Here is a 60907-nt window from a genome sequence, read left to right as displayed (position 1 = left end):
TCTAGTGCGTTTTTAATGTGTTCTAAAACGAATCCTAACAGAGTGAGTGTGGCATTGACAAGACAACCTACATGATATGATCTTCACTGTTTTTCGTGGTGCCATTTGAGAGGCCCGAGTGCGGAGGGGTGGGGGGAGGGGGGGAATCGCTCCACGTGAAAGCCTATATCTTTACACTTGGACATTATATGTCCCAGATTACACAGACATGAAAGACTATACATGGTATACAGATTAAAACAATGAAGAGCAGCGACGTCAATGTTAACATTTGTATAAATGATCACACGACGCTTATAAAGGTGGTGAAAGCCGGCCTCTCCTCAATTTCAATTTGACTCTTTCTTAGAAATGTAATAACCCAATTGACAGAGAAAATGACAAGAAAATGTTGTAATCTAATGCTATCTTTATGGCACTTTTACACTTTTGGTGTTTCGTATCTAATTCCTAATGTATTTAACATTACCCGGTATGTTAAAAAACTGTATGAAGTCCCCTTCCGATTTGGATTAGTTTTTTGCCGAACCATTACGAATTGACGTCGTATTGTAATCGTGTTAACATTCGCGGTCTGTCGTATTGATTTGCCAGCATTCGTAATGAGTTCGTGTTCTATATTTCCCATGACGGCAGTAATTTGGAAAAGTTAAAAAATTTGTGACTGAACGTAAGTTTATAATAATTCGTAAGTGTTTCGTAAATATTCGCGAGAGCTGTCTTTAAAGGTGATATAATCATTCCGGAAGCATCGCTATGTCGTAACCATCCTCAAAATCAACCGATTAGGGCAGAATAAATACGGAATACTTGGGAATGGAATTCGAATTTATGACAGACGCATTCTTAATTATTCGCAAATCTGTCCTAAACGGAGTGCAAAGATCGTTGTCATTATTCAAAAGTTCTTCAAAAATCCAAAGAACCTCAATAAACACGTCACCATCGATCGTAACGGTTTCGCAACTTGTTTGTGACTGTCGTGAACCTGTCGTGAAATTCACACCAATTTGTGACGCAATACAAATCTTATATATGTCGGAACCGCTCGGCACAACATTGGCCCAGGTGGGAACGGGGATTTAGTTATACAAATTGCAAACAATCATTACGCGGCGTATACACTAATATCTTAATTTTAAAAGAAAGCCTGTTGTCTGAGTGATGCTAGAATGTATTCCGCTATTGCAACATATTATTCTGTTATAACACTCATATTCTACTAATTCAACACAAAAATTCTGTTAGACTAACAGGATATTATGTTAAAGATGAGACAGTAGTATATCATAATAACAGAACACATTCTTGCATCACTCAGAAATTAAAAGATTAATTTTTTGAGTGTACAGCAATTTAATATGTTTGCGCCCCAGATTTTACCAAATTTATTAACACGTTGTATCATTTAACACTTAGACATTTAACATTTGCGCCGCTCTCGTTTGTTTGTGGGGCCTTAATTCTTGCATGGTGATAATAAGCGCTCTACGCCTTTCGTGGGGTCATGAGCGCAGTCTAACATTCATTGAAGCTATAAAATTGACCACTTCACCAACATGCAGGATGCTCATATCTGTACATGTAACACATGGGAAAGTGTGTGAGTAACCTGCCGAACGTGGGTGGTTTACTACGGTGACGTTACGGTTTCCTCAGCCCTTGAGTCAAAAATCTTTGTATGTATGCATGGAGTTAAACAATAAACAAACGATATATAAAAAAACAACATTTGCGATGTATAACTGGTATTATGCCACCGATATCTACACTTTTAGGGGGGGGGGGGAGAGAGAGAGAGAGAGAGAGAGAGAGAGAGAGAGAGAGAGAGAGAGAGAGAGAGAGAGACAGAGAGAGAGAGAGAGAGCGCTGTAAAATAACAGACGGATGCAAGGGCCGTGCTGGTTACATTTACATGCCTAAACTATTTATGCACGCGTACACTGTACCCGTATATGCTGCGCTGTACATGTTTGCATTTGACATTTCAGGACAGCAGAATAACCTAGGCAATGTTATGGATGGTCAATGACCGTGTGGATATTTTTTGTTTTTATACGCACAATTAAAGAGCGTCGGTGAACGACTCGTAATAGGCCGATCCACATGTACAATATGTGTAAATTTAGATCGACATACTCAAGATTAATTTACGACGCTTTCTCTTCCTTCCCTCTTATTCGCAGAACAGGTATAGTAATAGGTGTGAAATTTGAACTAATATTGACACACCCCGATACAAATCAGTTTGAATAATTTCAGAATTTCAACTGTAAAGTGTGGGTTATCGTTTTATCTGGACTACCCAATACTGTGGAATGCAGTGCCACGTAAGCATTTCCACAGGTTCCTCTGCTCGGTGTCCTCCCACCATAAAGCTGACCGTTGTCGCATAGTGAAATATTCTTGAGTACGTCGTAAAACACCAATCAAATAAATAAATAAATAACACGTTTCCACCGGTTCGAATCCAGCTTCCGCTGGTCCCGCTGAATGAGAAGTCATTAGGTGTTTGTGAATATACTTTGTCTACTTGTGGCAGGGCGATTCCATGCCACCAAAGTGCCGCTGCCACCATAATGAAGTATCATACTGATGACACCTGGCTTGACACTCCACACAGTCACATTATGCGGACACCGGGTCAACCATGCATGCAGTCCTCCTTCTTTGCTCTTACCTCTCAGTACTGAGCGCAAAGCTAGGCAGTAAAGTGTACCATTTTTAAAGTCTTTGATATGAACCGACCCGAACGCTCTAACCATTATATAGGCCACAGGCTGAATGAGGTTGTAATTTATTGTATTGTTTTTTACTTAAGCTGTGGTCGGCAGTTTTATGAGTGGAGGAAACCAGTATTCCCTGAATAAACACCCACCTTTGATTGTTACCTGACAAGCCTCCTGTCCTCAGAAATGTGACGACCGTATCGGGGGTTTAATGGTTAGCGCGCCCGCCTCAAAGTCGGAATACCCCGGAATAAAACCCGGGGTCAGGTCATACTGAAGACTTTAAAAACAGTACTTGCTGCTGCCTCACATAAACAATGTGACTGAGTGGAGTGTTATGTTTGGTGTCTTCTGAATGATGTTCCAGTGAGGCAGCACTATATATATATATATATATATATATATATATATATATATATATATATATATATATATATATATATATATATATATATGTCGGCATTGCCTCTGGCCTGTTACAAGGAGAAACCGTCATGATATGATTGAAAAGCGATATTACCCCATAGTCAAGCAAACAAGTCCTGACCTAAAAGGCAATTAAGAGCTGGACTCGAACTCGTGACCTGATGGCTGAAAGGCCTGGTGGTTGCAATGAGTCAGGGTTTTTTACCATTTGAGCGAATGGGACTTCAAGTCAGGGGGTTTAAATGTCAGACAGTAGGAAACTGGAGCGGTGCATTGTACTTCGGTCTCCTTCATACACGTGTCAACCTGATCACAGAGGGATAACATGTATACAGAATAGTGATATGGCATTTGTTTCAACATGACGTCATGGGCAAAACACAAGCCTTGATAAAGCAACATGTATAAGAATAAATGAATGAATGATTGAATGATTTGTGGTTTGAAAAATTTAAAAAAAAAGGAGTGAAAGCATATAGATTTATATGGATCGGTAATATGGCTTTCGTCAAATATGGGTTGTACATAAATGATATGTCATCAGTTGCACGCATGCCTTGAGCACAGAATGAAGTCAAATGTAAATTGATATTCATGACTAAGAATAAAGAGTGCATCTTTCTAAACAGAAGAAATAAAACAAACTATCGTCATACGTACATATGCACTGATAGCTGTTAGCACCGCGTGAAGTCACATAAATTATGACCAACATAAAATGCCCCCATTACTGAAAAAAAAAAATTTCAAAATTAATTTAAACAGAAATGTAATCTATTAAATGTAATATTTAAAAGGTCTTTTTTGTTGTTGCTTTTATCATTAATAAACTTCCATATATTTTACCTACTACTGGTTTTAATGTTTATAAGTATGTATATAAACATAAAATAATATATGTATACAAAAATGTGAACGATGTCAAAGAAAATGTTTTAAAAATAAGCATAAATAACAGGAGATAAAATGAAACAGTCAGAAATTCAAGATCACGTAAGAATATAACTGTATGTCTAGGGCTATGCAGAAATGTAGACGTTTAATCCATGGCCAAGCTTCGAAAGGCGACTTCGGTTGAAGTGACCAGGAGAAGCCTTTCACCCCCTCAGATAAGGTAATGGACAGCGCCCTGTCTGGTCTTCGCCGCATACAGTCAGTCAACTGCTTAGATCGCGAGGACAGCACACGTGGTTCAAACCATGGAGCCTGAAATGTTGCGGGAACTGCGCTTCATATCGGCGACATAGTAGTTATTGTCATCTACTTTGTTTTCGTTCTGTTCGTCGGATTATGGGTAAGTAATATTTATGCTCATCATGGACTGTCTGTTGTGTTATTTTACGCCGCAATTTCCCTGTAAATATTAAACGCACTGGGACAAATTGTTATGCCGCGAAGCATCGAGAAGTCAAACTGCTAACAGTGGCGAGCTGGCGATTATGTCTCGCCATCATCCCTGCCTCATTTCCGTTGAACAACATAAACACCTCAAACCGGCTATTCATTAATACAGAGACTTCAATAATACAGAGTGAAAGGTTGTGTGTGGTAACCTTGTGTATTATTTTGAATTCTTTGAATCTCGGTTGTAATTTAAAAGCCTTAGAGTTGAAATATTTTATCTTTTCCCCCTTCAATATTTACGCATATCATGCAGCGTGTACGACAGAGAGGCAATTGCGGACTGGTATTTACGTGTGAGGAGTAGCGTCTGACGTTGTTCCGCTAAATATGAAATTAGAAGAGCGAACCAATAGAATTCTCCTTGGTGATGGAAATTTACCTCTTGGAGTATTTCTATCTATTTGGAAATGGCATGTGTAGCCGGCGTTAATCACTGGCATTTCTCCAGGCTTGCACTGTGTTACGGATTGGAATTTAAAATTTTTTTTACGGCTGAAATGAATTATTTGATGACATGCCAACCCTAATTTTAGCCATTCATGGTATGCAGTGGGATACAAAAAGAGGTTATGCTAAATATGTGACTTTCTCTCACCTGTTTTGTGATATACTGCTGTGTTTGTTGTTCGGTACATAGGCCTTTATGGTTATTAATTGCTCAGAAAAGTGTTACCGGTCATTTCAGATGAAAATATCTCCAAGGATGTATTATTATTTTCAGGCCTTAGGTTAGAAAACCCTTTTGTCAGTGCCTTCACAAGAATTGATAGTGATGTTAGTTGAATTTTTGAGTTCACAGGTGAGGGTTACATGTAATTTTCACCTGTGACAGATTTGTGGTCTCTTTCTGAAGGGTTTATCCTACAGGTCATAGCTAAAAACTAGGAAAGCCAAGATCATGCTGGCTTCCTGTCAGGCTGTTCATGGGAAGGTCTGCCAGCAACCTGCAGATGGTCGGGGGATTTCTCCGGGTTCTGTCTGAATTCCTCCCACTATAATGCTGACCTCATTGTATAAGTGAAATGTTTCTTGAGTAAGGCATAAAACTCCACTCAAATAAATAAGTACCAGTAAATAATATTTAAAACCGTATAACGTAATGTTTTTAGATTTGTTTTTTTTTTTACATATTTCTTATTAATTGACCACATCTATTCTAGTATGGTTGATGCTTTACAGCCAGTGTTTACAGCCTTACACTTAAAATCAAAGCTGTGGTTAAATTTTGAAGTTGTTTTAAAGTTGAGGTGGCGTGGCTACTTCCAATTAGCCACACAGCAGAACGAAAACTCCTAAATGAACGATTAAGACAGACTAACTTCACTATGAATGTACTTCAAGAGAAACAAGAAGATTTAGTAAATCAACTGTCATCAAAACTGCCTACCAGTGATGTTAAAAGAGTTCATGTTACAAGAGTTCGTGAGTTTACAGAAGTGGCACAATTCTCTCAACATAAAATTTCAAAAGAAAGACAGTTAAAGAAATTTGACGCTCTACCTGTGAGAAAAGTCAACTGGGCTGATGAATGTTCAAACTGGAGAAGTGACAACACCGGCGATTTTTGGGCGAAGAATCTCTCGTCTGAAACGCTAAGCAGAGCTGAGGAATCCCTTTTAAAGAAAGGAGTTTCATTTGCTGTAACCCCTAAGTCCATCCCTGTTACAGACTTCATTACAGCTACGGAAACTGCTATCCGTAACTCAGGATTTAGTGGTGCTGAAGCAGAACTGATACCCCAAAAGGTCAATTCTTCTTTACTTCATGCTAAACCACCTAAAAATAACCTAACAAGGAATGAATACAAAGCCCTACAGGAATTATGAAAAGAGGATTCCAGGATGTCAGTAAATAGTATACATTGTCCAGTAGAACAGTTTTATAGTGTTATCTTTTATAGAACCTACATGTATGTTTAAGACATTGTTGTTTGTTTGTTTTTTCATAACCTTTCTCTAAGAAATCCCAGATACTAATCAAGGAATGATCCTTAATTCATTTCTTTCCTTTCGGTAAACTTGCTCTGGAACCAAATTCAGGGTAAAAATACATAAAAATGGCAAAATACATGTACATTGAACAAGTTCTTCATTTTAGCCCAAATTACTGAAAATGGAGTTCCAAAAATAAGAAAAGCTGTATGACAATCATAACGAACAACTTTCGGTGCATAACTAAACCCAGGAACTATACAAGTATATAACCCTGGTAACTCTGTGTAAATCAACTGTACAGGTGTATAATACTGCTTGGACATGCCATTTCTCTTTCGTGTTTCATGGAGCACCTAGTTTGTTTCAGCTACAGGATTCCGGTAGAACGCTTTTAGAACAGTAACCAGTACAACTATGATGGGAAATAAATGTCAGCTGAGTGAAACCCTCTCTGCAGTAAACACTTTTTCATTGAGGAAAGACAAACACACCGTTACCTCACCCTATTACCGACGGCTTTTGCATGTATCCTATTTTTAAGAGCATGGTACTGCTGAACTCCTAATTGTTGGCACACACTGTGCAGGTTCAATTCAGACTCTAGGGAATTTCCAGATTTCCTAGCTGTCATTGTGACAATGGGTGGTACCCCAAGGGCTATTCGTTCGTTTCAGATTGAAGGAGGACCACCTCTCCTCCACCAATTTGGAATGCAAGTCTGAAAGTAAGCTAGCAACTTGCCCAAGGACAGTGGTTTACGTCTGGTTTTCTCCAACCATAATAAGACTGACCATCAACCATTGTACAAGTGAAAATTTCTGAGTATGATGTTCAAAAATCAATTGAAAAGAGGATCTAATACTCATTGATCAGTTCATAAGGTCACTAAATATTTGCGTGGCTTACAAGTTAAATTTGAACTACCATATATCCTTGCCCTATTTTGATAATAACGAAACCACATACATGTAAATGGATATACTGTGTCTGGAGAGTAACTCACTCTGAATAAGGCCTTATTTCCATTACAACATTGCTTTATATCCATCCATTGTCTTAATATGTTGAATGGCTTCAGTCTGATAGACAAATGATTTTCTTCTAATGTACATGTAGTAAGATCAACGCTTAAGCTTTTAAACAAATGTATACCAAGATGTCTTATGTTGAGTTTTATCTTAAAAAAACGAAACACATTTCATTTAAAATTATCATTGAGCTCATATAATAAAATAATTTTAATAAAGTGCAAGATAAGGTGCAAGATTTAGTCACATAATTCATCAATGTCAAAGTCAATGACCTCGTGGTCCGGGTATCCAGAATCTTAGGAACAAATATCATCGAACATTTCTCAAAGGCCTTTCAAATCTTTTTGACGAGATGATGCAAGTGAATGTTTGTTTGATGGGTTCAGTCAAAAGTTTTCTCTATTTCATCTAATCAAGGCTAAACATTCCTGCAAATGCGAACTGCATTCCCAAAATCGAATTTACCATCTGCAATATCCTGGAATTCGTAGTCATCCTAAGAAACGCTGCAGGTGTACCTCTCTTGGATAAAGCCTTCAGCTGAGACTTTATAATAAGGCTCACCAGGGGTGACACAATGCTAGCTGTAGGGACATCAGGTTTTGTTGACGTTGCTGTTCTAAGGATATGGTTGACAGCAGACCATAAAAACATCTTTTCTCCTTAGAATGGCTTGTACACACTATCTCTGATATGTGCTCTTTTATCCCGAATTTGTGACAATGACGTCAGCTTTCCTGCTAATTTCCTCAAATTCGATCGTGTCTTAATAGGACATCTTACTTCTGCCAGTCTTGTTGATGAATATTAATGAACACCTCCCCCCCCCCCCCCCCCCCCCAAACTTCAACCAGTGAAAATCTGTAGTCTTTTGTGAAGGGTTTTTTCCCCTTGTACGGAGCGTTCATTGGCTAACACTGATTACATCACTGTCTACTTGTATCAGAATATGACTGGTATTTCGACAGATCGTACACCCATCGGAAGGTTAGGATGACGTGGCATGTTGAAATTCACTCTCGTATAAAGCACTGTGAAATTATTTTTGGTCAGGGTTTTGCACTTTGACCTGCATATCTACAGGTGAAAGGTGAACAACATGATCAGTAACATTTTAGTTGGGGAGCTAGAGGTCAGGGCAGTGTTGTGTCCGTATTCCGTATGCAGGAGGTCATTGGTTCAACACTGGGTTGGGTCAGATCTATATACTTGTAACGTGTAATGTTACGAGTATATAGAATGTATATATATATATAAACATTTACAATAATGTCTTCATGGTTTACGTCTTGGGTCGTGGGTTTTTGCTCCGGCTCTGCCTGGTTTCCTGTCACCATATTACTGGCCACTGTCATATAGGTGAAATATTCTTGAGCACGGCATAAAGCACTTTGTCTACAACCTTAGTTCTCACAGAATGTTTTAAAGTACTTTTTCCCTGTGGTGGTGGAAAAGATTGAAGAATTAAGGTCCAGTTTGACCTACGCTTAATTCTGCTCTAGTCAAAAACATAGATGCATATATACATGTAGCTGCTCCTTCATAATATGTGTTCCTCAATGCCCTTTCCCCGACCCCCTGCATCCCCCCCCACCCCCCCCACCCCCCCCCCCCCCCCCGTCCCGTGGAGAATTAGTTAACATGGGACAATATGTACTAGTGGCTAATGATTTGGAAACCTGTGGCTTGTTTATATGATACATCCTTATCTCATATTTGTAAGTGGAAAACTGGGTCACTGGTAGACTTGAAGTTGTGCAGGTACAGTTGTTTGACCTAGATTCTGTGCGAAAGTTGACCCATTATTGTGACGTGTATAGTACAGTGGTCATGTTTGAAGTGTTTTTATATGTGAAGAAATTGGTCAGATGATACAGAAAAATTGATAGAAATCTTTTGACCATTTCGACCTCTAAAGCACTTCTTTTCAGTGGAATTCATACGTACAATTGCTGTGAAATTGACCTTCGAAATGATTTGTTTATGTTGCTAAAGACGCAAGCTTTATAAAACTGTGCGAATTATTTCTATAACACCCCAAAGAATGTTTCGAAATTCTGGTCACAGAGGCAATTGAAGAATTAAGCTACATGTACTAGAACTGAGAAGTTGACTTGTTGTTTTTTCTTTTTTTTCTTTTTGTTTACATTGGGCATTCTAAAAGTAGGATTAGATTTTTACCTGTGGATTTTACCTTATACCTGTTAAAAGGGATTTTTGCTTGTTTATCAGTAGAATGAGATTTGTTTTCTTTTTTTTGTCAAGAGTGGTGAGCTATTCTGTACTTCATTCAACCAGCTCACACTTCAACAGAATTGTCTGACTATCATGCAAATATTTAATGTACACTCACGTTTACACACACTGCTGACTTGGATCATATTGCCGATCACAAGCTTAGTTGTAAAGTTAGATGTTCTATACTGGACCTAAGTAAACATATTTATGTTTTTTTTTTTAACGTTGTTGTGGACGACATGCTATTTTGCAAGTGGAAAAAACCTGTGCTAGAGTAAAACCATGTGGCTACATAAATTAACCCAGGTTAAACTTGAGTCATGTAAGACTTGGTCAGAAAAGTAGCTGTAGTTTAGGGACCATCTGCAAACGCCAAGAGCCAGGGTTGTGTTAAGTTTTTGTTGGGGGTGGGAAGGTAGGTGGGTAAGCATGAAAGGTTGAGTGTCTGTGACAAAAATAGGCATAAAACATAATTAGATAATGCAGTAAGAGGAGGAAAGTAGAGGATCAAGCGAGGACAGGCACTGGTTTACTGCAGTTTCCTTTACCTTATGAACTTACCTGCTTGTTTGACAAATGAACAAATTTTTTAGTCTGGCCTTTATAAAGAAATATAATAATAAATTACATATATGTAAAAACATATATTTTGTACATGTACATACATGTATGTACATGTTAAATTTCATCTTGTGTGAGATTTAGACTCTTTCATAGATATAGGAATGTAGATTTTCAGACATCCAGGTTAGTATACTATAAAAGGTAACACTATAAATCTGTTCTACTGGACAATGTATATTATTTACTGACGTTGCGGCGGCATCCTATCGCCTTCAAAAAAGTAAGGCGTTAAACAAAAAGAATTCCTATTTCTACAAAAACAAATTGAACAAAATGCACAAGTTTCATGGTGAACACAGTTCACATCTACGGTTGAAGTATACAATGGGTCTGTACAATTTTAAACAATGAGACAAATGGAAAAGACAACATGTGAAATAAACCGTGCAAAGTTTAATAAACTAGGTGAAGCAAGTATTGGTTTTAAGGTAAAATGGGAACCAAAGCTTGGAAATTGTTTTGAATAGAATATTTTGGACAAAAATAAAAACAAGAAACAAAACATAAAACCTTACTTCTCTTTGAGTAGTTTTTTGCCTTTTTCTGATTTAGGGCAATAATATTTCATTGGACTGTCTGCGTATTAATTACATGTTAATTAATGTTCTTGGAATGCATAATTGTGCTACACGTATTAAATTCAAAGTATTATTCACTGTGACAGTACAGTGGTATAAAAATGAACTCTTAATAAGTTTTTAGCGGGCTGGTTAATGAGAATCTTTCCACAGCCTATTACCGGCCAACCAGCTATGGTTTCAGGCCGTAGTCCTCCTCTTGAAGGCCCTAAGACCTTAAAAGAGGAAGTTGTAACTTCCTTGCCTCGCATTCAGCATGAAGAGGATAGTGTAATGACTGGTTGACCCGTATTAGAATAATGGCTTGGACGGGGCGACTTACTTGCCTTTGGTAAGTCTCGGTGAAGCAGCACTAGATATATATAACTTCACCTGTATAGGATTTCTTGCCATCTTGCATGTAAGATCCTATTTAAGTGACAGGCCGATGCTAAAAGATAGTATTTATTTATTTGATTGGTGTTTTACGCCATACTCAAGAATATTTAACTTATACAACGGCAGCCAGCGTTATGGTGAGAGGAAACCACACAGCGTGCGGGGGAAACCCAGGACCATCCACAGGTTTAAGCCTTAGTAGGCTGTCTTAAATGATTAGATGTAAAAAATTATATTCCAAATAACTAACTTAAATGAAAGCTGAAAATAATTTGTGGTCAGTGTATTAGCCAAAATCACATAAATTAATTAATCCGTGCAATTTGTGTGATTTTGTCATCATTATGCTATTTTCATCGTATCTTTTGTTATTAATGTACTTGTCTGGTGAACTGTTCAGGATTTTCATGAAGCCCTAAAAGTTGGTCAAATGAAGCAAGATAGATGTGGGAGGAGCTACTGCTGTTCTTCAACCTTATCACATGTTTGTAAGGTGTTTATTCAGACATATTCTGAAGGCATTATTTAAGCTGATAAAATCATATGTTTTTGTGAAGCCCTGAAATTGGCCATTCCAAACCAATGTAGTTTTGTCTCCAAAATCAAATTATAAATACGCATAAATTACACTTAAAGTTGCTTCTTCATATGCAAAAAGTTGAGGAATTAGGGTAAGTCCAAAAGCCAGCTGTCAAAGTTATGCATGTGGAGGATTTACAAAAATCCACCTCTAGATAAGGTCAAATAGCGATCTGTAGACTGTAAACCGTTCTAGCTTGTTTGCCCAGACTGATGGTTTAATAGTGTGCATGGAGAGCTTATCAGCTAATCTTTATGGCAGCTCTTTGTTTACAATCTGATCAAAGTAACACCTGTCAACTCTTGGCTTTGTTCACAGCAATGACTTGATCAGACTTTTGTGAATAGACGGAAAAGATGGTTAACAAAGAAAGATAAAGTTTAACCAAAGTGCAAATACTGTAAACCAGGTGTTGTTGTGTGTCGGCATGGTTTAGGTACTTGCCCTTTGGTCTCTACCTGTGTCACCCGAGATAAGGAATGCGAGAATTGTCAACATACCTGGGCTTGATTCTTTGTGGTTGCCCTGACAACAAGAAGCCATCGATGGTGCAGTCTGGTGTGGTATTACATGAAGTTTATTAACACTTGGATGTGATCAACACTTAGATGTGATCATGTTTATCTGGGTTAACGTTCCATGAAATTGTACCAGGCCCGATAGCACAGTTGGTCGAGCATCTGCCTCGGGAGCAGTATATCCAGGGCCATTCCTGGGTCGAGTCACACCTAAGACTTTAAAAGGGGAAGTTGTAACTTCCTCTCTTGGCGTTCAGCATGAAAGGATAGTGCAACGACTGGTTGATCCGTGTCAGTATAATGGCTGGGGTGGGCGACTTACTTGCCTTCGGTAAGGTGACTCAGTGAAGCAGCACTAGATAAAAGAGCGGTGGAAATCTGTCCTGCAACAAGGAGGGACATTACATGCACTCTAAGGATTCCTTTGTCGTCGTATGACTGAAAAATTGTTAAGTATGACGTTAAACCCCAAGGACTCACTCACTCCATGAAATTGTAAACGTCATTTGCATTTAAATTCTAATGCAAAAAAAAACTTTCAGAAGAGGAAAAACAATAAAATTATCAGGATGTGAAGTACCTAAATTCTTCAACCTTTTCAACCACCACTGTGACCAGTATTTTGAACCATTCTGAGAGAACTATGGGGTTTAGAGAAATACTCTGCAGAGTTTTATAAAGACTGCATCTTTAGTGACAAACAAATTAGTTTTTCATAATAAATGTAAATATAAATATATTCCACTGAAAAAAGTGCTTTAGAGGTCAAAAAGGTTGATGGTTTACAGTAGCAGTTCATTCAATGTGGAAGTCCTTGTTATACTTCCACAAAAAGGTTGATGGTTTACAGTAGCAGTTTATTCATCGTGAAAGTCCTTGTTATACTTCCACAAAAGGTTGATGGTTTACATTAGCAGGTTATTCATCGTGAAAGTCCTTGTTATACTTCCACAAAAAGGTTGATGGTTTACAGTAGCAGTTTATTCATCGTGAAAGTCCTTGTTATACTTCCACAAAAGGTTGATGGTTTACATTAGCAGGTTATTCATCGTGAAAGTCCTTGTTATACTTCCACAAAAAGGTTGATGGTTTACAGTAGCAGTTTATTCATCGTGAAAGTCCTTGTTATACTTCCACAAAATCTATATGTACTTATTATACATTTTAAGGAAAATACAACCCTACCTGCCTCATTTTTTATGTAGGGGTGGTGGGTTTCAAATTTTTCAAATGTACTTGATTTAGTCTAATGTTGACGTGTAGATGTTCACATGTGTAGATTTAGCGACTTTTCAGACAAGATTGTGGGGATAATTTATTTGTTTTATTAGTGTTTTAAGCCGTACTCAAGAATATTTCATAATGCGGGTAGGAAAACGGTTTGTGATGCTAATTAAACCAAAATCATTCATTCATTGATTCCTTCATTCGAATGTGTTGTCTTTTACCACACATCCGCTAGAGTGTTCATTATATGCATATAAGCTCATGCTTTCTTTTGACCCTTGTCCAGTTTGATCACAAACGGACACATTCATTAGACTCAAATACTGTTTACAACATATTATCCACGTTCTCGTCACAGATCTACACGTAACTGTGCCAAGAGAGCTGATATATTTTTCACCAGGCTGAGTGCACTGGAAGGAAAATGTGTTACTGGCACACAAGCATGTTGTTGACAATATTTGGGGTAAACAAATTGAAGCCGGATCATATGATAAGGATGCGCGAGAAGCCACTGTTCTGATGAGAATATAATGCAGTCTGAGTGATGTACTTTAATGTTACGTTCTGATTGGCTCATCACAAGAAGCTGAAACGTAATCCTTGTATTCCAAGCATACCAGATCACTGCATGCCTAGCAAGGCAATTAGACACAGGATCTAAGTAGTCCAGGTTAATTAACAATATGAACACCTGAGGCTATAATTAAGACTAAAAGTTCCCCTTTTTAATGTGCAATTTAGGCTACACTAATTAAAAGTTTCATTTTATGAAAATCCTCAAATTGGTGGGAAAAGTGGCAGTCCCAATATATGTTCCCGGTAAAGACAAATCTGTGTGGTTGAGAAGCCTGGGAAAACTGGAAAATTGTAACAAATATTTAGTTCAGAGAAAATAAAAAGGCGGATTTTAATTTTATTTTTCTTCAATTTTTGGATTTTTTACTGTCCCCGCGCCAGTTAAACAAAAAATCAGCTGTAGGTAAAATTGACCTATTCAGAGCTAATCAAGGGTCTCTTCTATTGGAAAAAGGGTACATGGTTGCGCAGTGAAAATCGTGCAGACAATTTGTATTGGCTGTGTATGTATGCTATCATGTATTGAAGAGTGCTTGGTTTCATCACACTCTGTCTGGATTAATTCAGTGTGGCTAAACTGGTGAGAAATGATTTGCCATGTTGACAATCATCTAGTCATTTGGACATTTATCTAGTCATAACAAAATTCACAAGTTGCGAACAGAAACGTACAGCAAAGCACTTGATCCATCGAGCAAAACGTGAAGTGTCAACACAATAACTCAGAAAAACCTCATACCAATGCTGCAAGCCCAGCTTAGACTGGCGTCCTCTCTTAGCATACATGTAAAGGCCTGCCAGCAACCTGCGGATGTTCGTGGTTTTCCCACACCTTAATGCTAGTTGTCGTCGTATAAATGAAATATTTATTGCAGCGTTAAGAACCAGATAACAGCAACATGTAAAGTTAATATTTATAGCCCCTAGTCTCTCCCTTTTCTCCCTAAGAGTTTGCTGATAATTCCGCTTTGGAGCCATATGGCTAACTTTTCCCTCTTGAGAACTACCCATGGTGTCACAGGTGTGACTCATACATTCAAACATGCATATACACACACAAACATGCATATACACATACAAACATGCATGTACACAAACATGCATGTACACATACAAACATGCATATACACACACACACATGCATATACACTCACATGCATACACACACAAACATGCATATACACACAAGAACATGCATATACACTTACGAACATGCATATACACACTGACCTGAGGCTTGTCATGGGTTGTTTCACTTGAAAGGGAAGCGCATGCATACAGAAGTACCGACTTTGAACTTCCAGGCCCGGACGCAATGTTGAATAAAGATATAAAAGGGCAAGGTTAGAAAGGAAAAAGAATTTTGCTAAGTTGATACTATGTGTTTGCAAAATGGGATAATGGTGGTCAGAGGGTCTCTTTGTGGCTCTCTCTCTGTATGGTTCATCAGACTATCTGATCTTGGTAGTTTCATCAGACTGTCTGATCTTGGTAGTTTCATCAGACTGTCTGATATTCGTAGTTTCATCAAACTGTCTGATCTTGTATATTTCAAAAGCCAAATTAATTTAAATCTGCTGCATGTACATGGAGGCCTTTTCTGACAAACCTTAAAGGGTGGAGGAAAGATAAACATGACATAAAGTTCAGATGAAAGAGTGCGAAAACTTATTCCTAAATGTGATCTTCAAAATTTTTTCCTTAAGGAGAAAAAGACAGTTGAAAATAATTTTTGTATGGTAGGTATTTGGGATACCTTTTGGTATTTATAGTCTTTGTTTAATAATGTCATAAATGAGGATGTAACACAGATTTAATGAATATTTTTGCACTAGAATTTGTTCTTTTCAGCTAACAAATTTATTAAACCTCAATTTGAACCATATTTATATTTTTAATATGTTCATAAATATTATCATAATATAGGTTAAATGTATATGTTTTGATATAAACAAGTTTTCATTCAAATAAATTTATTAGGCAAGCATCACACCCTTATTTAGAAAATCATGCTACAAAGATAAATACCAAAATTTGGTCCAAAATGCTCACCATACAGAAATATTTTCAAATACCCTTTTTCTCTTGAAAAGAAAAAATCCCCCCAAAATATTAAAGACCATATTTGCAAATAAGTTTTGAGGCTCTTTCATCTGATTTTGGCATTATTTTTATGTTTTCTTCACCTTTAAGAAAGTTAATTCTTCTTCATACTGATTCATACATGTACTTTGAACAAACGAAACATGAGCAAATTATGTCTGTTTTATACCAAGAATACAGTAGTTCACATTATGGCCTTTCAGTGAACCTCAGACAAGTTCAGATGTACTATTTATATAGTTAAGAAATGAGTCTAACGTTTAAAAAAGTTGTAATGTGAGCTGACGTACCTAATTTTGCTAATTTTAGGAACTCCATTCCCGATATTGTACATCAGAAAGGCAACAGATTTATTATTTAACCAAGAAACTGCTAAGAGCCCGCATGTATACGCCTCTGGTACTATTTATGAGTATGTCTTTTGTGGGAGGTCTGCCAGCAGCCTGGTCATGGGGATTTCCCCTCCCACCGCAATGCTGGCTGCAGTTGTAAAATTGAAAAACGCCAGTCAGATAATTAAATTTTTTGAGAAAAAAAAATGTTAGAATTTTGTGTGAACTTAAAATATTAATATGTAAAATCTTCTTCACAAACATTAGGAGTTTGATTCAATTTTGTTTTTTTTGTTTTTTTTTTTTTCATTTTGTGCAATTAATCTATATATATGTATATTTGTCATTAAAAAAATACAATTCATTGTGGATGCTGTTAGTTTAAATTTATAATGATAAATGTTATGGTACCTTCGACTTTCATGTTCATAGTTTGCCTTGGGGGTGGGAGTTTATTTGCCAGATATCAAGTTCAGAATTCCCTGAAACATTGTCATGTATGGTGTCTTTAGAATAGCATTCTAGTGGGGCAGCACTATAAATATGTATTGCGGCACTGAGAATGGCCTGCTGCAAAGATACACTTAGGTGTCGGTGATCTCACTAAAAGTCATGTCGAAAACCTAAGAAAGAAAGAAAGTCCCTGAAAATAATTATATTGTGGCTGAAAATTAGGGTATATACAGTTTTGCCCTGGATTCGTGGTTATTTTTGGCTAAACCATTAAGAGAGATGTTAAGAGGTACATACAGAGTGGTGGTGGTGGGGGGGGGAGTTACTCTGTGGTTTGCTTGTCAGGTTGGGTGAGGGTGTATGGAGAGGAGGAGGGGTGGTGAGAGGAGGGAGGTTGGGTGTGGGTTGGGGATTGGGAGGGGTTGGAGAGAGGAGGGGGATTGGGCAGGGAGGGTTACTGAAGCTATTTGGCCAAAGTTCTCGAATAGATGGCATGATGGGTAGTTAGGTATGTTTACAGTAGGAATTTTCCCAAACCTCATCAAGCCTAGTACCATATGGTGACAGTTTTTATGTTATAAAAAAGGTCTGCTGCTGGTTCATCTATATATATATATATATATATATATATATATATATCATCATCATGTTGGATTCGTTGTAAGACCACCAGGTTCCTTAAAAAGAAAACATATGTTGATACAAGTATTTTATTTTGTAAATGTACAACCTAAAGAAATAAAAATTTCTGCTTATATTTTTCTACATGTAACGGCATACATGTACGTTTTATAAACACATACATATATGAGTCTGCATCCCTCAGAATGGCTTGGATCCATGAACTTTCCTCAGAATGGCTTGGATCCATGAACTTTCCTCAGAATGGCTTGGATCCATGAACTTTCCTCAGAATGGCTTGGATCCATGAACTTTCCTCAGAATGGCTTGGATCCATGAACTTTCCTCAGAATGGCTTGGATCCATGAACTTTCCTCAGAATGGCTTGGATCCATGAACTTCGCTGATTTTATGGGTGAAATTTTCTAGTGCCTAGGCCTCGTGAACAGAACCAGCCAGGCCAGTTGATCTAAAATGGCCATGAATTTTTAGCATCAGTATAGATCATTCAGAGTTCATTGTTTGATTTTGGATTTGCCTTTATCCCATGAGGTGCTTGTATATTACTGGCGTGACTGTTTTCATGACCCTCTTAAGGTACTTATACACTTTGTATAATTATTCATGAACATACATGTAAATACATTCATGAAGATGCCCCATTGACCAGCATTTTGGTTTGTCTTTGTACATGTACCTATCCAGTCAGAGTAATTGGTTGTTCATGAAGATGTGTTCATTCATGAACATTCTCCATTGACCAGCCTTTTGGTTTGTCTTTGTACATGTACCTATCCAGTCAGAGTAATTGGTTATTCATGAAGATGTGTTCATTCATGAACATTCTCCATTGACCAGCCTTTTGGTTTGTCTTTGTACCTGTACCTATCCAGTCAGAGTAATTGGTTGTTCATGAAGATGTGTTCATTCATGAACATTTTCCATTGACCAGCCTTTTGGTTTGTCTTTGTACTTGTACCTATCCAGTCAGAGTAATTGGTTGTTCATGAAGATGTGTTCATTCATGAACATTCTCCATTGACCAGCATTTTGGTTTGTCTTTGTACATGTACCTATCCAGTCAGAGTAATTGGTTGTTCATGAAGATGTGTTCATTCATGAACATTTTCCATTGACCAGCCTTTTGGTTTGTCTTTGTACTTGTACCTATCCAGTCAGAGTAATTGGTTGTTCATGAAGATGTGTTCATTCATGGACATTCTCCATTGACCAGCCTTTTGGTTTGTCTTTGTACATGTACCTATCCAGTCAGAGTAATTGGTTGTTCATGAAGATGTGTTCATTCATGAACATTCTCCATTGACCAGCCTTTTGGTTTGTCTTTGTACCTGTACCTATCCAGTCAGAGTAATTGGTTGTTCATGAAGATGCTCCATTGACCAGCATTTTGGTTTGTCTTTGTACATGTACCTATCCAGTCAGAGTAATTGGTTGTTCATGAAGATGTGTTCATTCATGAACATTCTCCATTGACCAGCCTTTTGGTTTGTCTTTGTACTTGTACCTATCCAGTCAGAGTAATTGGTTGTTCATGAAGATGTGTTCATTCATGAACATTCTCCATTGACTAGCATTTTGGTTTGTCTTTGAACCTGTACCTATCCAGTCAGATTAATTGGTTGTTCATGAAGATGCTCCATTGACCAGCATTTTGGTTTGTCTTTGTACATGTACCTATCCAGTCAGAGTAATTGGTTATTCATGAAGATGTGTTCATTCATGAACATTCTCCATTGACCACCATTTGGTTTGTCTTTGCACATGTACCTATCCAGTCAGAGTAATTGGTTGTTCATGAAGATGTGTTCATTCATGAACATTCTCCATTGACCAGCCTTTTGGTTTGTCTTTGTACCTGTACCTATCCAGTCAGAGTAATTGGTTATTCATGAAGATGTGTTCATTCATGAACATTCTCCATTGACCAGCCTTTTGGTTTGTCTTTGTACCTGTACCTATCCAGTCAGAGTAATTGGTTGTTCATGAAGATGTGTTCATTCGTGAACATTCTCCATTGACCAGCATTTTGGTTTGTCTTTGTACATGTACCTATCCAGTCAGAGTAATTGGTTGTTCATGAAGATGTGTTCATTCATGAACATTTTCCATTGACCAGCCTTTTGGTTTGTCTTTGTACTTGTACCTATCCAGTCAGAGTAATTGGTTGTTCATGAAGATGTGTTCATTCATGGACATTCTCCATTGACCAGCCTTTTGGTTTGTCTTTGTACATGTACCTATCCAGTCAGAGTAATTGGTTGTTCATGAAGATGTGTTCATTCATGAACATTCTCCATTGACCAGCCTTTTGGTTTGTCTTTGTACCTGTACCTATCCAGTCAGAGTAATTGGTTGTTCATGAAGATGTGTTCATTCATGAACATTCTCCATTGACCAGCCTTTTGGTTTGTCTTTGTACATGTACCTATCCAGTCAGAGTAATTGGTTCTTCATGAAGATGTGTTCATTCATGAACATTCTCCATTGACTAGCATTTTGGTTTGTCTTTGAACCTGTACCTATCCAGTCAGAGTAATTGGTTGTTCATGAAGATGCTCCATTGACCACCATTTTGGTTTGTCTTTGTACATGTACCTATCCAGTCAGAGTAATTGGTTGTTCATGAAGATGTGTTCATTCATGAACATTCTCCATTGACCAGCCTTTTGGTTTGTCTTTGTACATGTACCTATCCAGTCAGAGTAATTGGTTGTTCATGAAGATGTGTTCATTCATGAACATTCTCCATTGACTAGCATTTTGGTTTGTCTTTGAACCTGTACCTATCCAGTCAGATTAATTGGTTGTTCATGAAGATGCTCCATTGACCAGCATTTTGGTTTGTCTTTGTACATGTACCTATCCAGTCAGAGTAATTGGTTATTCATGAAGATGTGTTCATTCATGAACATTCTCCATTGACCACCATTTTGGTTTGTCTTTGCACATGTACCTATCCAGTCAGAGTAATTGGTTGTTCATGAAGATGTGTTCATTCATGAACATTCTCCATTGACTAGCATTTTGGTTTGTCTTTGTATATGTACCTATCCAGTCAGAGTAATTGGTTGTTCATGAAGATGTGTTCATTCATGAACATTCTCCATTGACTAGCATTTTGGTTTGTCTTTGAACCTGTACCTATCCAGTCAGAGTAATTGGTTGTTCATGAAGATGTGTTCATTCATGAACATTCTCCATTGACCAGCATTTTGGTTTGTCTTTGTACATGTACCTATCCAGTCAGAGTAATTGGTTGTTCATGAAGATGTGTTCATTCATGAACATTCTCCATTGACCAGCATTTTGGTTTGTCTTTGTACATGTACCTATCCAGTCAGAGTAATTGGTTGTTCATGAAGATGTGTTCATTCGTGAACATTTTCCATTGACCAGCCTTTTGGTTTGTCTTTGTACCTGTACCTATCCAGTCAGAGTAATTGGTTGTTTCATGAAGATGCTCCATTGACCAGCATTTTGGTTTGTCTTTGTACATGTACCTATCCAGTCAGAGTAATTGGTTATTCATGAAGATGTGTTCATTCATGAACATTCTCCATTGACCACCATTTGGTTTGTCTTTGCACATGTACCTATCCAGTCAGAGTAATTGGTTGTTCATGAAGATGTGTTCATTCATGAACATTCTCCATTGACTAGCATTTTGGTTTGTCTTTGTATATGTACCTATCCAGTCAGAGTAATTGGTTGTTCATGAAGATGTGTTCATTCATGAACATTCTCCATTGACTAGCATTTTGGTTTGTCTTTGAACCTGTACCTATCCAGTCAGAGTAATTGGTTGTTCATGAAGATGTGTTCATTCATGAACATTCTCCATTGACCAGCATTTTGGTTTGTCTTTGTACATGTACCTATCCAGTCAGAGTAATTGGTTGTTCATGAAGATGTGTTCATTCATGAACATTCTCCATTGACCAGCATTTTGGTTTGTCTTTGTACATGTACCTATCCAGTCAGAGTAATTGGTTGTTCATGAAGATGTGTTCATTCGTGAACATTTTCCATTGACCAGCCTTTTGGTTTGTCTTTGTACCTGTACCTATCCAGTCAGAGTAATTGGTTGTTCATGAAGATGCTCCATTGACCAGCCTTTTGGTTTGTCTTTGTTTGTCTTTGTACATGTACCTATCCAGTCAGAGTAATTGTTGTTCATGAAGATGTGTTCATTCGTGAACATTTTCCATTGACAGCATTTTGGTTTGTCTTTGTACATGTACCTATCCAGTCAGAGTAATTGGTTGTTCATGAAGATGTGTTCATTCATGAACATTCTCCATTGACCAGCATTTTGGTTTGTCTTTGTACATGTACCTATCCAGTCAGAGTAATTGGTTGGTTCATGAAGATGTGTTCATTCATGAACATTCTCCATTGACCAGCCTTTTGGTTTGTCTTTGTACATGTACCTATCCAGTCAGAGTAATTGGTTGTTCATGAAGATGTGTTCATTCATGAACATCTCCATTGACCAGCCTTTTGGTTTGTCTTTGTACCTGTACCTATCCAGTCAGAGTTGTTCATGAAGATGTGTTTATTCATGAACATACTTCAGCGTCTATTATTTTAGTAACTTACAGGACACATGAAAATGAACTATTAAGCAAAGATTATGTTTCTATTCCAAATGAAGAAAATTATACCCTGGAATTTTTGTGTTTTTTCCCCTATATATATAATATTATGCATAATTTCTGTCAGTGGTCAAATTTTTTCAGAAATTATGTCATTGTTGATCTTTGCTCAAAACACCCCAAAGTGCCCGGAGTACGGTGAGCTGTGTCACTTTAGTGTAGGCAAAGTGACAAGAACACAGATATTGTATGGCTTCTTGTGGGCAGCTCAGCACCCTCCTCTGTGCCCCTACACCCACCCGTCAGTCTGTTCCCCACTCACTCTCCCCCCAGACCTGTTCAATCTGTCCCCCACAGAGTTTTTTTTTTTCAAACAGGGATCATCATTGATATCACTGCTACAAGCTACTTAATTTCCAGACCGACCGCTGGCGCTTAAGAAAACTACTTTGAAGCCATTTTTACCCCCCAAAGTGAAAGTTGAAAAAGTAATTTGTGCTGTTATATGTTAAAAATAACCAAAGCGTTTCATGTATCCTTTAACAACCTCGTCAATCCATTGATTAACCAGCCAGCACTGATAATGCTGTACTGTTTGTGTTTTTTTTTTCTTCTTTTTTCTGTTTTTTGCACTTTAACTTAAGTTTGCCACATCTGTTTGCTAAACCTTTCAGGACAATTCATGCTCATTCGATTGAATTCTTTTAGCAGAAAGGTTATGTCTAATGAAAGTGTTATATGTTTAGGTGTTACAATATGTTTAGGTGTTATATGTTTAGGTGTTACAATATGTTTCAAGTGTTATGTTTAGATGTTACAGTATGTTCAAGTGTTATATGTTTAGGTGTTACAATATGTTCAAGTGTTATATGTTTAGGTGTTATGGTATTTTTAGGTGTTATGATGTGTTTAGATGTTACAATATGTTCAAGTGTTATATGTTTAGGTGTTACAATATGTTTAGGTGTTATATGTTTAGGTGTTACAATATGTTCAAGTGTTATATGTTTAGGTGTTACAATATGTTTAAGTGTTACATGTTTAGGTGTTACGGTATTTTTAGGTGTTATATGTTTAGATGTTACAGTATGTTCAAGTGTTACATGTTTAGGTGTTACATTATCTTCAAGTGTTTGATATGTTCTAGTGTTTACGATATGTTCTAGTGTTCATGTTCTAGAGCATGCTTGTGTATTATATCACTGATATTGCGTTTGTACTGCTACATGTAATAGTGACAGCCCAAATTGCAGAATTTTTGCCTTGTCCATAAATTCTTGAGATTTAAATTATCCATTGTTTTTTTTATTTAATTTTTTCTGTAGACATCCCGACAGAATCGTGGAAGTGCTGGCGGGTACTTCTTGGCCGGAAGAAAACATGCACTGGATCCCGGTAAGTTACATTGGTTTTGGAGTAGAAAACATTGAGCAATGCATGCGTGTATTTTTTTACAGTTAGCTTTTTTACCAGGGAGAGGATTATTTCATGTCAGTATATGTTGACAGACAGCATGACTGTTTATTTATAGTTCGTAAACTGGCAACAAGCGTACTGTTGTCTTCAGAAAGATATCTGAAATGAACCATGAAAAGACTTATCGCAATCCATATTCATCATACAGGGCCCGACAGTCATGCATTTGCAGTCCATATTTCTGGTTAAAATTGACCTTGATATTTTAGCAGAAAGCTGATAATATTGATTTGACCAGACCAACAAAATAGTTTAATAAATGGAACAGATACTAATTATAAATGTTTAGAGTATCGTTTTTAGACACACTGATAAGGTTTGAATAAGGGACCTTCATGACAGATGTGATTAAATAAATGAAGTTTGAAGATAAAACTGGTTAATACACCAGGTTTGTCTCTGGTGTATCGGGAGCGGTAGATCCAGGGTCAGTCCTAGGTCGAGTCACACCTAAGACTTTAAAAAAAGGTGCTTGGCGTTCAGGGGATAGTGCAACGACTGGTTTACCTGTATCAGTATAATGGCACAGGCGGGGGGCCTTACTTGCCTTCAGTAAGGCGCTAGTGAAGCAGCACTAGATAAAAGAGCAGTGGAAATCTGTCCTGCAAATAGGAGGCACATTACATGCACACTAAGGATTCCTTCGTCGTCATGACTGAAAAATTGTTGAGTACGACATTAAACCCCAAGCACTCACTCGAAGTTGGGAGACCTCGGCCTCAAATCCAGGCTGGGTCATACCAAAGACTTCAATAATGGTACCAGCTGCTGCCTCCCTTTGCACTCAGCAGCGAAAGGTTAGAGCAAGGAAACAGGACTGGTGGGCCCGGTGTCATATCTGGTGTCTTCGGTATGATGCTTCAGTGGTAGCAGCACTTTGCCAGCATGGACTTGCCGTGCCACAAGAAGACACAATATATGTACACACTACTAATGGATTTCTCGTCATTGTATGACTGAGAAATTGTTGAGTACGAAGTTAAACTCGAAGCATATATCAGGTGTGCATAAAAAAATGGGCCGTACTTTGACACTCAATATCTCTGAAACCGTCTTACATCAGCTTCTAAAAATTTACACACTCAAAAGCCATTATGTCCTAAGTATACCGGTTGAATTTCAATTTCATCCTTTAAGAATTCAGTAGCCCAGTCTCTCATGTGTTTTGTGGTACATGTATCTCCCATAGGATACCAGTTTCGTCATGCGTCTCCAGTAGTGGTGACAGTGATCTCCCTTTCCTTTGTGGTCCGGGAAAAAATGCAGTGAAAAAAAATTGTGTAGGAAAATAATTGAAAAAATGCTTTTGGCACGTAGGCTTTATCATTGAGTCTGCCAAGTGGACCGAATCAAACAATTTATTAATTTACAAGAGGTTTTGCGAGAACACATCAAGAATGTATAGAAAAGTGATCATCCAGATTTGAGTTGTCTGATACTCCAACCCTTTGCTTAGTCATTCTTCCATGTTAAAATATTGGATGAGAGACAGAGGGACTTAATTAAAGAAACTAATTAACTATCAGAAATAAGTAATTTATAACTGTTGAATATACAGTGCTTGTAAATAGACCTTAAGAATTCTTAATTATTGTATCATTATCTTTTTCACACAAGGTTGGTGCGTCGCTCTTCGCCAGTAATATCGGAAGTCTTCACTTTGTGGGATTGGCCGGCTCAGGAGCTGCGTCGGGAATCGCCGTGGGCAACTACGAATTGAACGTAAGTTTAGTCTTTATTTTGAAAAGCAACAAAGATCCTTTATAATTAAACCCTGTTTTTAAGATCCAAAAGTTTCAACACTGGTGTAGCTGCCAATTTAAGTGGCAATGGTCGGTGGCTTGAAACATTTTTTTATTACATTGTTAAATGTCATTTAGTTAAATCAAAATTTGTATGGTATAAAATTGCATGCATGTGTTTTTGTCTGCAAAGGCCTTAAATTTATCTTTCAATTTAACATGGAGGTTGTTGAGAGACATGAAAAACATTTTACTGTCGTGCTCCATCCTCTGGAATGAAAAATACAGCAAGGGGAGATAAATCTTGATGATTGAAATAAGGCAGATCTTCATGTCAAACATTAATACCTAAGATATTAAAATCAAAGTTAGTCAACAGAAATTTTATCTGCCTACCAGACCTTAACTGATTTGAAAATTTATATTTATGACCAGAGTATTAGAGGATTAAATGTTTATGAATAAAAACTTTGTTGCAATCTGCTGTACATTGTTACCGACAGGCTATGTACGTGGTGTTGATGCTGGGCTATCTTTTCTTGCCAGTCTATATCGCTTCTGGGGTGAGTATTTCATTAAGTTATTGGATTGAAGTTTTACGCCGTACTCAAGGATATTTCACTTACATGATGGCGACCAGCATTATGATGGGAGAAAACTGACCAGAGCCCGGGGAAAAGCCACGACCATGCGCAGGTTTCTGACAGACCTTCAGAAGGGAAAAGTACGAAGGGAAAGTAAGCCAGCATGATCTGGATGTCAACTCTCAGTAACAGTATTAGTGAGAGGCTCCTGAGTTAGCGCCCCACGTTGTCACAACAATTCTTCAATCACATTTACATACGTCCTCACTGTATGTTGTCATAGAAGTTAAACCAGACACAATTTTTGCTCACTTCATAAAGCATGCATTTGGCCTTGTTAAGACTCTGGAAAAAATTTTTCATTAGTAAAGGTGAACAAGAATCGTTTTCATTGCTTAAATATGATGTTAAAATGTTGTGTTATGAAAAAAGTGGAAGCATGGAACAATTCCAGCTGTTGAAACAACAACAATAAAAATGACAGAACAACAACCATAAAAAATCACTGTGAGGAGAATGGATTGAGGCCGGTTTGAAACTCGCACTGTAAGGAGCTTGAAAAAGTGTTTATACTGTAAGTTTCCATTGATAAAAACCTGTACAGAATCAAAGAATAATCAAGAAACAGAATAAGGCCAAAAAAAGAAAAAAAAACTGATACATTAGCTTTGAATAAATTAATAAATTCAGAGGCCTGCCTTTTTGTGTACACAGAGTTACCTTTGCACATATAAGTACACTCTTCGGGTATTTCAACACACTTTGACATTTGAATATGATAACAGTCTTATGTAATATTTCCTTTACATACCCTTTTCATATGACGCATTAATTCCCCTCAAGAAACTATGTAATTGATATTTACCTGAGAAGGATGTGAAGACATTTCACCTTTGCCGTGGCTAGACCAGAGAACCAGATGTTCCTGCCTCTGCAATGAGGCTGTCATTAAAACTATGTGCCTGGGTGGTGACCCCACAGCCCCCCCAAAAAGGGCCGTACTGAAAAGTTTTTATTGGATTTTTAATAGAATTTCTGGTTTTAGTGTCCGTGTTTATTTCATTTACATCCCTATTTCATTGTATGGCTGGCACAATGCTCACATATCTCAAGACTTAATTAAGTAAGGCTGTTCAGTTCTGAACACCTTTTCTAAAGAGAGTATTGGATTGTTTTTTGTAAGAATACTGCTATAGTTTTCATTTCGGTGACATTTTGCAGAATTTTTATCTTTTTTGTTTTGGGTTTACTGTAATATTCAAAGCACTATTCCTTAACAAAAAAAAAAGAAAAAACCCATTATTTTACCTATTTTAATGTCACACTTTGCTTGGCTGTGATGGATTGGTCCACCCTTAATGTAGAGCCACTGGAGAATTTTTTATTTTGTCAAGTTTGATGGAAAAAAAACCATTCAAAACTCTCATTTTATTTTATATTGTTTATGTGCTTCTGAAAGTGCATTTTTGCAATTTAAGCTTTCAGTAAGATACAGTAGCTCACAGCGAAGAAGTTTGGAGTACACAACCATGATGTTGATTAACATAGCTCGGAAATTTCCCACTTTCCATACAATTTACAGTTTTTTGATTTTAAACTCTGGCAATTTTCCTGCGAACTTCACGGAAATGGTTGATCATTTTTTTATGTGTAACTTTAATCTGTCTTACCTGTATATGTACTTACCTGTTCTCGTTAATCGTTCAGGTGTACACTATGCCGGAATACCTGAAGCGGAGGTTTGGTGGACGGAGAATACAGATGTACCTGGCTGTGCTAGCTCTCCTCGTATACATCTTCACCAAAATATCGGTAAATCAGTAAACATTTTTTCCTGTACTGTTCACTTACTGTTTAATCCCACACTTGAGCAAAAGCAAAGATTTATTAATTTGGGTTTTATTGGGATGACTGCCTGCTTTCCTCCCACCATAATGCTGACCGCTATTGTGTAAATGAAATATTCTTGAGTATGACATAGAACATCAAATAAATAAATAAATAAATAAATAAATAAATATTTTCCAGTTTTGATAAAGTTTTGTGTGCAGGTTAACTTTGTTGAACCTCAGATCCTGTTTGAATGCCAGTTTGCACCATGTGTAAGATTTAAATAAATCGCGTGTGAATTAAATTCTCTGAATTGACTTCTCTATAGGGTCTCGCGAATTGTGGAATTGCATTATGATACTTTAAACATATGTACACAACTTTCAAGTCAGATTCGTTCCCAAATTGTGTTAATTTATATTCTCGTGGCTTTTGTGCAAAAATGCCATGGAACGTAACCCCTAAAATAATAATCTGAAAGAATAAAATTGCTGGTCATCAGCTACACCATTTGGTCACAGGCTGGAATCCTTGTGTGGAGTTGGCTGAGGCTGTAAGCCTGGAAGGTCAGTTACCTTGAGTCCGTTTTGGGAGCGGTAGATCCAGGATCAATCCTGGTTCGAGTTACACCTAAGACTTTAAAAGAGGAAGTTGTAATTTCCTCGCTTGGCGTTCAGCATGAAGGGGATAATGCAATGACTGGTTGACTCGTAGCAGTGAAATGGCTCGGGTGGGGCGACTTACTTGCCTTTGGTAAGTTTTCTCAGTGAAGCAGCACTAAATAAAAGAGCGTTGGAAATCCGTCCTGCAACAAGGGGGCACATAACATACACCCAAAGGATTCCTTTGTCGTCATATGACTGAAAAATTGTTGAGCACAACGTTAAACCTCAAGCACTCACTCACTCAGTTACCTTGATATGGATGCTGGTTTACATTTGGCTCTCAAGGGAATGCGTTAAAACACCTGTAGGTAAATAAATTGTCTGATTTACTGCTATGTGTTTACCAGGCAGACTTGTACGCAGGAGCAATTTTCATTGAGCAGTCTCTGAATTGGGACATTTACTTCGCAATCCTCCTACTGCTGGCAGTGGCTGCTCTGTTTACTATCACAGGTAAGTTAATTGTTCAGTGCTGAAAGACCAAAAAATGTACCGAAACATGTAGGAAAGCCATACGAGAAAAGGGGTTGAAAACTTTTAATACACTTTTGAAACTGGTCTTTATATTATTCTATGGCATTTTCCATTGGTCAATCCGTCCGTTTGTCCGTCCATCTGCAGAACGACTTCAGTGATATATTTAGTTAAATTTGTGTCTCTACCACAAGAGCTGAGGTATGTTTGAGAACGAGTTATAAAACTGAATAGATTATAGCTTTACTGTGAGACTGTTACCATGGGGAACTGGTAAAACTTCTTCCCGCCTGAATCAAGAATGTACAAAACTATAAAATCACTATCTGTGTAGTGCATCATCAAGTCTCCCATTGAAATGGTCACAATGTGCATAATAATGTGAGTGAGCTGAATTTACAGTTGTGTGTTGACAGAATTATTCAATCTACATGGAAGTGTATTTTACTGAAAAACTCCTAAATGATACATGAAAACGATTAATTTTTATTTCTTAATATGGAGATTAGGATGTGGGCTAACGTACAAAAGTACAAAAAAATCTTCTCAGCTTTCTTCTGGAGGACAGTGAAAGTGGCTTTAAACTACAGTTTTCCAATAGTGGCTTTAAACTACAGTTTTCCTATAGTGGCTTTGAACTACAGTTTTCCTATAGTGGCTTTAAACTACAGTTTTCCTCAGTCCAGAAATTAAGTAGCCTGGTATGGGGACGTCAATGAAGATAGTTGTCAAAGTAGGCTGTGGTTCAGGGAAAAATCCTAAGTACTCACAGTGTAATTATACACAGCTGCCATACATGAACACGTACTTGTTTCCATGGCAACCTAATTGTTTTGTGCGTTGTTGTTGCAGGTGGTCTCACAGCAGTGATCTGGACAGACTTTGTTCAGACGATCATCATGATTGTTGGAGCGTTTGCACTGATGGCTCTGAGTGAGTTTCCTGTTTATACAAATATTTGGTAATGACGTAAAATTTTCCCCAAACCAAGCGACAGTTTTACAACCAAATAAATGTTATGGAATATTACTTCTGAAACTTTCCAGTAGGACATCATCGTCCCTTCCGGGTAAAACCTCAAAAACATCTTTATACGACGGAAAAATTGTTAAGTATGACGTTAAATCTCAGGCACTCACTCACAACATCTTTATAAAATCAATAGAACTCCCCTCGGAAGCCAGCAAAATGTGAGACTTTCTAGTGGTCAAAATTTGGGTTCATTTACTAAATATGAATGCATACATTGTGTTACTAATGTATTGACTATTTCGGCCGCGCGCAGGCGTACGTATACAGCTGACTGAGCACAGACCTAGACTGATTCAGAACCATGTACTAACCCTGTGATCCAGTCATGTTGCGAGTCCTGCAATTTCATTTGCAGACTTGTGTTGAGGGGATAGTATGTGGTGGGCGAATGGTTACAAAGCTTGCTTGTCTTTCAGTTACTCAGAGGCTTGAAGTGAAGCTTTCAAGCGTGGCCGGAGACAAACTGTGTGGTTTCTTCCCTTTGTCTCTGTGCATGGGTCCTTGGTGACAATACTCTGATTCGCCATCTGTTTTTACATATGGAAGCGCAACTTTCAGTGCCATTCAGATGTCATATGGTTTGTCTGCTACCATTCAAGGGTTTCTGTGATCAGGAGGAACAAATGCGCGTCAAATGGCATTTCAAACTGGTCGACCAAAGCTAAAATAAGCTCAAAACGGGTGTACACAGGAAAACAGTTTCAAAAATGTCACAGGCTATCGGCAAAAAGTGACCATAATGACAATGCTGCAGTTCACACGCCGTACAACACAGCAGGGTTATCTCCCATGAACAGCCTTCTGTTTTAATTATGATGTCAAAGGGATCTTAAGTATGGTGTAAGAACAACCAATCAAATAAGTCGCGTGTTCAAATCCAACTCTTCATAAAAAAAGTGTGCAGCTATGAGTTCTGAGGATTGTCAATTAACTGTTTTCTAGATAGGTTATAACAGCTGAAGTGTTTCATACCTGGCTGTTCTCTCTGCAGGCTACATCAAAGTGGGCGGGTTCTCTGCCATGGTAGAGAAGTACCCCAGTGCCATTCCCAACACGACACTGAACAGCAACACCTCATGTGGGTACCCGCGGAAGGACTACATGCACCTCATCCGTAGCGCGTCCTCGGGCGACATCCCGTGGCCAGGGATCATAGGGCTCACAATCAACTCCATATGGTATTGGTGCTCTGATCAGGTAAACAAGATGTAGCTGTTGTTAATCACACTGGGTGGGAGTTCAAATGCACATCATGCAAATTTGTTTGTTTTTTTTTTTTTTTTTTTTTTTTTTTGTTGGGAAGATGTCTTATTTCATATAGTCGTGTGCGTTTTTCCACATAAGCAGTTTTAAACTAAGGATGTTGTAGAGAAAGATGTATGATTCCTAACCATGATGCACTTGAGATGTGGGTTCAATTCCAGCATTGGGCAGGGAATTTGCACATTTTGTAGATTGCTGTTGGTGTTCACAAACCAGTAGATTGCTGTTGGTGTTCATGAACAGGTCGATTGCTGTCTGTGTTCATGAACAGGTAGATTGCTGTCGGTGTTCATGAACAGGTAGATTGCTGTCGGTATTCCTGAACAGGTAGATTGCTGTCGGTGTTCATGAACAGGTAGATTGCTGTCGGTGTTCATGAACAGGTAGATTGCTGTCGGTGTTCATGAACAGGTAGATTGCTGTCAGTGTTCATGAACAGGTAGATTGCTGTCGGTGTTCATGAACAGGTAGATTGCTGTCGGTGTTCATGAACAGGTAGATTGCTGTCGGTGTTCATGAACAGGTAGATTGCTGTCGGTGTTCATGAACAGGTAGATTGCTGTCGATGTTCATGAACAGGTAGATTGCTGTCGATGTTCATGAACAGGTAGATTGCTGTCGGTGTTCATGAATAGGTCGATTGCAGCCTGTGTTCATGGACAGTGGTAGCAGTAAGCAGTCTGGGGAGCTCATGAACAGTGGTAGCAGTAAGCAGTCTGCGGAGCTCATGAACAGTGGTAGCAGTAAGCAGCCTGCGGAGCTCATGAACAGTGGTGGCAGTGAGCGGTCTGCGGAGCTCATGAACAGTGGTAGCAGTAAGCAGCCTGCGGAGCTCATGAACAGCGGTGGCAGTAAGCAGTCTGCGGAGCTCATGAACAGTGGTAGCAGTAAGCAGTCTGCAGAGCTCATGAACAGTTGTGGCAGTAAGCAGTCTGCAGAGCTCATGAACAGTGGTGGCAGTAAGCAGTCTGCGGAGCTCATGAACAGTGGTAGCAGTAAGCAGTCTGCGGAGCTCATGAACAGTGGTAGCAGTATGCAGTCTGCGGAGCTCATGAACAGTGGTGGCAGTGAGCGGTCTGCGGAGCTCATGAACAGTGGTAGCAGTGAGCGGTCTACGGAGCTCATGAACAGTGATAGCAGTAAGCAGTCTGCGGAGCTCATGAACAGTGGTGGCAGTAAGCAGTCTGCGGAGCTCATGAACAGTGGTGGCAGTAAGCAGTCTGCAGAGCTCACGAACAGTGGTGGCAGTGAGCAGTCTGCGGAGCTCATGAACAGTGGTGGCAGTAAGCAGTCTGCAGAGCTCATGAACAGTGGTGGCAGTGAGCGGTCTGCGGAGCTCATGAACAGTGGTGGCAGTGAGCGGTCTGCGGAGCTCATGGACCATTTGCACTGTTTTATGTTTGTTGAAGACAAATTGTCTTTCGCAGATTTGATGTGCGAGATCATAGATCTGTCACACGTGGGAAAGTTTGTCAGTAACTTGCAAAAGGTCGATGGTTTATTCCGCACTCTCCAATTTACTCCACCCGTAAAACTGGCCACCACTGTAGATGTCAAAAATTCAACAAATACTTGTAACCAACAACAATATATTGAACTGATCATTTTCCCCGCCCCCTCAGGATTTTGTTACATGCCTAACACCGCAATATCAAACTTTCTCTTTGATCAGGTAATTGTTCAGCGAGCATTGGCTGGGAAGACCTACGATCATGCAAAGGCTGGGACAATTTTTTGTGGCTACCTGAAGATTCTTCCACTGTTTCTTATTATTTTTCCAGGAATGATTGCGCGAATCTTGTTTCCAGGTAGGGTAATGTTTTTTGTGCACAGAACAGAAAGGTGTGGTAGTAAACCGGGCACCTGTTCTTTTCTTCATACTGTGCTTGTTTCTTAAAGGCTGATAGAAAGCTTAACTCTTTTTATGTTAGAATATTGAGAAGTGTGAAATTTCACGATGTTGTCCAAAGAATATTGACCTGACTGATAAGGCCGTCTAATAAGTTTATTTTGTTACCAAGACCTTCATTTGCATACGTCGCCCTTAGGTGACTATAGTACGCAAGCGATGTTGACCATTAAAGTGGTCTATAGCACCCCCATTGTGAAGAGCTTGGAAATGTATGTTGAAAACTGTAATTTGTCGAAACACCCAATGTGAGAAGTGTGAATGTGTATTGAAATCTGCTGAAGCATCCACTGTGAGGAGTATGGAAGTGTCGAAAATTGGACAGATAGAAAATAAGACAAAGCAAGTCCACAGTGACCAAAGAGTTTGACATTTTGCTGGAAATTGCACATTAACATGCTCAGAAATTTCAAAAGATTCTCCTGACTGGGGATGGAAATTATTGGAGCTTGAAACTTGGTACATGACTTTTTGATATCAAGTTAGATTTTTGGGCTGTTTCGTTGATTTTTTTATGAAAGTACCAAGGTTTTTATTCTGATAATTATATTCCTGACAATGCTAATATACCGACAGCTAAAACTGGTAGGTGGTAGGGGATATATATTGGCAAAACATCACTTCCAGAATTCATGTTTTTCATTGTTTTGTATGTTTAACACAGAATATGTGAGAGACAGCTGTAGGGATCAGAGAGCTGCTAATAAAAAGTCTGTTGCACAATTTAAATAGGGACTGTAATCTAACCACAAAACATTTGCTGTCTTGTAATGCATTGAATTATCAAATATACAAATCTGGTGGTACTTATTAACATTGTGGGCTTTAATGCTGCAACACCGAAAATGTTCGTTATATATTCATTTACATACATTCTTTTACATACATTCTTTACATACATACTGTTAAAAACTGTTTGAAAGTTCATTAATGTGTTTTTCCCCATTTTAATCATTGTCGTGCTTGTAATGTTTTAACATTATTGTGCCATAACTCTTAGTTCTAATTTGCAATAGCCTCTTGTTTATATTCAACTATTGTCGCGCATCTGTAAAACTAAAAAAAAAAAAAAAAAAAAACAACTCCGAGAACTAGCATTGAAGCTTGAAGCATATCTTGTACAAGTAGATAAAATGTAAATTTAGATGGGAAAGATTTTAAAATTTTTACCCACTCTGAGATCCAAGAGTAATTAAAAATAGGATCTTATGTGTAAGTGTTTGAAATTTTCTTAGATGCGTAAACTGTAAAAGAAGTTACGGTTTAGCTTTTTTGAGCTGTAGAGGCTCCAAATGTTCTTCTGTCAGTCAGTCAGTCAGTCAGTCAGTCAGTCAAGTATTTGGCAGTGTATCCGTTAACATGGGGCATCCACTTAAAACAATTGTTAAATTTATATTAACGTCAAATCGTTGTGGGATGTTGCAGCTTTTGCAAATAGAAGTGTCTTTTAAGGTTTTTGTTTTATGTCTACACTTATATCTAAGGTGTACAATTTTTTTTTTTTACATTCTGAAACTTAGGGGTTGAAGTCACTTGACTGGGTACACTGTACGTCGTGAAAGAATAAAAGCCTAGTTCCTCATTGGACAAAAATAGTGATCCTATTTGGTGACGGTGCACTTTAAAAAAAAAAATGAATGTTAAATTTAGTTGTAGGGAGTTCTCTTAACACACTGACATACCTTCGCATTCCCTTCCACATTCTCATCTGGTCTCCCTCAATTAACCTTTAAACTGATCACTAACATGAAATGTACCTTTGTGGAAAATTTGGTTTGTCGTTGGTCCGACTCCAATCTTAAGAAAGACGTTTGAATTATGTTTTTTCTGAAATTTTTATCCACACCAACCGTAATTACCAACAAAGTGTTATTTAGTGATTGGTTTGTTAGTTGTTTTTTTTTTGTTTTTTAAAGAATTGGGATATGGAATTTTTTATTCTTCAGAATGGTTATCATTAATCCTTGTAACTTATTTCTTTTAATTAGTACTATGTATGTATGATTGGGTTTTAACAAATTTATTTTTAAACTATGGTAGTTAATTTAAACAACACATTCCATACGACAATGATTTTTTGGTTTCTATTCAGTACAGAATTGCCATAGTATCACTCAACAAAAGACGAAAAAAATAAGAAGACATCAGCTGTGTTTAAGACTTTTCAAAAATTTTGTCAGTGAAGATTTTTAGAGGCATTGTGAAGGGAGCAAGAATAGCACATTCTCAGCACCAGGTCTCTTGCCTGTGTTGCAGCGGGCAGTCATGAAAATTTAGGTGACACGTTTGATCCTCTAATTTTGGATTCACAGTGGCCCATTAGTGGATCTGTATGGTTGCCAGTTGTTGCAGGCATGTTTTTAGTTTGCACCTCAGGACCCACCATTGTGTAGCTAATCAAGCCATGGAATTTCATACCTTAAGGATGTTGTCACTGAAGGTAGCTAACTATGTATGGTAGTGGGAGACTACTAATTTAGTCTACACTAAATTTACATTTTTGTCACTGTATCTTTGATTCCTAGAGTTTTGCAGAGATAATCATACCGGTGGATTTTAACTGTTTCTACTCTGTAATTGTATTAATTTGCTTATTACTCGGCTTAATTTTGCGTATCTTCTGTAACTGCTATCCTCTGGAACTATTGAAACATCGGAGTCACAGTGTACTCTTATCCAAAACTGCATGAAGTAAGGGGAAAAGTGCTACTGCTGTTGTCATTGACTCAGACAGCTGCATGGTTATACCTGTAAAGTTTTAAGAAGTCTGAAATATTTGTTGCTAGGTAACAGGTTTTCATTGGAAAATAAGTAAAAAACTTCTGTCATTCCACTAAAAAGTAGTTGGATTACCGTTTCATGTGAACAGAGTTGTCATCCCTCAAATTCATCCTGTTTTGGGGAGTTATCTCCCCTGACTAAGTTGCAATGGCGGGTCCTGGGCTATAAGTACATACACATATACAAGAGACTTTTATTTGACTGCATAACTGTGACATAATAAGCGGTTTTGCCAAGGTCAGTGTTTGTAATCCCGATGTTATTTATTTATATATCCCGTGTGGGGGAGTGATCATCTACTCTGGCAAGTACATATCAGTATTTCAGCCCTTCTAATAAGCCAAAGGCAGTCGACAGTAACAGCTGATGTAGGGAATATTAATCTTTGTTGTTTTATAACGCTGTCAGAGTGGTTTCCTGTAAATTTCTCTGGTTTTAGTCCCATGTTTCAAAATAACTGAAATCATGTTTTGTGAATCTGTCCATAGGTGTGTATTAGTCAGAAATGATTGGTTAATTACTGTCAGTTTTAAGATATATAATTTTCCTCTCTCCACAGGTAATGCCTTCAAATTTTCTTTTTTTTTAGTGACATGTAGGTCTAATTGCCCCCCATGTTGACAACAACAACAAAAGCTTTTTAAAAAATAAAGCATAAATTACCCGGATACTTGTAAAAATGCTAACAGCACTGTGTAAGCTTTTGAAGTGTTCACTATTTTTCTTGTCGGGAGAGTTGTAATTTGAACTATATGCATATTGGTGTTGTACTTTGTAATGCTTCAATGAATGGCCAGGTACAAACAACAACAACAACATGGTGCTCTTTATTGGCAATGTGCAAGGCAGACCAATTCATGTCACTTTGTTTATTAATTTTTCACCCTTAAAAGAAACATTTGATCAGAATTCTTACTTTCGGAATCCTAAAATCAAAAGTAATTTTTTTTTTCTTTTGGAACTGTTTTATTTAAATGCTTCCATGTGTTTCTTTAGTCTACGTTTAAATAGTGTAGAAACACTGTTTCTGTTAAACTTTAAATTCCTGTTAATTAGTACAGTGCTGTAGCTCTCCTACTTAATGCAGATGGACAGTGATCTATAGAGTATAAACTGCAGTCATTGGTCGTATTCTGGCCAATCCAGAATCAGGCAATATTAAAAGTATATGTAAGCAGTTGTGAATAAACTATACCATGATCTGCACCACAAGGCGATTATCAAAACTACTGTAATTCTTCAGACTTTTTGCATTTTTGCAAGGTGTTTTTTCAAGCATATTCTGAAGACATTATTCTGTGTTGGCTGGTAAAGTTATCCTTTTTGAGAAGCCCTGAAACTGGTCAGTCCAACCAATGTAGTTTTGTCTCAAAAAATTGCTCTTCAATATGCAGAAAGGTTGAGGAATTAGGGTAGATGTGTTTATAGAACGGTAGGCCCTTTCTTACTTTATTTGATTTTTAAGCTAGGATAGGTAATCAGCTGTTGAAGTTCCTTACCCAGTTAGCTGCCAACACTCTGTAGATAGATCTCCGTTGTCCATCAACATGTAAACCAGGAGAGCTGCATCACCGTCTCTGAATGCCAGTGTGCGTAGGTATTGTATAGTTTCAGAATTTACAGGTTGCAAAAAGATGAAAAATTAAGTGACACGAATGAGTGGTCTGCCATTTTGATTTTCATGTTCCCTTCTGTTTGTGTTGCAGTGGCTATAAGTGGCAACACGGAAAAACACTGAGAACTTTGAGAACAGTTGCACTTAAAATGTGCGCAAAATACACATCAATAATCGAAGACGACTTGCGGCGAATATGCTTTCGAGCATTCAGTTGTTAAAATGTCAATGCTGGTCAAAGCCGCTGGTAAAGGGAATTTTGGATTCATGGTCAACATTATTCCTTTAGTATTGTCTGTGCATCAAAAACTTGAATTCAGACTTGCTTCAGAGAATTTTTGTTCTAACAATACTGAAGGGAAGGTGTTGTCGTATTGCTTAAGACATTCGTACCAAATCGGTGATATCAAAATCCTGACATGCCTGGGTTTTTTTTTTGTTTTTTGTTTTTTAAATTGGGATAATTTTTTATTATTCACAAAAGGCAAAATTCAAAATTCAGACTTTTTTGTTGAATATGGACTGTTACTGTGAACTTTATTTCAAAATTTTTCATGAAAAGATGAAAAATGTTCTTACAGAAATGAAGCATCCATTTGGTACAGCACACAGTGCATATGTTCTTGTATCTAGAATAGTGTGAATTTATTTGTTAGGCAGGTGATATGGGACTAAGTTTTAAAATTTCCTTGTTCAAGTCAAATTATTCATATTTACATCGTCTTATGAATCAGTCGGTGTATGTCAGTCAGGAAACGTTCAAATTTGATATTCCCTGAGGACTTTAAGGATAAATGTATTCCAAAAAATCCTTTGTTTTTATAAGAAATTAAGATTATTTCAGCTTTTATTAAACCCTGGTTATTTTTTTCTTGCTCTTGTATTTTTTTAATTCTTATTGTTGAAGATGAAATATTTTGATATGAAATTTTTTATGTAGGGATAAATGACTGGTTTTTAAGGACATAACCACATTTTAGGGAAACCTTTGTGTCCTCTCCCATTCCAACATTCATATTCACCCTTCTGCGACCAATGAAAGATCTTCCCTTCTTAACCAGTCTCCTTCTGCTTTCCAAAATGACCATGTAAACCTCTACCAGAAACCGCATTAGTTTTAAATGAAATTTGAAAAGAAATACTTAAACAAATTCCCATTACACACAATCGGTATGTTTTTTTTTTATATTTTTTAATTGGGATAAGCGGGGGTGTTTATCTATACGTATGTGCATGCCTAATCTGGAATGTCTCGTTTCACCATACGCCTATTGTGACAGAATTAATAAAGCTGTTGTCAACTTTGCCATTTAATATCGTATATCATCTGAATCATGTATAAATGCGTATCGATAAGTCTTCCAGTTTTGTACACTGTAATCATTTGAAGGTAGTAGTGGGAAAACTGTTGAATTTTTTACGTGAAATAAACATCATGACTCGTACACGGGCTATATTGATTAGAGACGAACTCCTGAGTATCACCAAATATTATTGGAGGAGTTTGAGAAATCCACTGCCACAGTGGAAAGCACTAAAACTTTCACTTGCTGATGCTCAGATGTTAGTCTTATTTTTTCTTTTGACAGAAATGCTTAAAATTTGGGGAAAACATGTGCACAGTGCTACATATTTGATGTTTGAAATTTAATTCTTCAAGACTTTTTACACAATGCCAATTCTAACATTCAAGAAAGATGACATTAATTATGCGATCAATGTATATGTGTTGTTTTATGGTAACACTGGTCACTGAGTTTGTAACTGAACTGAACGGTCCCCAAATTTGAAGCATTTCTAATAATTGGGGATTTCTTTTTCATACTGTTGTACTACAGTTAACCCGTATGGCTCCTCAGACCAGTGTTCTGGTATCTTGTTACAGACACTGTTGGCTGCGCGGACCCAGACGTGTGCTACGAGCTGTGTGGCAGTCGCGCAGGTTGTGCTAACCTTGCCTATCCCACTCTAGTGCTTAACCTCATGCCTCCAGGTAACAACAGCAACGCATTTTATTTTTTTATTTTTTTTTTTATCGAGACATGAATTTTGATGATAGGGCATTTTTTTTTTTTTTTATTGCGTTGATCGCAAACTATCTTTAGGAAATTTGGGGCCTCCGTGGCTCAGTTGGTTTGCGCGCTAGCACAGCATTATGACCCAGGAGCCTCTCACCAATGTGGTCGCTGTGAGTTCAAGTCCAGCTCATGCTGGCTCCCTCTCCGGCCGTAAGTGGGAAGATCTGTCAGCAACCTGCGGATGTTCCTGGGTTTTACCCCGGGCTGTGCCCGGTTTCCTCCCACCATAATGCTGGCCACTGTCGTATAAGTGAAATATTCTTGGGTACAGTGTAAAAAACCACTCAAATAAATAAATAAAATAAAATCTTTTGGAAATTTATTACAATTGTTGACCCTAGATGTACATATATATTATCAGGTTGAACATTGAATTTCTATAATAGTGACTGTCAAATTTTAAGCAAGACTTAAAACACCTGCCCTTATACAGTGCATATTAAAACTTAACACCTGCCCTTATGTTGTGCATATTAAAACTTAACACCTGCCCTTATGCTGTGCATATTAAAACTTAACACCTGCCCTTATACAATGCATACAATGTACATGGAGCCTTGGTGAGGTTGAGGGCATTCTGTGGCTGTTAATGGAGTCTTTATGTTTGCTGAAGACCATTTATCTTCCAACAATATGTTTGAGCATATCTGTTTGTCACACGTAGGAAAGTTCATCAGTAACTTGCCAAAGGTTGGTGGTTTATGCTAGTTTCTGACTGCCACCTTTCAAGTGTTCCCACTCGTCCTTGAAAGTTGTTGGAAGTCTTTGAAAGTCTGGGAAAAGAGTTGATGTTAATATAAGTCGTGGGATGTAATTTTTTTTCAGTGCTGAATAAATTATGTTCCAAATGCACTATTAAATACTGGTAATGTTATCCATTAATTCCACATGAAAGTTCATACATACCTCAACTGAATGGTCGATGAAAGTCCTTGTAAAATATTTTCAAACAGTTCGGAACCCTAATTGAAAAAAATAGATATGATTAGGAGATGGATTTTCTAGCCCTTATATGTGTTTTCAGGCGCTCGTGGTTTGATGTTAGCGGTGATGCTGGCTGCGCTGATGTCCTCTTTGACCTCTATCTTCAACAGCAGCAGCACCATCTTTGCCATGGACATGTGGACATTAGTCAGGAAGAAAGCCTCTGAGCTTGAAATCATGATTGTCGGCAGGTAAGCTCGTTAGCAGGTAAGCTTGTTAGCATGTCAGGAGGGGACGTGAGCTTCTTAGCCAGTAAGCTTGATAGGAGGTAAGCCCTTCAGCAGGTGAGCTTTTTAGCATGTCATATCGTCATTATGTGAGTTTGTTAGCAGGTAAGCTCTTCAACAGGTGAGCTTGTTGGCAGATAAGCTTGTCAGCAGGTGAGCTTTTTATTTAGCAGTGTCATGCTATCAGTAGGTGAGTTTTAAGTTTTAAATTGTATGAAAAAAAGAAAAGTGCTGAAGGATGATAGGATAATTGTTAGTAAGCTGGTTAGCAGATGATGCCTCCATTAAATGATGAAAGAACAAGTTACATTGGTCATGAAATTGCATTTAAAAAAAAAGTAAAGAATTCATTGTTTATGGGTAGACAATCGCAGCTGTAAGGAATTAAAGAAAGAACATTTTTCAAAATGAAAATTTGGTAGAAAAGTTTAATGGTCATAATTTGAATACACAAAAAACAATGCTACATTGTAATTGAATGTTGAAACTTGAATTTGCAATAGTAAAACAAAAGAATATTAACAAAAAGGGTGGAAACTGTCCTAATCTCCTAGTTATATTACATCGTATTAAACAGATCACCTCGATTGAACAGTCTGACGGTATTTATGACTGAGTTGTCTCCCCTGTCAGGATATTTGTGGTGGTCTTGGTGGCCATCAGTATTGTGTGGATCCCGGTTATCAAGGCGTCCCAGGGCAGTGACCTCTTCGTCTACATTCAGGTCGTCTCCAGCTTCCTTCAGCCTCCGATCTGTGCTGTCTTCCTCCTCGCTATCTTCTGGCAGAGACTTAACGAGAAGGTACTTGTGTAGTATCTTAAAGAAGAAAACAGAAGAATGATGCAAAAATCAAATGAAAAAGACTGAAAACTTATTTGCAAATATGGTCTTTGCTATTTTTTTTTCCATTTTTTCTCTCAGGAGAAAGGGTATTTTGAAATATTTTTGTATGGTGGGTATTTGGGGCCACTTCATGGTATATATCATCTTTGCATAATAATGTTGTAAATAAGGATGTGATGCATGTCTAATAAATTTATTTCAGTATAAATTTGTTTTTATTAAAGTAAATGCATTTAATCTGAATTGTGGTAATATTTATGAATGTTTTAAAAATATAAATATGATCAAAATCCATGTTAAACACATTTATTAGCTCAAGAGACTAAATTCTGGTGCAAATATATTTATTCAACAAGTGTTACATCCTCATTTATACCATTATTACACAAAGACAGTATGCCCCACCATACAAAAATTATTTTTTAAGTGTCTCTTTTTTTTTCTTTTTTTTTTCTTTAAAACAAAATTCGAGAAAGTATTGAAGACCACATTTACAACCATTTTTTTTTACACTCTTCTCATCTGAACTTTCTCCACCATTAATTACTGGGGTGGGTGAGTGTTCTTATCATTCCGGGTAGGTGAAAAACTTGATCTGATTGACTTGGTGGGTGTGTGGAAAGCTTGATCTGATTGACTGGGTGGGTGGGTGTCCTAACCATTCTGGGTGTGTGAGAAGCTTGATCTGATTGACTGGGTGGGTGGGTGGGTTTAAAGCTTGATCTGATTGACTTGGTGGGCGGGTGTTCAATTCATTCCGGGTGGGTGGGAATCTTGATCTGATTGACTGGGTGGGTGGGTGTTCAATTCATTCTGGGTGGGTGGGAAGCTTGATCTGATTGACTTGGTGGGTGGGTGGAACGCTTTCCTGGTTTCTGCCGGGTTTCCTCCCATCATAATGCTGGTTGCTGCTGTATAAGTGAAACTATTCTTGAGTACGACATGAAACTCAAATTGATAATAAAAAAAATTTATGGTTGCTATAGGGAGCTTTCTGGTCTCTGATGACCGGACTGGTAGTAGGGATGGTGCGCTTCATCGTGGAGTATTCCTACACGGTGCCCAACTGCGGAGACGATGCTCCGGATCCTCGGCCCGGCATAGTGACAAACTTTCACTACCTGTACTTCTCCATCTTCCTCTTCCTGCTGACGGGCAGTGTGGCCATTGTTGTCAGCCTTCTTACCAAGCCCATAGATCCCAGATGTGTGAGTAGAAATGGTTTTTAAACACAGCTTCTTATACTTAAATTTTGCATTTCACAAAGTAAGCTTTTAATAACTATTTAATAATAGTTTCAGGTATGTAATGTCAAAAATAATGTTAAACTTCTTAGTTTAATACAGTATTGTAAATGGGGAGGCCTCCATGGCATACTGGTTATAGCGCTAGTATATCACAATGACCTAGGAGCCTCTCAACAGTGAGATCACATTGTCTTAAAGTCCAGATCGTGGTGGCGTCCTCTCCGGTCATCTGTGGACAAGTCTGCCATCAAGCTGCAGATGGTCACTGTGCCCATTATCGCCCCACCATAATGCTGGCTGTGGTACAAGAGAATATTGAGGAGGGTGTAAAACTCTTAATTAAATAAATAAATGAAATACATTAGTGGAAATGGACTTCCAGTTAAGCTCTGGTCAGTCATTGATTGCTGCTGCTGTTGTTGTTGTTATTTGCAGCTTCAGCGCTTGACTTACCTGACGAGGCACAGTACAGAGAAGAGGATTGATGTAGACATATTTCAGTCTGACACGGCCTCATCAAGTGAAGAGGACAGTGCAGAGGCGGAAATTAAGGCGCAGAAGAAACTGTCAGAGATCAACATGTTGGAAATTGAGGTTATCCCCAGGGAAACCGAGAAGGTGGCTCCTAGCAGTAAAACTGCAGAGAAGACAGATCTTCTGAACGGAGAGAGAGGAGACGGTGATGTTGAGGCGAATGCTGTGGGCAAGATAAGTGAGGAAGGAAAGGAGGCCGGTAAGAGAATTTAAGGTTAACAAACTCAGACCATATCCAGAGGAACTGTGAAGAATAGTTCCCTCGTCCCATTTCCTCCACCCTGAAACCTTTTTCATCTGAAAAAGTGCTTATTTTGAGGTAAATATGTCATAAGATATTAACCGTTAGTGAGGTAATGTGATCGCCATGTTGCCATTGGCAACAGACTTACAAGCTATGACAGGTAAACATAGCAATGCGTAAGGAAAGATTTTGGTAACGGGTAACTATCAGCCACATTATCAAATTCTGTCCAGAGTCTGCCCTTTTCTTGGGAACTAAAGACAATGGACAGGACGAGTTCTTTAATACTGGATCAGTCACTGACTGGACCCTATGTTGATACTGCTGGTGAATATGGTCTCGGGGCAAAATGAAACCGCCATCAGCTTATCTATTTTTGTTGTTATAAGTGGAACATCACCTGATTGACAGTGGAGATTTGAGTATGACGTTCCTGCAGCCAAATTACCGCTTTCAGAGTTTTGTGGTGCTGTTGTTCCTCCATAGTTCAACTTCCCCATTCACATCAACACATACAACAGTTAAGATGCTGGATGTCCAGTTATTCTGGTTCCTGAGCCTCTTGACTGCAAATGGTAGCAATTTGTAGCCCAGGAACCTGGATGATGTATATATGACAAGTGGACATTTTGATTGGCCCATGACTATGAATGCCAATCCAAACGTAAGCAAACCCTGAATGTACCTTAAATGACCTAACATTTCACCCATCACTGATTTGCACATTTTGGCTGATTCTAAGAGCTCTACTGATCATAGACAGGTGTTTCGAGGTTTGTTGTGAAGGTAGGGTAATATCCTACTTCAGTAAGGTGGTATCCTACTGGAAAAATACCCATTTCAAAGCTGTGGGTAGTATTTTTTGATCTTTACTAGCCTCTAAGAAGGCTAGTTTTGAGGTGATATTTTTGGTCATTTACCTTAATAGTCATCTGTCAGGAAAAAAAAAACAACCAAAGATTATATTTTTATTTCTATTTTACACAAGTTAGGAGAAAAAAGTGTTCTTCTGGCTATTGCTAACAGTTGTTTTCCCTCTGCATCTTATTTTGCAGATATCACTCCGTGTTGGAGGAAAATGTTCAACTGGATCTGTGGTATTGAAAATCTGACGAAATCAGGTGCTAAGAAGACCGTGACTCGCTACGAAATGCGGTCGATCAAACAAAATCCGATTGGGAAGAATGTGACAAATGCATTGGCTGTCCTGTTGATGGCTATAGGAATGTTCTTCTACGGCTACTTCGCTTGAAACATCGGGGGTGAAGTTTGATTCCTGACTTTGAGGAAGGAAGAGTTAATGTTTTACTTATTATTTTTCTAACTTCAGTAAGGTGGTATCCTACTGGAAAAATACCCATTTCAAAGCTGTGGGTAGTATTTTTTGATCTTTACTAGCCTCTAAGAAGGCTAGTTTTGAGGTGATATTTTTGGTCATTTACCTTAATAGTCATCTGTCAGGAAAAAAAAAACAACCAAAGATTATGTTTTTATTTCTATTTTACACAAGTTAGGAGAAAAAAGTGTTCTTCTGGCTATTGCTAACAGTTGTTTTCCCTCTGCATCTTATTTTGCAGATATCACTCCGTGTTGGAGGAAAATGTTCAACTGGATCTGTGGTATTGAAAATCTGACGAAATCAGGTGCTAAGAAGACCGTGACTCGCTACGAAATGCGGTCGATCAAACAAAATCCGATTGGGAAGAATGTGACAAATGCATTGGCTGTCCTGTTGATGGCTATAGGAATGTTCTTCTACGGCTACTTCGCTTGAAACATCGGGGGTGAAGTTTGATTCCTGACTTTGAGGAAGGAAGAGTTAATGTTTTACTTATTATTTTACACATTTTTTTTTGTTTTTTTTTTTTGTTTTTGTTATTGCTTTTAATTGTAAAATAATGATCTGGTTGTCCTTCGTTTAAGGGGAGGTAAGCCTAGCTTAACAGAACATGCCTCCTGTATCTTCATGGTATGCTGTAAGTACATATTTACTTTGCTTTTAGATAATATTTAGTCAGTTACATTTATCAGTAGATCTTGCATCAGATAATCTGAAGTGAATTACATTTATTGCAGTCAGTTGATGTCGCATAAGGTGATCTTTAGATCTTTAGATGTCAGTAGATCTTGCTTTAGGTGATCTTTTCGTCTGTGGATTTTACATCACATGATATGTAATGAGTTACATTTGCTTGCTGTCAGTAGATCTTGTATCAGGTGATCTCTTGTCTGTAGATTTTGCCTCACATGATCTTAAGTTAGTTAAATTTATTTGCAGTAAGTTGATCTTGATTGAGGTCATCTTTTGTCAGTTCCATTTATTGTGTAAGTTGGTCTTGTTAGGTGATTTCCTTGTCAGTCATTTACATCACACGATATGTAGTCAATTACATTTGTTTACTTTCAATGGATCTGCATTAGGTGATCTTTTTGTGATATGATGACAATCTTTAGTGAGCTATATTTAATTGCATGTAATAGCGGATTAAAAGTTTTCTTTTTTAAGTATATTTAATTGGTATTAAATCAGTACCACAAAAGATGGTTGCACATTTTTTAATTAATTTTAAATTATTTATATTTACTAAATATTTTGTACTTTTTTATTATTTTGGCCAGTAAATGAATCCATTAAAGCAAATACAATAGTCCTATTAAGTGATGCAGTATTCAAGTGCTAAGGCATATGAGGTAGAGGTTCAAACCCAGCCTTGGACTAGGAGTTGATAGACTCTTCCCACGGAAAGTTCAACAATGAATTGCCAATGTTTGGTGGTTTACTCTTGACACTTCCAGTTTCTTACTTACACAAAACTGACTAGCATCAAGGAAAAAAATTCTGGAGTATGACTTGAAAAACAATAAAATGAATAAACAGAAGTGAAAAAAAATTCAATATAGCATTCAACAACAATCAATCAAGTATTCTGTGGATTTTTTATAAGTTCCATAATTTGAGGCTTGGCTGATTATTGCAATAAAGAAGTGTCATTTTGTTAAGGTGAATGTTCATTCATCTGTAGACAAAATATTCTTTCGCATGACAGGGTTTTCATTGGTCGACTGATGAACTAGAGTTAAAGGCAAATAAAACACTAAAATGAAGTATTCATCCGATGAAAGACCATTGAAAACTGTCTTGGAAAATAGTTTGATTTATTGGGGGTTTTTTTCAAATTTTTCTAACCGACTAAAATGTATTTAAAACACAGAATTCTAAGGTGGTCCATAGGGTATCAGTTGGATATGTTGGAACCTTGCGGTATCATTGACATCACAACAATATTTTTGGCTGGAAATTGTTTCAATTGTTTTCAAATTGTTTCAATTGTTTTCAAATTGTTTCAATTGTCCATTTATTGAATGCATTCATAGGTCTAAATGAAGATGCATTTTGTATGATGAAATATAGCCATATATGTGTGTCGAAAGTGGCGAAAAGCTGAAGTGACATCACTGGTCCCATTATGGCCAGAATATGCCACAGTAGAATCCAAAGTTTTGACTGCATTTTACTAGGCTGAAAAATATTGTCAAAAAAAATAAATCAAACTATTTCCCCACACAATATTTAATGGTCTTTCAGCTGACATGTACTTCATGCTGCTGTATTCTTTGCCATTAATCATTTAGTCAAGGTCATTGATAGAAGGTCAAGGGTTAACTTGATGAACTGTAGTAACAGAATCCCCTGTGGCTGGCGATCGGCCTGCAAAATCATCCTCTGGCTTTTGTGAACCAGTAAACAATATGGCACACATGTGTGGGGAAATGTGCTTATAGCTCAAACACTCAGTTCACTTATTCAGAGTGGTGACCTTGAGAAAACTGGAAGTCATCCAATGGGATTTAAGGGTGTGAAAGAACATGGAAGCGGCTAAAATATCACCATCAATCGTGTGTCTGAAATTATTAATATTTTCACGATGCTGTAAGTCCTCTATATAATGACCTGGGCTCAGTTTGTGGTCATCATTTTTATTCTGGCTCCATTAAAACAGATCCTCAAATAGAACTGACCCTTTGGCCTTTGTTGAGACAACAATTTTAGCATTTTAGATGGTCATCTTACATAAGGAAGCTGGGTAATTAGACATTTGAATCACAAGGTCCTGTATTTGATTGGTCAGTTTCTGATTGTTATCCAATGAAATGGATGCTCTATTTTATGTCTTATTCATTATCATTTTTTTTTTTTGTCTATTTGTGTAGATTTGCATTCATTTGCATTCTTTAATCACATTCTAAGTACAAGAAATCGCAAAGTGAGCATTTTTTCTATTTTTCAATGTTTGGAATAATATGAATGTGAGGCGTTTTTGTAAAGCATTTGAAAAATGTTAATCAGTGTGCTAACTATCTCTACTTCTGAAGAGTGAGGAAATAGTCAAAAGGATGTTAAGTACATATGTAGATATTGATTTTGTATACATGTTTTTCTCCGGTCATACGTGGCAAGGCCTGCCAGCAACCTGCCGATTGTCGTGGGTTTCCCCCTGAGCTTTGCCCGGTTTCCACCCACCATAATGCTGGCCGCCGTCGTATGTGTGAAATATTCTTGAGTACGGCGTAAAACACCAATCAAATAATCAAAAATATATAGATGTTTTTGGTCGCTGATTCTTGTTCTGTCATTGTTACAAAAACCCAGAAAAGTAGAACAGTCTTGTGCTCCTGTTGTTGTAAATTTCCACCTGTGTATATTTTTACTATCGAAAGGAAGAAAAAGGGTATGTATAATTTGGATTGTGTAATTTGGATTGTGTAATTAGAAAGCTGTGCACATGTCGGTTTGTGAAAATGTGGCTATGCGTGTATATCAAAGTGAATTTTTACGTCATGTAAGAAATGGCTACAGTAAGTATTTAGGATCCACCTCTAGACAAAAGGTGGTTGTTAATGGTCCTCTTTGTTTTAATCACTTGCTGATATTGTTGGTGTATGCATATCCATGCACAAGATCTGTTGTATTGTTTTGTAGTGTATTTTTTTGTTTAAATTAATGTTTGCTTAAAATTAATTCTCTGTCCACATAATAATGTACCAGTCCATCAGCTTGTAATTGGCCTTTGACCTCATTTAGGTAGTCATTTTGGATTGAGCAGAGCTTTTATTCCTTCAGAATTGAACTTGTCCCAGCTGAATATAAACATTTCACCGTTCCAGTTGTGGTTAAGGACATTCAATAGTGAACCAAATTTGACATAATTTGTCTTTAGATCATCAAGCTCAGGTGTGGCTACATCCGTGTGCATTTCCATTGTGGTGTGACAAGTTCAGTGCTGTTTGCCATGTTGGTGTGGCACTTTTGGTACTGGTTGCCGTGTTGGGCTGGCACTTTTGATACTGGTTGCCATGTTTGGGTGGCACTTTTGGTACTGGTTGCCATGTTGGTGTGGCACTTTTGGTACTGGCTGCCATGTTGGTGCGGCAACTTGTGAATTACTATGTTGGTGTGACACATCCAGTACTGGTTGCCATGTTGGTGTGGCACTTTTGGTACTGGTTGCCATGTTGGTGTGGCAGCTTGTAAGTTAGTTATCATGTTGGTGTGGCAGCTTGTAAGTTAGTTATCATGTTGGTGTGACACATCCGGTACTGGTTGCTACGTTGGTGTGGCAACTTTTATGTTGGTTGCCATGTTTGTGTGGCAGCTTCTGTATTAGTTGCCATGTTCCTGTATTAGTTGCCATGTTCCTGTATTAGTTGCCATGTTTGTGTGGCAGCTTCTGTATTAGTTGCCATGTTCCTGTATTAGTTGCCATGTTCCTGTATTAGTTGCCATGTTTGTGTGGCAGCTTCTGTATTAGTTGCCATGTTCCTGTCAGTGGTAAAGTTTTAATGTTTTGATCATGTCTAAATTTATATGGCTGTTATAGTTGTCTAATATTTATGGAAAGGTAACGACATTAAAAGTTACTGCTTATTAGAAGTTCCATTAAAATCTAAAGTTTGACAATGGTCATTCAGTAGTCAGATAAGACGTCTTTGTTGAACTCGCTGCTACAAAGTATGGAGAAGTGGTTAAATGGTAAAGATCAAGGTTAAATGGTAAAGATCAAGGTTAAATGGTGAAGCTCTAAGGATGAATCGTATAGATCAAGGTTAACAGGCCAAGGTCAAGGTTAAGTGGTAAGGGTCAAAGTTAAATGGATAACCACGGCACCAACACATTCACACTGTTAATCCCCTGTTACACAAGAATCGTCCTCTTTCTACTTCTGTTTTTGCTTCTGTCCGTTGTGAAGTGGTGAATTGCCGGTCAGCCGATAGGTCCGAGGCATGGGTTCGGTGTATATTCTCTTCCAAGATTCCTTTGCTTACATTCTTCTTCGGACCATGCCCGGTCGCAATAAATGAGCAGCATTACTGTGGTTTTAGAGGAATGCTTGCTGGACACTGTACCTGCTTGCCCTCATCAGAAATGACATACCACAGTATCACGTGGGAAGAGTTTACGAGAAACTTTGAAATAATTTAGAAGTTTAATTTTAGCACTGTGATTTCCACTGACTGTGGAAAACTTGGCGTCATGGTGTAACTGACAATATTTCATTGTGGCGTATGAACAACCAACAAATAAATAAGAATATACCACTGACAAGTAAATCAAAAAACAGTAAACAAATAAAACTGTTGTCTTGGAGAGGAAAACATAGATTCCTCTGCTGTCCCTGTTCTCGGGGGCCTTGGGTATAAAGTGAGCGCTCAACGACGCTCCGGTTTTCATTTTTGGCAGTTCACTGTTCACTGAAGAGCGCTTTTCCTTCACCAATATGAGTATGGTGATTATTCTTTTCAGGTCATTTCAGCGCTGTGGTTGTGCCATGGTCATGCCATGCGAACACCATAATGATCATGTCTTGCCCAGCATTATTATTGCCATTCTCAGGCCGTGCCATGCCAGCATTATGTCTTTTAGCTTTATCTTTTATACATACGGATAAAAACACTGAAGAAATCCATGAAAATTTGCTAGTGGGAATTATGCTCAATTTTAAGTTTTATTATGCACATGAGAATTTGAAGGGTTTTTTTTTATTGCTGAATCTATGGCCCCATGTGTGTTTGTAATTGTAGATTTATAGATCCGAATCTAGTGTATGAAATAGTCAGAACTCTCTTATCTGTGTGCTGTTTGTTTTAAGTCTTATAATTTAAAATTTTCTTTTACTACCGGTAGTATTAACCTAGGCACGGTTTCACGAAACTAACGAGAGTTTAGTAAATTGCTTTTAGTTCAAAGAAACTTAAGGCAAACACTGCGCAAGTACAGATAGTATCATCTTGCTCCAGCAGGTATGTGCTGAACAACTCAAGAAGTTTCGTGAATCTGGGGTCAGGTTTTATGAGAAATGTACTATTAAAATTCCAAATTGAAAAGAGTTGCTGTAGAATCATGCATCGGTGATTGTCTTGGTCTTCGATCAACTTTGGATATGCATTTGGTCAGTGGTACCTGAACGGTATCGTAAGTAACTCACTTGCATAGCAAGTTTTTTGAGAAATCAATGAAAAAAAAAATTATTTTTTTTAATTATTATTTTTTTGTTTTGTCACACATGTACAAAGAAATGTCTGCTTTTATATTTTAAGTTTATTTCATGTTTAGGTCTTGTTTATAAACATTTTTTCACATTACTGTAAAATTCTCTCTTACCTGTGTACAAAATTCATTATTTTGTGAAATAAGATATGTGGAAATAAGTGCAGCTTTTGAATGTACATACATGTAACACTGTTCTGTGAGAGATAAAAGATTTGTTTTATTTTATTTCATCATTATCTTTTTAGTATTGGTCAACGTCCAAATGACTACAGCATAGACTTGTTTTGGCTCAGTTGTATAAGTGAAAAAATCCAGAAATCCAAAATGACCATAAATTTTCGCCCATGACTAACTTACTCATTTTTTCCTGATTTCGGAGAGTTCTATTGATTTAGGAAGGTGCTTTGAGGTTTGCTTGAAACATGGGATGGTAGTCTACTGGGAAATGTTAAGTTTCAGCACCAAAAGCTATATTTTGTGAAATTTATTTGCCTCCAAAAATGCACTTTTGTAGGTGAAATGGTAAGTCATTTAGAATATTCTGGAGTATGGCGATGTAAAAAAAAAAGTCTTTTTTTTTGCTCATGTGAGTAAAGCGATGAATGGCGGCAACTGTCACGCCCTTGACCAGTGAGGTCGCGCGTTTGAATCCAGCTCTTGCCGTTTCTGCTGCAGTTCAAATCAATTGATGATTGGAGCCTCCGTGGCCGACAGGTTAGCAGTAGTGCAGTAAAATGACCAGGGAACATCTCACGAATGCGGTTGCTGTGTGTTCAAGTCCAGCTCATGATGGCTTTCTCTCTGGCCATACGGTCAATCTGCCCTGTTTTCTTCGACCATAACGCTGGTCACTATTCTGTCAGTGAAATACTTTAACAACGTGAAACATCATTTAAATAAATGTAGTTAGGGGATTTGTCACGTGTTCATAGTTTTCAGTGACGTCATAGCAGTTTTGAGCCAACCTTCTATCGGTGGTGAAAGGCAATGAAGGTTTTAACGAGAAAATGAATAATATAGCTTTTAGGTAAGACATTATTTCTGGAAAAGTAATCAGAACAAATCTATCCTTTAGATATGGTACTTTCCATATCTTGTAACACTCAAAACTTAAAGAATCGACGAAAACCAGCACTTCGACCATCATCTCCCGCTCTTTGTGAGGAATCTGGGTGCTCGAAATTATGAATTCGGTGTAAGTTGATTTACTTCCTGGGGAGGTTTCATCTGGCTAGCTGTGTAGAGCAATCTTCACTCGCTGGACAACCATACAGAGTTTTAATATCGAGGAGACTGATGGGTGCTACTTAGTGACAGTGCAACCATTATCAGCCTGTACAACATTCGAACTTTGTGCTCCTGTCCAGGAGACTCTCACCAATGCGGTCGCTGTGAGTTCAAGCCCAGCTCATGCTGGCTTCCTCTCCGGCCGGAAGTGGAAAAGTCTGCCAGCAACCTGGGGATGGCCGTGTGTTTCCTCTGGGCTCTGCCCGTTTTCTCCCACCATAATGCTGGCAGCCGTCGCATAAGTGAGTACAGCGTAAAACACCAATCAAGTAACTAAATAAAATTTATCTTGCTGGCGATAATCAAAATAACGATAATCAGTAAGGTAATATTAGATTGTTGAATACGCTGCTTATGGTTGCACAAACGACAGGTAGATACAAGGCAAAGCGACGATTTTTACTGGGTTTATTTAAAAGATAATAAAATGTGGTAAATAACCTTAATTAGGCATGTAAATGAGTACGCAAACGTATGCCTAAAACTGTCTGTATTCACAGGGTTAATTCTCTCGTAGTACGGGCGAACGTCTGCAGCAGCCTGCGGATGGTCGTGGGTTTCCCACCATTATGCCTCTGGCCGTCGTTTATACCGTCGTAAAATACCGTAGTTCGGCGTAAAACGAATAAATAAAATAATAAATAAATCTGATTCACATTCCTACATAGATTCACGGATTCATGGCCAATATGCCCATAGCGTGGAGCACTATGTTCACGTATACAGTATAGATCTACCGTTTGCTTTTCTGGTTGCATGCCTCGGCGCTCAGCACTGGGAGGTTAGAACAAGGAAACAGGACAGGTTATCCCGGTGTCAGGTTTATAGGACTGAGTGGGGTGTTATGTCTGGTGTCTTCGGCATGATACGTCAGTGGCGGTAGCAGTTTGGCGGCATAGACTCGCCTTGCCACAAGAAGACACAGTATATGATACACACACGTAATGAGTCCTCGTCATCATGTGACTGAAAAATACGACGTTAAACCCCAAGCATTCATTCATTCATTTGTTCTTATACTGCACAGGATGCGGTACTTTTCAGGCTTTTAAAGTTATTCAGCGACGGCGGTATAGGCTCGCCCTGCCACAAGAAGACAGTATATGTACACACACACACACACACACACTTGGCGGCATAGGCTTGCCCTGCCACAACAAGACACAGTATATGTATACACATACACACACACCTGGCGGCATAGGCTTGCCCTGCCACAAGAAGGCACAATAGATGTACACACACACACACACACAGACACCTGGCGGCATAGGCTTGCCCTGCCACAAGAAGGCACAGTATATGTACACATACACACACACCTGGCGGCATAGGCTTGCCCTGCCACAAGAAGGCACAATAGATGTACACACACACACACACACAGACACCTGGCGGCATAGGCTTGCCCTGCCACAAGAAGGCACAGTATATGTACACATACACACACACCTGGCGGCATAGGCTTGCCTTGCCACAAGGAGGCACCTGGCGGCATAGGCTTGCCATGCCGCAAGAAGACACAGTATATGTACACACACAGACACCTGGCGGCATAGGCTTGCCCTGCCACAAGGAGGCACCTGGCGGCATAGGCTTGCCATGCCGCAAGAAGACACAGTATATGTACACACACACACACCTGGCGGCATAGGCTTGCCCTGCCACAAGGAGGCACCTGGCGGCATAGGCTCGCCCTGCCACAAGAAGGCACAGCATATGTACACACACACACACACACCTGGCGGCATATGCTTGCCCTGCCACAAGGAGGCACCTGGCGGCATAGGCTCGCCCTGCCAGAAGAAGGCACAGTATATGTACACACACACACACCTGACGGCATAGGCTTGCCCTGCCACAAGGAGGCACCTGGCGGCATAGGCTCGCCCTGCCAGAAGAAGGCACAGTATATGTACACACACACACACACACACACCTGGCGGCATAGGCTCGCCCTGCCAGAAGAAGGCACAGCATATGTACACACACACACACACACACACACCTGGCGGCATAGGCTTGCCCTGCCAGAAGAAGGCACAGTATATGTACACACACAGACACCTGGCGGCATAGGCTTGCCCTGCCACAAGAATGCACCTGGCGGCATAGGCTTGCCCTGCCGCAAGAAGGCACAGTATATGTACACACACACACACACACACACCTTGCGGCATAGGCTTGCCCTGTCACAAGAAGGCACAGTAGATGTACACACACACACACACCTGGCGGCATAGGCTTGCCCTGCCACAAGGAGGCAACTGGCGGCATAGGCTTGCCCTGCCACAAAAAGACACAGTATATGTACACACACACACACACACACACACACACACACACACACACACACACACATACACACCTTGCGGCATAGGCTTGCCCCGCCACAACAAGACACAGTATATGCACACACACAGACACCTGGCGGCATAGGCTTGCCCTGCCACAAGAAGGCACCTGGCGGCATAGGCTTGCCCTGTCACAAGAAGGCACAGTAGATGTACACACACACCTGCGGCATAGGCTTGCCCTGCCACAAGAAGGCACCTGGCGGCATAGGCTTGCCCTGCCAGAAGAAGGCACAGTATATGTACACACACACACACACCTGGCGGCATAGGCTTGCCATGCCACAAGAAGGCACAGTATATGTACACACACACACACCTGGCGGCATAGGCTTGCCCTGCCACAAGAAGGCACCTGGCGGCATAGGCTTGCCCTGCCGCAAGAAGGCACAGTATATGTACACACACACACACACACACACCTTGCGGCATAGGCTTGCACTGCCACAAGAAGGCACAGTACAGGCACACACACCTAAAGACTTCTCGTCATCACATGACTGGAAAATTGTTGAGTACGGCGTAAAAACCCAAGTATACAATCATAAATACACGAAGGTATTGTACTGTGGTAGTTATGTCGCGTGATTAACGGAATCGTCTTTATGACTACATAAATCTCAGACGCAGTGCTTGAACTTTTCAAAATTAAACGGATTCAAAATCGATGACGATTGTTTGATAGGATTTCGAGGAGATACGATTTCTTGGGTTAAACCCAGCAGCATTGTCAGTCAAGCTCGAATAAATTTGCCAGAAAACCTAAAATTTAGCCCCTGCTATAGGTATAGCCTGGACTTGCTTATCTCTTACACCAGTCGTTCAGAATGGATTCTGTATCCCTTTAAACGCTGCAGGATGCTCAGTTGGACACTGACCCCACTACAACTTCCGTTTTTCGGTAGGGTATAAAGTCCTTTTTTGTGCTCCCAAGCGGCCATTTTTGGTGTACAGGTGCATGCTTGGTATCAAAGTGCTGGAAATTGCCTAAACTTTGAGGAGATATGAGTTTTTATCGATGAAAGTTTGAAATTCTGGGCGAGAGGACAAGGTGTGAGGTAGTGGTGAGGCTGCGCGTGAACGTCCCTTGGCGTTGCTAGTCACGCCTCCAGCTGCCGGCATAGAAAGGTCCAGATTTTGACGGTTAACCTATGTCAAAATTTTTATGGCTTCTTTCTCACAGGCTGGGCCAGGTATGCACCAAACCTTATTGGCCACGGAATGTTTGGGACTGAGCTACAGCGCTAAACGTTAATATTGTCACTTATGGAAAATTAATGGGGGTCTGTGGCCAGTAACGCTTGAATTAATCTGCCATATATACCTAAATTCAGTTTAGGCTATAGACACAACCTGGACGTGATCATCTCTCACAAGAGTCATCCATGATCAGCTCTGTACCCCTTTCAGGGTACACTCTCGGTAGCTTGAATTCCAGCATCAGCTGTGAAAAAGCTGGGTCAAGTTTCACGAAGCTTGTCGACTAAAATTTTCTTTCTTAGGAAACATAAGACTGTACTTATGTTATGCTTGACCTCAGTTTTCCTGAGAAACAAAAATATAAAATATGGTACCGACTCAAGCGTTGTACTGAACTTGGAAGGTACGTGAACCCGGATCCTGCTCTCGCCGCATGAATATATGGAATTGGTGCAGAGAAATTATTGTGGGTAAGAAAAAAGAGAAAGAAAGAAAAAAAAAGAGATGATGTCAAAAGAACATGCTGGATCTGGAGTACAATATGTGAGGGATACGAAACGGCCTTTGTTTCCAGCACGTACTGTGTAGTACCATATTGTATCCCAGCTCCAACTCTAGCTTGAACTGGAAATTTGCACGTGGATACCCGCGCTTTATCTGTCTGTGGGACCATTATACAGTGGCAATAAGCTGTCGTTGACGTTCGCAAGGCCGTTTGCACAGTATAACGTTCGAGCGAGAACTTGGCCTCCATCAGTATATGGTGCACATATCTGTAAGCGACAAGTGTGAAAGTTCGTTAGTAGGGGTACTTGCCACAAGACCGTCCTGGGTTTCCTCGACTAACAGCACTGACCTCTATTATGTACACGAAAAAATATTGATTTTGGAAATTTGAATGAATGAATGAAATAATTAAAAGTTTGAAATTTGTAAACTTTTAATAGTTAATTTATTATTATTATTTATTAATGAATATTTTAATAACGTAAAATATTTCCCGACCGGGGGTCTTGCTCAAAAAGGTTACAGTTATTTGAAAAAGATAAATATAGGTGTAAAGCTCTTTCAAAATGTACTGAAACAGTATTGTAAGGTGACGTTCAGTCTAAAAAAAAAGCACAAAGCAAAAAAAAAAAATATATATATATAATATTTTTAAAAATATATCCACCAATCAACAAAACCACGACAAAACCACGACCTTCCACCTTCCATTCCTAGGACAGCTATAAAAGTAAATCATGGCAGCAAAAAAAAAAAAAAGACTATAATTTAAGAATACCTTATACGTAGAGTGGTTACTTTTTATATTTGCGATAGAACTTGGAATTAACGGGCTGTTTCAACCCTTTATCGCTAACAACACCTGTCACTTCAAAGTGCGCGAAAGAAGTCGACATGATCTATGATACACAATAATTTGTTAGCTGGTGACCGAAGTATATAAATGCTTTATACGTCAGCACTTTTCTACAGTGGCCCATATACAACATTTTCCATTTTTCTTAACGTTGGTAACTTTTTCTTAGGTTTCCACCCAGGTGGAAAGGTTTTCACCTGGGTGAAAACGTTTTTACCCAGGTAAAAAAAAAAACAGTTTCCTAACCTAAGAAAAAGTTACAAAAGTTAAGAAAAAAGGAAAATGTCGTATATGGGCCAACGTGCTTATCAGCAATTGAAGTAGGGACACAGCATGCAGCCTTGGTACATGCCACTCTTTCAGTCTCGAGTACATGGTCTAGCTAGTGATCAACCCGAGCTTTACATAGCCGCATGCCTGTATAGAGACCTGGAGATGAATTATTCTTCCGGGTCTCAGCATTTCGAACAAAGCACTCCTCAACTAACGATACCCTCAAACTAGCGCAAAGGGTTGGGGGGGGGGGGCAGGGGAAGGAGGGAAGGAAGTGAGTTATGTGTTTAAGTGGCTGTGGCTGGGGCGACTAGAGTTGATGTGGGACTGGGTGTGGCATGTTTTGCTAGTATTTGGCGTTGTCGGCGCTCGCGAAGTTACTCTCGAAGCTACACGCTTATTTATTTATTTCTTTTATTCCTGTTTAAAACCGGGCTCAAGAATGTGTTTTTGTTGGTTTTGTTTTGTTTCTCGAAAAAAAAAATAAAGCCAAACACCACACAAGTAAAGTATTATGTTTCCTAAGACAAAAAAACATTAGTAAGCTTCGTGAAACTTGACCGAGCTTTTTCAGATCTTATACTGGAAGCTACGGAGAAATTACTCCGACTAGGATCCTGTTTGTGGGGACTTGTTCACCACGTCCATTTGGCCGTTTGGTATACGCCTGACACCGTGGTATCCTCTTACCCTAAAACCGACCACCATCGTATACATATACATGAACAATTCTAGTGTGAGCGGTTTATCAACAGTCAAATAAATAAAGTTGTATAAAGGGCGTTTTTTGTAAAACATACGTACAATATAAGTAAAATTAACGGGCTCTGGCCGGTTTCCACCCACAAGAATGCTGGCCGCCGTCGTATAAGTGAACTACATGTATTCTTGGGTACGGAGTAAAACACCAATCAAATAAATGAAAAAAATAAACATTATTTTCAGCAGGCATAAAATCTATTTATATCAACAAAGAGGCATAGAAATATATCTATACTTTAATCAGCACTCAAGTTTCAGCTGTCGCTGTTAGATAACTCGAGAAGTCATGTGATACATGCGAGACGGAACTCTGCTATATGTTATCTTTTAAAGCATGCGCTTCCGTGCATTCCTCTATACAGGTATTTTGTACCTCTTTGCTCTAACTAGTTAGCATAGCCTTCTACAGTTTAACTGTATATATCTATGTAGGGTGGACCAGAAAAAACAAAAAAATCGAAAACAGTCATAAATTCGTAATTACTCAAAATGTTTAAAGCGTGAGACATTTGATATTTCAGACACATCATTTAATGGATATAAGATACGTTTCACGAAAATTTCATCATCATAGGTGAAATAGCATTATAACAACAATAAATGTAAACGTTCATGCCATGTCAGACACAGTGGCTTGAACTGCAGACACCTCCGGTGGCCTAATGGTTAGGACGTTCGCCTCGAAGAGGGAGACCCAGGATCAAATAATACCAAAGACTTAAGAAATGGTAGTTGTTGTTACCTCGCTTGGCGCTCAGCACTGAGATGTTAGAGCAAGGAAACAGAACTGGTTGACCTGGTGTCGGTGTAATGTGACTGAGTCAGTTGTCATGTCTGGTGTCTTCGGCACGATACTTCAGTAGCGGCAGCACTTTTGTCGGCATGAACTCGCCTTGCCACAAGAAGACAGTATATGTACACATATGTAATGAGTCCTCGTCGTCGTGTGACTGAAAAGTACGACGTTAAACCCCAAGCATTCACTGCTTATACTACACAGGATGCGGCACGGTACATGTCATGCTTTTAAATTTATTGCTGTCTTAATACTGTTTCAACTACCTGTGAAATACTGAAATTTTTATGAAAGGTGTTTAATACATACTGAATGACGTATATGAAGTATCGAAGTTTTACGCTTGAAAGATTTTGAATGTAAATGTGTATTTAATGTACTGTGTACTTCCTTGCTGTCTTTATACTATTTGGCCTATGATACTGAAATTTTCATAATTTCATAATAAGTGTCTACTTATCCATTACCGGGTAACTTAAAACAACGTGTGAGAAATTAGTATAACCTTTCAACGGATTTTGAATAATTGCATGGGCCTATTTAAAAGAACTTCTGGAACACCCGATGCGTCGGTTTCTCCTTGATTACATGAATCTATATGTAAAGCCATTTCTGACCTAAGTCAAAATTTAAAATCTTTTCAGAATGTTTAGGTTTTGGTACTGGAAGTTGAAAGTTGGACACATCTGTCTTAAAATAACATTGGTCAGGTGGACACGTATATTAATTTCTAAAGCCGAATAATAAGCTTTAAGATCGTATTTCAAATTTTGACCTCAGTCAGAAATGACTTAGTGGAATCTGGTGACAGTTTCTCAAAGTGGTCGTAACGTTACGCCCGGCCTAATCACCATGACGTCGCATACTGACGGCATACGCCGTCTTGGAGTTTGCGACCTTGGCGTCATTTTATTGACGTCAAATGTTCCTTTCCCAGCTCAGCACCATGACGTCACATTAAAGACAGTACGACATTACAACAGAAACTGACACACTGTAACGACGTAGACCTTTTGGTACAATCCATTCTTGACGTAGCAATGACTCGAGGTCCTGTTTCACACTAGTGCCACATTACCGGATTAAAAAATATGCCCCCCCCCCTCACCCCCACACATTGTATACTAGTTTTATACGAGCGATTTCCAGCATTCGTACATGTGTATACAAAATACCATTGCTCTTGATACAACCCCAAAAATAAAATACTATAGCGTAGGGATTAAAAAAAGAGCAGCGACGACAGCGTGATATAGATTGAATGTAATTGGCATATGATCAGTCACACGTGAAATCCAGGTTCCGGGCAATTTACCTCTGCTAACAGTTACAGGTAATCGACTTTGATAATCTATGGTTGTTACAATAAACGGTCTTTCATTGTAATGGAGAAATGGAACTGCTATACGTTTCGTTGCCTCAT

At 38.6% G+C, this 60907-nt stretch overlaps 1 protein-coding gene across 1 annotated transcript; it reads left to right on the top strand.

Annotated features, from left to right (window-relative positions):
- The first annotated feature begins 23736 nt into the window (after nucleotides 1-23736).
- Nucleotides 23737-45192, top strand: LOC135480105 (sodium/glucose cotransporter 1-like). Its single transcript, XM_064759863.1, has 14 exons — nucleotides 23737-23766; nucleotides 25465-25569; nucleotides 26093-26152; nucleotides 27881-27985; nucleotides 29016-29121; nucleotides 29995-30075; nucleotides 31166-31371; nucleotides 33110-33245; nucleotides 39628-39735; nucleotides 40845-40995; nucleotides 41665-41833; nucleotides 42862-43083; nucleotides 43558-43855; nucleotides 44956-45192. The coding sequence occupies exons 1-14, from the start codon at nucleotides 23752-23754 to the stop codon at nucleotides 45150-45152; spliced, it is 1959 nt and encodes a 652-aa protein (XP_064615933.1). The 5' UTR covers nucleotides 23737-23751; the 3' UTR covers nucleotides 45153-45192.
- The last annotated feature ends 15715 nt before the right edge of the window (nucleotides 45193-60907 follow it).

Source organism: Liolophura sinensis, chromosome 13 (assembly GCF_032854445.1).
Source record: "Liolophura sinensis isolate JHLJ2023 chromosome 13, CUHK_Ljap_v2, whole genome shotgun sequence".
Lineage (NCBI taxonomy): Eukaryota > Metazoa > Mollusca > Polyplacophora > Chitonida > Chitonidae > Liolophura > Liolophura sinensis.
Note: the sequence above shows the minus strand (reverse complement) of the source record. Positions and strands in the feature narration are given on the sequence as shown.

Coding starts and splice junctions, on each gene's coding strand:
- LOC135480105 (XM_064759863.1), top strand. Junction 40,996..41,664: donor GAAATCATGATTGTCGGCAG/GTAAGCTCGTTA, acceptor CTCCCCTGTCAG/GATATTTGTGGTGGTCTTGG. Junction 43,856..44,955: donor TGAGGAAGGAAAGGAGGCCG/GTAAGAGAATTT, acceptor CTTATTTTGCAG/ATATCACTCCGTGTTGGAGG.